We start from the raw sequence: 71,420 nt of genomic DNA, 5'->3' as shown, positions 1-71,420 counted from the left end.
TCGTGCTTGGCCACGCAGTCGTGGGTGAACAGGGAGTACAGGAGGGGACTAAGCACGCACCACTGAGGGGCCCCAGTGTTGAGGATCAGCGTGACAGATGTGTTGTTGCCTACTCTTACTAGGTGTTTAGTCTTAGGGTCCTTAGCTTAGTAATGAGCTTTGTGGGTACTATGGTGTTGAACACAGAGCTGTAGTCAATGAACAGCATTCTCACATAGGTGTTCCTTTTGTCCAGGTGAGAAAGGGCAGTGTGGAGTGCGATTGTGTCATCTGTGGATCTGTTGGGGGCGGTATGAGAATTGGAGTGTGTCTAGGGTTTCCGGCATGACGGTGTTGATGTGAGCCATGACCAGCCTTTCAAAGCACTTCATGGCTACCGACATGAGAGCTACAGGGCTGTAATCATTTAGGCAGGTTATCTTTGCATTCCTGGGCACAGGCAGTCTTTTTGAAACATGTAGGTATAACAAACTCAGTTAGGGAGAGGTTGAAAATATCAGGACAGCCAGTTTGTCCACGCATGCTATGAGTACACGTCCTGGTAGTCCGTCTGGCCCCCCTGCTTTGTGAATGTTGACCTGTTAAAATGTCTTGCTTACATCGGCTATGGAGAGCGTGATCACACAGTCATCCGGAACAACTAGTGCTCTCAAGCGTACTTCAGTGATGCTTGCCTCGAAGCAAGCATAAAAGGCATTTATCTCTTCCGGTAGGCTCGCGTCATTGGGCAGCTCGCGGCTGGGTTTACCTTTGCAGTCCATAATATTTTTCAAGCCCTGCCACATCTGACAAGCGTCAGAGCCGGTGTAGTAGGATTCAATCTTAGTCCTGTATTGATGCTTTGCCTGTTTGATAGTTCTGAGGACATAGCGAGATTTCTTATAAGCGTCCGGATTATTGTCCCGCTCCTTGAAAGTGGCAGCTCTAGGTCGTATACTCATCAATGCCATTGGATGAATCCCGGAACCTATTCCAGTCTGTGCTAGCAAAACAGTCCTGTAGCGTAGCATCTGTGTCATCTGACCACTTCCGTATTGAGCGAGTCACTGGTACTTCCTGCTTTAGTTTTTGCTTGTAAGCAGGAATCAGGAGGATAGAATTTTTGTCAGATTTGCCAAATGGAGGGTGAGAGAGAGCTTTCTATGCGTCTCTGTGTGTGGAGTAAAAGTGGTCTTGAGTTTTTTTCCCCTCTGGTTGCTCATGTGATATGCTGGTAGAAATGAGGTAAAACGGATTTAAGTTTGCCTGCATTAAAGTCCCTGGCCATTAGGAGCTCAGCTTCTGGATGAGCATTTTCCTGTTCGCATATGGCCTTATAAAGCTTGTTGAGTGCGGTCTTAGTGCCAGCATCGGTTTGTGGTGGTAAATAGACGGCTACGAATTATATAGATGAGAACTCTCTTGGTAGATAGTGTGGTCTACAGCTTATCATGAGGTATTCTACCTCAGGCGAGCAATACCTCCAGACTTCTTTAATATTAGACATGCAGTTATTGACAAATACACACACATCCCCTCCCCTCGTCTTACTAGACGTAGCTGCTCTGTCCTGACGATACATAGAGAAGCCAGACAGCTCTATATTATCAGTGTCGTCATTCAGCCATGTCTCAGTTTTTAATGTCCAGTTGGTAGAATAGTCTTAATCGTAGATCATATTACGTTTCAGGTAAGACTCAGATGCAGACAACGTCGAAGTATCAACAGTTTATTAATCTAACAGGGGCAGGAAAAAGACAGGTCAAGGGCAGGCAGGGGTCAGTAATCCAGATAGGTGGGGCAAAGGTACAGGACGGCAGGCAGGCTCAGGGTCAGGGTAGGCAGAGGTCAGTAATCCAGATAGGTGGGGCAAAGGTACAGCACGGCAGGCAGGCTCAGGGTCAAGGCAGGCAGAATGGTCAACACCAGGAAAACAAGAAAACAGGAACAATCGAGTGACAGGAGCAGAGGGAAAAACGCTGGTAGGCTTGACAAAACAAAACGAAATGGCAACAGACAAACAGAGAACACAGGTATAAATACACAGGAGATAATGGGGAAGATGGGCGACACCTGGAGGGGGGTGGAGACAATCACAAAGACAGGTGAGACAGATCAGGGTGTGACAGATCATCCAGTTTTTTTTCTCCAATGATTGGATGTTGGCCAATAATCCGGAGGGAAGTGATGGTTTACCTACTCGTCAGCAAATTCTTACTCCCCCTTTTCCTCCATCTTCACACTGTTGACAGAGATTTGGGCCTTGTCTTGACAAAACAGTATATCCTTTGCGTCGGACTCATTAAAGAAAAGATATTCGTCCAGTTCGAGGTGAGTAATCGCTGTTCTGATGTCCAGAAGCTCTTTTCGGTCATAAGAGACGGTAGGAGCAACATTATTTACAAAATGAGTTCAAACAATGTGAAGAAAAATAGCACAGTTGGTTAGGAGCCCGTAAAACGGCAGCCATCTCCTCCAGCGCCATTATAGTTATGCAAAACAGGCGGGGGGAAAAAAATATATATTTTTACTAAACAGGCGGGGCTCAAAACAGGTTGGGCTCTGCCAGACATGCCCTGAATGACGGGTCACCACTGGTCATGTTGTCACGTCCTGACCATAGAAAGCTTTTATTTTCTATGGTAGAGTAGGTCAGGGCGTGACGGGGTTTTGTCTAGTTTATTTATGTCTATGTTGGTTCTAGTTTCTTTTTTCTATGTTGGGGGCTTTGTCTAGTTTATGTATTTCTATGTGGGGTTCTAGTTTCTGCATTTCTTGTATTTCTTGTTTTGGTGGGGATGATCTCCAATTAGAGGCAGCTGGTCATTGTTGTCTCTAATTGGGGATCATATTTAAGTTGTTGTTTTTCCCACTAGGTTTTGTTGGAGATTATTTTGAGTAAGTGTATGTTGCACCTCTTCGTCACGGTTTGTTGTTTTGTTTATTAAGTTTATTTGTATGTCTTGCATAGATTCACAGTTTAAATAAAATGTTCAGCAATCCTTCACATCCCTTTAGCTGGAACTGCTATGCCTTTCTCCTTATTTAGCTACTGAAATTAAAATACAATTACTGCACACATTATGTTAACAAGCTTTTAAGGGAAAATATAATAGTCATATTTTCATGGTCTACTTTAGGTGCAATAATTTTTGACTAATTATTGATGAGAATAAATGGGAAAAATATAGTTTAAAAAAATCCATTGCTTCGTTTTGTATCACATTCCAATTATAAAATTGGTGGGGACAAAAATGCAATTTCAGAATGTACCCCCCATCCTCAGTGAAAGTTGCGCCCCTGCACAGTATTATACCACGACTACCACAACTAATATCATCTGGTCCCTGTGTAAATATAACATCTGAATACTTATGTAAATATCACATTTACATACGTATTCAGACCGTTTACTCAGTACTTTACTTTATTGAAGCACCTTTGGCAGCGATTAGTCCTGTGGCGGAGAACAATCACCTACCTCTGGAAACACCTCCGCTGCTACCTGACCTTGTAATGCAGGTATAAAGGACACACACAGACACACAACTTATATAATCTGGTCCCTGTGTTTATTACACAGTATTATACCACAACCACCACAACTAATATCTGGTCCCTGTGTTTATTACACAGTATTATACCATGACTACCACATCTAATATCGTCTGGTCCCTGTGTTTATTACACAGTATTATACCACGACTACCACAACTAATATCATCTGGTCCCTGTGTTTATTACACAGTATTATACCACGACTACCACAACTAATATCATCATGTCCCCGTGTTTATTACACAGTATTAGGGGTGCAGCTTTGGTAATGTCCCCCTCTCCAGTGAAAGTTGCGCCCCTGCACAGTATTATACCACGACTACCAAAACTAATATCATCTGGTCCCAGTGTAAATATAACATCTGAATACTTACGTAAATATCACATTTACATAAGTATTCAGACCATTTACTGACTACTTTATTGAAGCACCTTTGGCAGCGATTACAGCCTTGAGTCTTTTTGGGTATGATGCTACAAGCTTGGCACACCTGTATTTGGGGAGTTTCTCCCACTCTTCTCTGCAGATCCTCTCAAGCTCTGTCAGGTTGGATGGGGAGCGTCGCTGCACAGCTATTTTCAGGTCTCTCCAGAGATGTTCAAGTCCGGGCTCTGGCTGAGCCACTCAAACATGTTCAGAGACATACCCCAAAGCCATTCCTGCATTGTCTTGTCTGTGTGCTTAGGGTCGTTGTCCTGTTGGAAGGGGAACCTTCGCCCCAGTCTGAGGTCCTGAGCGCTTTGGAGCAGGTTTTCATCAAGGACCTCTCTGTACTTTGCTCTGTTCATCTTTCCCTCGATCCTGACTAGTCTCCTAGTCCCTGCTGCTGAAAAACATCTCCACAGCATGATGCTGCCACCACCATGCTTCACCGTAGGGACGGTGCCAGGTTTCCTCCAGATGTGACGCTTGGCATTCAGGCCAAAGAGTTCAATCTTGGTTTCATCAGTCCAGAGAATCTGGTTTCTCGTGGTCTGAATCCCTTAGGTGTCTTTTGGAAAACTCCAAGCAGGCTGTCATGTGCCTTTTACTGAGGAGTGACTTCCGTCTGGCCTGATTGCCATAAAGGCCTGATTGGTGGAGTGCTGCAGAGATGGTTGTTCTACTGGAAGGCTCTCTCATCTCCACAGAGGAACTCTGGAGCTCTGTCAGAGTGACCATCGGGTTCTTTGTCACTTCCCTGATCAAGGCCCTTCTCCGCCGATTGCTCAGTTTGGCTGGGCGGCCAGCTTTAGGAGGAGTCTTGGTGGTTCCAAACTTCTTGCATTTAAGAATGATGGAGGCCACTGTGTTCTTGGGAACTTTCAATACTGCAGACATTTTTTGGAACCCTTTCCCAGATCTGTACCTCGACACAATCCTGTCTCGGAGCTCTACGGACAATTCCTTCAACCTCATGGCTTGGTTTTTGCTCTGACATTCACTGTCAATTGTGGGACCTTATATAGTGTCATGACACTATCCTTGGTGAGGATCAAAAGTACCCATCAGTGAGGCAAATGATGAAAAACGTACCCAATTTAAACAGGTTACTACTCTGGCCCAGAAACTAGAATATGCATATTATTAGTCGATTTGGATAGAAAACACTCGGAAGTTTCTAAAACTGTTTGAATGGTGTCTGTAAGTATAACAGAACTCATATGGCAGGCAGAAACCTGAGAAAATTCCAAGCAGGAAGTGGAAAGTCTGAGAATTGTAGTTCTTCTTTTGATTCTCTATCGAAGCTACAGTGTCTGTGGGGGACGTTGCACTTCCATTGGCTTCCATTGGCTGTCTAAAGCCTTCAGAAAGTGGTTTGAGCATTTTCCTGTCACTGGGCAGATAATAGGATCTCAGTTACTGAGTGGTCTGCCTGGCAACAAAGGGATTGGAAATGCGCGGTCACGCGAGCACGCCATTCCTTCTTTTTCTTCTTCAATGAATATACTATTGTCCGGTTGGAATATTAGCGCAATTTTACGTAAAAAATAGCATAAAGATTGATTTTAAACAGCGTTTGACATGCTTTTAACTACGGTAATGGAACATTTTGACTTTTCGTCTCTCGTTCCGCGCTCGCCTTTATATAAGTGATCTGAACGCATGAACAAAACGGAGGTATTTGTACATAAATATGGATTATTTCGAACAAAAACAACATTTCTTGTGGAAGTAGCAGTCCTGGGAGTGCATTCTGACGATGATCAGCAAAGGTAAGAGAATATTTCTAATACTAATTCTGAGTTTAGGTTGCCCCGAACTTGGCGGGTGTCTGAATAGCTTACCGTGATGGCTGAGCTATGTACTCAGAATATTGAAAAATGTGCTTTCTCCGTAAAGCTATTGTAAAATCTGACACAGCGGTTGCATCCAGGGGTAGTCTATCTATAATTCTTAAAATAATTGTTATATATTTTGTCAACGTTTATGATGAGTATTTTTGTAAATTGATGTGCACATTCACCGGACGTTTTGGTGGGAATACATTTTATGAACATCACGCGCCAATGTAAAATGCTGTTTTTGGATATAAATATGAACTTTATCGAACAAAACATACACGTATTGTGTAACATAATGTCCTAGGAGTGTCATCTGATGAAGATCGTCAAAGGTTAGTGCTTCATTTAGCTGTGTTTTGGGTTTTATTGACACATGTCCTTGCTTGTGTCAATAAAGAGTAAAGAGCAGGAGCAGACATGACAGTACCCCCCCCCTCTAGAACAGCTAGATTCAGGCAAGAGTGTCCAAGGTGGTATTGAATGTGTCACTGTCAGTCACCTTGATTACTCAAAATTCTCTTGACCTGTGCACCTACGTTGTAAACTTTAATTCATAGGCTAGGTTGTAGCAACCTCATGATGGGTACAGGGAACATTTGAGTATCATGTAGTAGACTTAACCTATCGATATTTCATTGCCCAGGGTGAATGGAATATGTATGACACTCATCCAATATCTGTAATAGAAATAAGGCCATGCTCAAAAAAAAATCATCATCCTCCCTCATCTTAAACGGCACTGACCACCACTGAACCTGACCACAACCTGAACACAACGTCACAAAAAATGCTGATCTTCAGAAGATACAGGTGTAGACAATATGAGAGCCAGTCATCCCTCTGAAGTTCTTTACCAGGTCTTATTCTGTCCTCTAGTCAGTTATCTACAGTACTTGACCCATAATATCACACCATTGAGCCCTTACAACCTGCCACCGCCTAAACACACACACACACAGAGAGAGAGAGAAAGAACACTCAAGAATAGCAAAGCACCCTTTACTGGCTCAAACATTTTTACATTTAAGTAATTTAGCAGACGCTCTTATCCAGAGGGACTTACAAATTGGTGCATTCACCTTATGATATCCAGTGGAAACAAACAGCCGACCAATCAGCATGTTACCAACCCTTGGGGGGGGGGGGGGGGGGTCGAATTGAAGATAGGGAACTGCAGTTGGCTTTCTGCCTCACGGATGATGCTCTGGCTTCTTTGATATTGATTAGCCCCGAGGACAGACGTGATTATGGGGCTTTAGTGGGAGCACTGAGAAGTAGCTTAGACAGTGTGTACAGCCCGGGCTGCTGCGCTCCGAACTGAGTAATAGACGCAGGTAGCCTGTAGAGCCACTACGGGTGCTAGCTAATGACATTGAGAGCCTCTCTCAGCAGGCATATGCTCACATGCCCCCCTCCGTACAGAGCGAGCTAGCACGGGACCAGTTCATACAGGCGCTCTCTCCTACGGAGCTGCGCATACAGACCCAGCTGGCTCATCCTGAGTCATTGCAGATAGCCTTGGAGATGGCTTTGGAGAGGGAGCTGGTGTGGGCTGGGGCTTCAGCTGGGGCTTTGGTGGGGGTGCAGGGAGACAGACCCACTGTGCGGGCTGGGGAGCAGAGCAGCCCAGAGATGGAAAAGCCTGCATGGGTGGCTGAAATGACTGAACTCATTCGTGCGGTGTTGCTACAGGCGGCACGAAACACACGCCCTGGTCCCAGGGTCTGCTGCGGGTGTGGCCAGCCAGGCCATCTGCGCCGGGATTGCCCCATGTCCCCCAGAGCTCAGGGAAACTGCTCGGGGTCCGCATAGACCGGGGAGTGCGGACCCCTGGCTCTCTTTCCCAACCACCATCATCTTCAGGAGGAGCCCACCGGCACAGACGGCAAGGCTCCACTTCCCCCAGAAGCAGACGAGGGCAAGCTGATGTGTGTCATGTGCCTGTCACTGTGGAGGGGGTGCCCTGCTCTGCCCTGGTGGACACTGGGTCCACAGTAACCCTGGTGAGGCCGGATATTATGCCAGGTTGGACTCAGTTTGAGTTCACAACTGTGCAGCTCCACACAGTCACAAGCAAGCTGGCACCCATGAAAGGGAAGATTGACTCTGATAGTAGGGGGCAGGTCTGTGCGTCATCCTGTGTGGGTGTCGGCTGTGCAGGACCCTTGTATCCTGGGGTTGGACTTTCTTAGGAGCACAGGCTGCCAGTTAGACCTAAATGGGGGCACAGTGAACTTCCAGGGAGGGCCGGCAGTCACCATGCCCCCCCCCCCCCCCGAATGTCACATTCACTCAACCCAACAAACCCTTTACTCCAACAGTTAAAGCAGCAGAGACTCATGGCTGCCCCCCCTCCCCCACATTAGTGTGTGACTTTCCCCAGCCCCTCTGTCACATACGGCTGTGTGTTACATTCCCCCAGCTACCTCCACGACACATCCCTACGTGAGCCCGGGCCGCGCCCCCCCCCAGCCCAGCTACCCCAGATGGGAGAGGAGAGGACACTGTCTGCAGTGAGGGAGATGTGGGGAGGAATTGTGTTGGTCTTGACCCGAGCAGCAGGAACGGTTGTGGCAGTTGTTGTTTGAATTCAGAGACAGCTTTGCGCTGAGTGAGGAAGAGGTGGGTCAGACTCATCTGGTGCAGCCTGAAATCGACACGGGTGATGCTCGGCCCATCAAGATGCATTCCCGCCGTATCCTGCTGACACGCCAGGAGGTAGCAGACAAGGCTGTGCTGGAGATGCAGCGGGCAGACTTCATCGAGCCCTCAGACAGCCCCCAGTCGTCATGGTTCCTAAGAAGGGGGGCAAGCTGAGGTTCTGTGCGAACTACAGGCGACTGAATGAGGTAACCAGGAAGGACTCATACCCCATACCCCGTATCGATGAGTCGCTGGACCTGGTTAGGGGGTCCTCCTGGTTCTCCTCATTAGACCTCAGCAGTGGCTACTGGCAGGTGCCCCTCTCCCCAGAGGCCAGAGCCAAAACTGTGTTCTCCACCAACAGAGGAAACTGGCAGTTCAAGGTCCTGTTCTTCGGCCTGTGCAACGCTCCAGCTACTTTTCAGTGTTTCATTGACATGGTGCTGGATGGCATCCCCCGACAGCAGTGTCTGGTATACCTCGATGACATTCTGGCCCATGGCAGCTCCTTCCAATCAGCCCTGGGGGCGCTACGACGTGTGCTGGAGCAGGTGGACGCAGGTCTGAAGCTCCACCCTGAGAAGTGCCACTTCATGAGGAGAGAGGTGTCCTTCTTGGGCCACCGAGTGGGGAAGGAGGGTATCAGCACCATGGAGGACAAGGTGGGGGCTATCCGAGACTGGCCCACCCCCACCGAACAGCATCAGCTGAAGAGCTTCCTGGGCCTGGCCTCGTACTACACAAGGTTTGTACGGGACTTCTCAAGCGTCGCTGCTCCCCTGAACCGCCTGCTGCCGAAGGACAAGGCCTTCACTTGGACAGTGGAGTGTGAGGAGGCCTTCAACACCCTCAAACGTGCACTGATCGGGACCCCGTGCTTGCCCCCCTGACCTCACCTTGCCCTTATCCTGGACACAGACACGAGCAATGTGGGCAAGGGTGGGGTGCTGGCTCAGGTGGGACCAGAGGGGGAGAGAGTGGTGGCATACTTCAGCAAAACATTTGACAAACATGAGCGCCGCTACTGTGTCACCCGGCGGGAGCTCCTTGCTGTTGTGGCTTCCATCAAACACTTCAAGTACTACCTGGGTGGCCTGCCCTTTACTGTACGGACTGACCACTCTGCTCTCCAGTGGCTCATGTCTTTCAGAGAGCCAGAGGTGCAGGTGGCACACTGGTCGGAGGAGCTTCAGCCGTACGACTTCACAGTGGTGCACAGGGCAGTGGCATGCCACTCCAATGCTGACGCCATGTCCCGTCGGCCCTGTACTGCAGACGGGTGCCGCCACTGTGAGCGGAGAGAGGAATGTGAGAGAGAGCTGTGTGCAGAGGAGGGGGTCTGTGCTACAGTGTGTTGGGTGAGTGGGCCTGTCTGCTGTGAGCTGCAGACTGTCGATGTGGCTGAATGGGGGCAGCAGCAGGGACAGGACACAGACCTACAGCCGGTGCTACAGTGGGTAGCGGCACAGCTGAGGCCATCGTGGGAAGAGGTGACAGCGCTCTCACTGGCGACCAAAGGGTTGTGGTCAAAGTTTGAGAGACTGCGGCTGGCTGATGGCGTGCAACAGCGGGCATGGAAGGAGTCAGCTACGGGAGAGGAGAGGACACTTTGGGGTTACAAAAACACTCCGCCGCCTCCGTCAGAGCTTTTACTGGGGGCAGCACAAGAGGGATGTGGAGGACTTTTGCCGCCGCTGGGACAACTGCACAGCGAGAAAGGGCCCCCCAGGCTGCTCTCATGCTCAGCTCCAACAGTTCCCAGTGGGGGTTCCCATTGAGAGGGTGAGAGTGGATGTAATTGGGCCGTTCCCCACCACAGACAGTGGAAACCGCTGGCTGCTCATGTCCATGTACTATTTCACAAAATGGCCTTGAGGCCTATACTCTGCCTGACCAGGAGGCAGAGACCATCATCAACGCCCTGACAGCGGGGATGTTCAGCAGGTTTGGAGCTGCGGAGTCCATCCACAGCGACCAAGGCAGAAACTTTGAGTCCCTGGTGTTCGCCACCATGTGTGAGAGGCTGGGTATTCACAAGACCCGCACTACTCCTCTCCATCCTCAAAGTGATGGCCTTGTGGAGCACTTCAACAAAACGCTTGGACAGCAGCTGGCCATCGTCTCTGCCAAACACCAGTGTGACTGGGACAAGCACCTGCCTATGGTCCTCATGGCATGCCACTCCGCTGTCCAATACTCCACCTCCTGCACGCCTGCCCTCATCATGCTGGGGAGAGAGATCCGCACCCCTGCAGAGATGGCGTTTGGTTGGGGGGGGGCAGGTGGATGGAGCATTGGAATGGAGCATTGGAATGTTAAGACCAGGTTTAGACATTGTTCTCTCTCTTACGTCTGGCCTTCACAAGGGAAGGTCACGGTTGTTTTATTGGGTGTCCTTCATTTATTTGGCGTGGGCTATGGCCAAACAGTAGCCTGTGTGACGTTGGGTTAATTAACCGTAAATTTGTAAACTCAATCCTCTGTCTGGACAATTGTTCCTTTATGATCTAGCCAGGTCATTACAATAGATTAAAAAGTTATACTTTAAATGCAAATGTTTAATAGCATTCTTTTTCATAACAAACCAATGCCTTTTTAAATACATTGTGGTTAAAGTAGAGTATGATTTCATGTAATAATTTAATTAGAATTGTTTAAACACCAATCATAGTCAAACTATTGCAAACTGACTTGAAAAAATACAAAAAATATTTTTTTAAAGAGCCGTTTGGGAGCCAAAAGTTCTTTTTGGTGATCTGAACCAAACGAGCCGGCTCACTGAAAAGAGCCGGAATGCCCATCACTATTAAGGGGAAGTGTGTCTGCACTCGTGCGACAGCGGCAGGTGCGCGAGACAAAACTTTACCAGCGTCATAGCATACATATCCGTGAATCGTTGTGACATATCGAATAGGATTGCTAGTGTAATCAATGTGTAATGACTACGTAAAAAATGTATTAACGTGTTAAATGATTATGTGACGTGCAGTCATATTCAGGTCCTGATTGGTGAACAAGCTCATTTGACATGTCAAATAGTGTTATTTGACGTTTATCTTTTTTGACAAGCAAAGACCCAAATGGCGTTCCATATCCGAATGCATTGTATGATTTGAGGAGTTATCAGGTTGGGGGTAACTATTGTGACAATTCCAAAATGTCTAATTTAACACTACTTCCTACCCCCATGGGCACTTATGAAGTTCTGAGAGGATTGGTGTATATGTGAAAATCAACAAGCAGCCCAATAGTCAGTACATGTAAAACTTTAAAAAAAAAAATGATTATGGGTGTCTCTCTTTTGTAATGGTCTCTTATACCCTCTAGTGGTACAACTCGTATTGTGCAGAAATTGCATTGAGATGATGCTTGACAGTACAACAAGCTTTTCCTTTGGAACAATTAACATATTTCAACACCAGAATCGTTGATAAACAAGTATATGACTCGTTTGTCTGTGGTCCACGAAACAACGATGCATATCACACTTTTAATAATATGTTGTTGATGGAGGACATTTCATCAATGGGGACCTCCAGCCAAAGCCTCAAGCCCATGATGGCGTCACCGGTCTCAGGTGTTACCGGAAGCGCAGGTGAGTTGTTGCAAAATGCCTGCGAAATTTGCGCTACATTCAACTTTTTAGATTTATGAAATGAGATTCAGTAGCCTATTCGTTTCATGTGGAGGTGCTTCAGCTGTTTGTTTGGAAAAGGAAGGAAGTTCGTAACAGGAAAAGCGAAGGGAGGTCTGTAATTATCTCAAGTCATTTATCAGAATTGACGGTCATTTTCCAAAGGACAGTAGTCAGGATTTTACGCGCCTTGGAATGTCCGGACTGTTTTAGAATTGCTTGAAAATATAAAAACAAAAGAAAAAGTATCAAAGAGAAACTTCTACAGTAATTGATGTATTTTAAGATGCTAGTGGAAACGTTGAGTTGAATCATTTTACACGACAGCTCTACCAATCAGTAACGTTACGTAAGTTACTTCTAAACTTTCTAAACACCATTGCCTGCTATATAGGCCTCTGTTATTATGGAAAATGTGTAGACCAACTTCTGTACTGAATGGGACATGATCATATGTGTGTGGGTTAAGTTTACATGGTTCATATACAGGTAAATTGGAAAAAAAGCCACGTTGTCAAAAAAAGGGCTTAGGAAAATTCACTTTGAAATTTTATTGACCGCGCTTGTATTTCTGTCATTCATATTGACCCTACAGTGGCAGACTCCAAAGTAGTCCAATATATCAGCCATTGATGTATTAGGCCAGGGTTCCCCAATGGGCGGTCCGAATTTATTTGCCCCCCCTTAAGTTTTCTGAGAAGGCCTATATATATTGTAAAAATTGAAATTAAAAAAAATCTGTTACCAAGTATTCCCACACATTAATAGAGAGGCATATGTGATTGTATCCCAATGTAATCAATGTTTTAATTATTGTTTTTGCCAAATACAATATCTGTTTGAGATTCTTGCGGTAAATTTTCCCGGCCCCATGACCATCAGCTCAAGGAAAAATCGTCCCACGGCTGAATGTAATTGGGGACCCCTTTATTAGGATAATCCCAAAAAGCATCTGCTCTGTGTTCCAGGAAGATTTGTATAGCTACTGTAATTGTCCCTAGAGACAACAATTGTATACATCAAAGCTGAACTTCAGCTCTTTCTCATGTTTATCACAGCATCAAATACCTCACTAATGTGTCGTTAACCCTGTAGCTACTCAACCAATAATTCAGAAGACAATATCTCACCCTTTGTTTTGTTAATCTGATGCAAACCCAACCCATTTAACACAACATACACTCTTAACAAATCAATTGCTGTTACATTGAATGGTGCATTCCTCACCTTTTTATGGTTTTATTCCCCCCAAAATCCTCTGCCTATGGTCTAGTTTCCCAGACACAGATGAAGTCAAATGTAATCCGTGTCTAGGAAACCAGCCCTCAATGTATGTCTATCGACACATACTGAAAAAACAATGACATACTTTCATAGAGATCTGAAATGTATCGTGTTCTTCCTGTCAATTAATTTGACTGTAGGACTCATCCACTCTATTTGTCCAGGCTACGATCTGAGGAGTGATGGACATAGACATTGAAGAGCAGGACCCCCTCGCTGTAGACCCTGTAGACAGAGATGGGAGACGGATGGGCGATACGGGACGTGATGATGACGGGAATAGGAAGGTCGGATGCTGCGAGAGGTTCCATCGCTCCATCTCCAAGTGGATGCTTCCGGAAGAACTCCACGAACAGTACCGGGAGCGAGCCAACTGCTGCCCCCCTCCCATCTTCATCATCCTCATCAGCATCGCCGAGGTGAGGGTTAATACGCATCATGGTTAATATGCATCCTACTAATGGCAGCGCAGCATTGACAACAAGTAGCCTCTTTTGCATGTGCATACGTTGTTATGATTGTGTTGTTATACCTGAGTGAATTTTCGATTTCAGGAAATGCTCTGGACATGGTATTTAAAGAGAGAGGTGCAGCTGATATTATACCTCCACCATGGTTCATTGGACAAAGCCTATGGGAAAATGAATGTTTTACATTTTTTTTATATAAATGCCAGAAATAAGGTCTGTGGTAAACACAGGCTTAGGAGATCTTATACGTTTTGTTCTATGAGATAATCTTAATCAGCTAACGTCACTTTTTGTGAATTTTGAAGCACATAAAGCACAAAGGTTTCATAATTCATAAAGGTCATTTTAACTGACTGATATTATCTCATAGAATAAAACGTCTCTCCTAAGCCTGTGTTAACCTCTGACCTTATTTTCTATGTTTATCCCAAAACCCTATTCTTTCCCCATTAATTTCCCCCATAGCAATGGCTGAACGAACCAGAGGTAACTCATTTCCGTTTTTTTAGGACTACAATCTGGCGAGCTCGATTAAATGGCCAAACATTGGTATTTGTGTATTCAAACTCTCTGAGTTTGGATGTGGCTAAGATCCAAACTGAAGAGCTCTTGTACCAGACATTCCTCTCTCTCCTTCTGCTGTGGGAGGTCTCTGCCAGCTTATCCATCTCAATGTCTGAATTCATCCAAGATTCTTAGAGCAATCCCTAGACCTATGCGTTGGCTCAATGAAAATAGAGTTTGAGCACAATTAACATTGGGACCAGGGTTTAAGGCTATCCTCCCAAGGAATGTGATTTTAATCATACACCACGTACACTGTGTCCATGACATTTCAGATATTTTAGTAGTATGGTGAGCTTGTTATGGCAAAATAATTGAGATGTGTGTTTGATATTAAAGGTGAAATGAGTTTGTGAGTAGAAAAATGTGCGATGTCGACGCAGTTTGTTAAAGGAATTTGTCTAGGGTTCTCTCTGCTCTTCTCATTAACTTTGTTGCCATTGTGTGTTATCAGTTTGAAGTATGTTTGTATTTTACTATAATGGTCTGCTCTGACCATACTGCAACACTATGTAAAAGGCTGACTAATGGCTACATTTAAAGCAACTGTTTAGCCTTTCAGGACCCCTCCTGTCATTATGTTACTAGTCACTGATCTAATCTGTGTCTGTCTGGACAGTTAGCAGTGTTTATCTACTATGCGGTGTGGAAGCCCCAGAAGCAGTGGGTCACCCTGGGCGAGGGCATCTGGAACAGCCCTCTCACTTACAAGTCTGACCGGCGGGAGGAGGCGTGGCGCTTTGTCTCCTACATGTTTGTCCACGCTGGGTAAGGGTCACTTCACCTCACACAGATGCCCAAGCCCACTGGAGATTTACCATTGACCAAACTTTTTAGTTCAGGACTAGGCTTAATCCACAGGAGGCTGCTGAGGGGAGGACGGCTCATAATAAGAGTGAATGGAATGGCATCAAACACATGGAAAACATGTGTTTGAAACCATTCCACTGATTCTGCTCCAGCCATTACCATGAGCCCGTCCTCCCCAATTAAGGTGCCACCAACCTCCTGTGGCTTAATCTGTGTCCAAAAGAGTAGAGCATTGCAGATCATTCTACTTGCCACATCTCACTGAAATGATTCACTCTCTCCCATATCATCTGTTTATACAACACTTGGCCACTGCTAAAGCAGTTCTGGGTTCTTCAGAGTTTGAGGTCACGATTCAATCCAAGTGAAAGGCTTTAAAAGGCAATTTCCCAAATGTTCATAGAGCTTGCATTCACTGTAAACGCTGTGGATGTTGGCCCAAGCAAAAATGACCTTTAAAAGTTAATTGCAGTGTGCACGTTGTTTGTGTTTTTTTTAATCCTGGCCTGAGTCTTTCCACAGGTTCTGATTCATTGGTAAGACATTCACTCGCCTATCCACTCAATCCTACTCTCACACTGGCGGCGCTAGGGGGTAGCAAGACAGTGGCGGAAGCCCCCTCTAGAATAGGCCTATGTTTTAAATTGTCAATATATAACAAAAGTTAACATATTTCATTCAAATCAATCAAATGTATTTATAAAACCATTTTTACATCAGCCGATGTCACAAAGTGCTAAATCCACAGGATTTCTCTCTCTCAAAATCCTGTTCTCACGAACGAGCTCCAACTGCTCAGCAAGACGGCACAGCCTACATAACGCCGTGCCTCCTCATTGGCTCAGCCAAAATCTCATGAATTTGAGTGGCTGAAAAATCCTGTTGAGATACTGTATCTTCGGACTATGTAAAAGTTGCTTATAGCTAGCTATACCCTATGAAAGTCTTGCCTACTTCCTCGGGCAAGTCCTGTACTGTTTTTGAATGGGCTTCAATCTTATATTATGAAATTCATGAAAATGTGGTAATTTAAGATATATACAATTATATTCATATTCATGGCTTAATTTACTTCTACCTGATGCCTTTTATGAAGATTTTCGATTGTATTTTTTCTCCAGAATTGTGGAATAAGGAGTTTTTACCTGAAATAATTTAAGAGGATCTTCTCAGGTAAAATAATGTTTTTGAGGATGTGTTGAAATGTACTTTGCTTGCAAATATGTGCCAACCTAGCCATCAGCTAGCGTTAGCTAAAAGCTAAAAGTTTTGCAGTTAACATTAACTGTGTTGTTTCATATAGGCAGCCTGACCTTACGTATCCACATAACATGATGTGGGCGATGAAACAATGGAGCCTCATTTCATTTTTAGTGAAGTGGGCGGGGGGGACAGTTGGGTGACGCGAGGGAGCGTGAACAGGGTGGGACCAAAGTTGTGGAAAGCTGAACTTTATGCATATACTCCGCGATATCCTGTCGCTTTTGACCAATAAAGCTGACTATAGCTTCTAGCCCCTACTGGATTGGCTGTTGACGCTTGCTTTCTAGTTTTTCTAGCAGCCACATAAGGGTGAAGCTGGTGGTTATCTGATTTAACGCTGATATATCAACAACAACACAAATATTTCACCTTTATTTAACTAGGCAAGTCAGTTAAGAACAAATTCTTATTTACAATGACGGCCTAGGAGCCGTGGGTTAACTGCCTTGTTCAGGGGCAGAACGACAGAGTTTTACCTTCTCAGCTCGGGGATTCGATCTAGCAACGTTTCGGTTACTGGCCCAATGCTCTAACCACTAGGCAACCTGCCGCCCTATTAGCTACTACTAGCTGGAAAATATTTAATGCTAGAATGCAAAGTTGTTTTCACTTTGGTTGGCAATTTTACCAGCTGACACTTCTACTTCTGATAGATTGTTTGTGGCTTCAATGTCAATGATTGATTAACTTCTCTTTGACACTGGCCCCAGTGTACATGTATCCCGGGGCGAAGAGGCTACCATTGTACAGATAGTATCTAGCTAGCTTGAATTTTAGCTTGTGTGTACGTACTTCATAGATTGCAAGCACCCCTTTGCAATGACCAAGCTACCCCAGTGAAAAATTCCTGGCGCCACCACTACTCCTGAGTCTCAACTCCCATGTCTCCATCTCCTCTCTATGTCTTCCTTCCCCACAGCGTAGAGCACATCCTGGGCAACCTGGTGATGCAGCTACTGCTGGGCATCCCGCTGGAGCTGGTCCACAAAGGCTTTGAAGTGGGCATGGTCTACATGGCAGGCGTCCTAGCAGGTGGGCATCCACATACACCCCCTTTTTCCATTGACGCACAGTCGGTTAGACACAGTTGTCTTCAAAGGTCTGTTACGACTGAATGAAGTTGCTTTTAAGTTGACTCTTTTAGCTAGTGACATGAATAGTATAGCATATGATTGGTTAACCAACACAATGTGCGTGACAGGTTGCCTTAGTTATTATTAGCTCACTTGTTACATACCTCATCTCGATTTTTGCTGATCATGACTGTACAATGCTAGCAACTCACAGGCACAGAGCTGTGTAGATGGTAATCACGTTTCACACTTAAGTCTCTGACATTCTTTCGCTTCTCAGTTAGTTAGTTTTTTCCTGTTTGGGTTTCATAGCTGAAATGTCTGTAATGCTATAGATGACCTTCTCATGCATGTTGTCCTTAGGCTCCCTGGCCAGCTCCATATTTGATCCTCTCAGTGCTCTGGTAGGGGCCTCTGGGGGGGTATATGCCCTCATAGGTGGATACTTCATGAACGCTGTTGTGGTGAGTTCTGGCTAACTGCTGATTCTACTATTTTAGCAGATTACTTTTTTTGTCTCTCATTATTTCCCTGTTCTTTCCTCTGGCGTGACTCCCTGGCCTACAGAACTTCAGAGAGATGATTCCTCTCCTTGGAGTGTTTCGTATTGGAGTGATTGTGATTATCGGTAGGTCCCTTCCCAGATCCACTCGTATTATTTTCCCACCAGTGCCTCAAGGTTTGCTGTTCCAGCAGCGCCCACGCCTCTGTGGTTGTATTTCAGTAACTAAACGTTCAATGTTTTTTTTCTCAAGTCGGGACAGATGTCGGATTCGCCCTTTACAGAAGGTTTTTTACTCACGACGTTGGCTTGAAGGTAAGACATCTTTTCTTTTTTTTTGTCCTGCATGCCCTTTCTCTTCTTAAAATGCATGGCATTGAAAGATTTTCCACAGACAGATAAGTATTGTTTCAGCAGAGAGCAATGCTTTTTTAGAACAGTCTTTAGTTCACAACTGGAGAGGCTCTTATGCGAAGTCCAACCCTAGACCAATATAACAGTGAGTAGATCTGGTTTTTATCAGTGTGCCTAAACAGAAAACCAGAGAGAAAAAAACTGCAGTAGCAGTACCACCCAGCTGCATAATACAGCTTACAGTTACACAGGACTGACTAATCTCTAAACCAGATTGCTCTCTACACACTGTCACACACACATCCTGTCTGTTCCCCCTGAATTATTGCACCCAAACCATTCCTGTCACTAGACTGTGATGAGTGTGATCCTTGATTGTGTTCTCTCTGCTTTAGGAGAAGCTGAGCATGATAAGGGTTGCAGCTGTTTGTCTTTCCAGCAGCTTAACTGACTGGGCTATAAGCTTTCTAATCTATCACCTGCTTCCACTCTCTCATCTTGCTTTTATTTCATGTTTTCTTGGTCTTTGTGAGAAGTGCGGTTCCAAATTCACTGTCTGCATTTAAACTGGTCCTGCTAGTTTTACTGGCTGTCCACCCTTTGCATACTAACCACAGCGACAGGGCAGAGGATGCTAATTGTAAGGCTGTAGCACAGCATGACTTTGTTGGTTTGAAGGGAAAATTAGACTGAAATTAGACTTCTCCCTGGTCTCCCTCAGGTTTCATTTGTGGCGCACATCGGAGGAGGGGTGGCTGGGATGACCATTGGTTACGTGTTCTTCAGCGCCTACAACCAGAAGCTCCTGAAGGACCCGCGCTTCTGGCTTTGCATAGTTGGCTACGTAGTCTTCCTCTTGTTCGCTGTGCTCTTCAACATCTTCCTTTCCCCTGCATAATTTCACACTATACAAATGAATGCATTTTGAATAACGGAAATAGGGCATTTCAGGGACTTGGAAGGTTATCTAAAAAATGTAAAACCTCTACTGCAGGAGAGAAGAAATTTAAATTGAAAGAGGGATTCCTTGTGGAAGTGTAGTATTTCACTCAGCGCAAATTATCTTTCTTACATGGGTTTTTTAGTGATGTTGATAATGAAATGCATTATTAATTTGATCTCTAGGTTTTGTACTGAACTCAATATACCTCAGTTCATTGGCGTTACGGGTATTTTTTTTCCATATGATGTTTGTCCTGATTAGTCAGTGAGGTAGGACATTATTTCAAGCAGGTCCTTTCCTCTAAGTTTAAATTGGCCTACAAGTGTGTGTGTGTGTTTAGGTGTGTTTTTGGGGAATGTTCAAGCCATCGGGAGCAAGTGTGTCATCTGTTGGTGAACGGCGTGTCAATTCGTAAACAAGCCATGACAATGACCCAATGCCAGGTTATTGTTTCACTTCCCTGTTGACAGGATGAGACACTGTCTGACAATAGCACATATCAATGTTAATCTGCTCACATATCCTTGGCTAAGCCTCTTTCAAGTATAATTTATTGAAGGCATGATTTCAATTTGTGTTTCTCTTTAGCTTTTGCTACTTGCCAGCAGTTTGAATTTATCAGTCAGTCTGTTAATCCTTTGGTTTTTTAGGATGTTTGTGTACAGTGGAACAGTAGAGGGCAGCACTTTCCATTGTATATTAGGCATTGTCTACATCATTTCCATTGTGCCACTGTGCATTAGTCTACGTAACTGTTTAGTATGACAGTCCATGAGGGAAATGAATAGGTCATTGAAAAGGCCTCATCTTTAGGCCATCTGTATGGCATATTTTTATTGGTGAGATCTTCAAAAGTTTTCCTAAACTTATTTGTGGTGATATTTGTTAGTTGGTATGTGAAACCAAATGGCAGTTCAACAAATCTCTAAGAAACCTATACATACTTTAGGTATTTATTATGTAATTACAACTTGTACAATGTACTTTCAAAGTAAATGTCAGGTAGATAGCATAACATTCCAATTGTAAATTACTTGTTTTGTATTTGAAGCTCTTTTTTTTATCTCCAGACTCAATCTTGTATCTTTTCATCACTTTTACATTAAATAAATGTTATTTTACATTTCCAAAATCCCTTCGGATCTTAGATGTGTTGACAAAGCCACGCATAATCCGATCTCTGTGAAAATGATTGGATTATGAGTTTTTTTGTTGTGTAAACTCTATTTGGTGTTATACGACTAATATGTTTTGCCAAGATGAACTATCTTAATTCATCTGGCCTATAGCACGCCAGACATGGGGGTTAGTGAATGGGTACGGAGCAGAATATTTGCTTGACTGATGTCTGACCTGACCTAGGGTGCCACGCTTCTATTATTAGCTAACAGTGGCTTCAAAAAAAGACAATTGATCGTACCCCAATGACAGCCACCACTCTAGCCAGTTTATGTGGAACATTCCATAGTTCCAGACTCGGAACATCAATACAGTGCCATTATTTAATTGTGTGCTAGTTGGTGCTTGCTTGTCTGCTTTGTGGACACTTAAACCATTGGTTAAGAGGGATAATGAACTTCAGAAAGTACTGATAAATTAGTAGTGGCCAAGTTGTCATAAATATTGGTTCTTAAATTCAACAAACTGCTGGAAAATAGGCTAAATAAAATCCTCAAACAAAGTTCACCTAATGTGAATCCCTGACTATAAATGTGCTTGAATCAGACTCATTTGGAAAGTGAATCAATCCCCCTAGTGTTGCCAAATGATTTGACCAATATTCTAAAGAGAGACCATTTCAGGGCAGTACACAGGGTTCTCAGGTGAATGGTATAGTCAGTCTATATTGGGTACCAGTCTGTTTGGGATTGAACAATGCTAGCTCCTGTATTAAAGTAGAGTAAAGCAGAACCAGACTGGCACACCGTCTGCTCAGCAATAATCCACCCAGGATTTGGGGTTAAGGTTTTGTACTGAGGACCAATATTTTCACATTTTCCCTTTGTGCAGGTCATTAGTTAGAGCATGGCAATCTGGTTTACTCATCATGGGGAGATACTAGTAGAAACTGTTTGGATTTGGGCCAGTAGATATGTTTAAAAATATATATATATTTTACCTTTAACTGGGCAAGTCAGTTAAGAACAAATTCTTATTTTCAATGACGACCTAGGAACAATGGGTTAACTGCCTTGTTCAGGGGCAGAACGACAGACTTTGTACCTTGATTTTTCAGCCAAATTTAAAATGAATGAGTGGGAGGTGCTTTGGAAAGCTGGAAAGTGGATTGCATTTGGAAGAATGTGTTCGAGTACTCTCATGAAAATAATTTTCAGTACGCTCATATTAGTTTTAAATGAAACGGGTTTGAAGGAAAAATGTATCTTGTATGCAATTGGTTGTTCCAATTACTGGTTGTTCTGAAACACAACTGAAAAGAAAATGTAATGTATTTTCACTGCACTTGATACACTCCACAAACTATAAACAGAGTTTCAAATTGTGGCAGTGCTTATAAATTTAACCGGCTAAATATACTGAACAAAAATGGGAGCCAGGACCTGCCAATCAGAATGGGTTTTTCCCCACAAAAGGGCTTTATTACAGATGTAAATACTCCTCAGTTTCATCAGCTTTCTGGGTGGCTGGTCTCAGACAATCAGACAAGGTGAAGAAGCTGGATGTGGGGGTCCTGGGCTAGCGTGGTTACAAGTGTTCTGCTGTTGTGAGGCTGGTTGGACGTAATGCCAGATTCTCTAAAAGGAAGTTGAAGTGGCTTATGGTAAAGAAACGAACATTACATTCTCTGGCAACAACTCTGATGGACAATCCTGCTGTCAGCATACCAATTGCACGCTACCTCAAAACTTAAGACATCTGTGGCATTGTGTTGTGTGACAAAACCACACATTTTAGAGCGGCCTTTTATTGTCCCCAGTACAAGGTGCACCTCATACTGCTTAATATGCCACACCTGTCAGGTGGATGGATTATCGTGGCAAAGGAGAAATGCTCACAAACAAAGATGTAAAAAAATGCCTGCACAAAATGTGAGAAATAAGCTTTTTGTGCATATGGAACATTTCTGAGATCTTTTATTTCAGCTCATGAAACCAACACTTGACATGTTGCATTTATATTTTTGTTCAGTATAGTTACATTTGTAAATTTGATTATTAGTAATAGAATATAAACCTTTAATCTAGTACTCGCGCCCATCCCTAATAGACATCAATTGCACATCACACAGATTGGCAAACTCCTATTGGTGTTAGTCTACATATTGATAGACAAAATTACAGACCCATGTAACTGCACTGTGCATTGACCAAAGTCGATTATCAAAATCTCATCGACATCCATTCCTTTGGAAATAATGATAGTATGATCTGGTTAAAGGAAAACCACAAAGAAAGTTGGTGTTTTCTGACCATGACATGAGACTATATGTGGGCTAACACATACAATGATAATTAATTTTGTAACTGCTTTATAAACACTTTTGTAACTGTTTTCAGGTCGAGTTACAGGACCCAGATTATGCCAACTCCTGGATTTAAAAAAAACGGACAAAGTTTTGAATATACCCTTAACATCTGTGGTAACCAGGTTTAGGTTCAATTTGAATTGAGGCAGTCAATTTAGAAGTAAACTGAAATTGCAATTCAATGATTGAAAAAGGGAATCTATTTTCCACTACTTCTCAGTAAACTGAAAAGGAGAAGCTATTTATGTCAAAAGTTGTCAAATGTTCTGATTTTAAATTCAACTCACTTCCTGAATTGACTGACTTCAATTGCAACAAGCCAGAGTAATTGATTTCTTGTAAATTAATAAAAAATATTGTGTCAACTGCCAGAGACAACTTAATTACAGAGGGGAAGCACCAGAGTATGAAATCGGACATGACCCATTGATTGCATTACAAGAGTAAAAAACTATAGATCTGAAAGTGTTGTGGTACAGTGCCATAGCGTTATGTTGTTTGGGGGGATACCAGAACCAGTAACTGATTTCAAAAGAAACTCCCATCACATTGCCTATATATACACCAGGATCATCAAACATCAGATAAACTGCACCAAACATCTCTCACGGGGGCTATGGAGTCTCCAACAGCCTATAGAATCTTCAGACGGTAGACAAGAGTGAACCTAATAAGTAGGCCATCTGTCCAGTACAACACCTTTCCCTGCTTCACTCTTATATTCCTGGCTATACATTCAAGCCAAACTGGACTGTTCAAATGTAAGTTTAGCTAGTCCTTTAGAAGCCAAATATATTTTTAACCAAGTAAAAATTCCACGGTTTCTTTTTAATTAAGGACATTATTTAACTAACCTATAACCCTGAATCAATAAATGGCAAGCATGAATAGGCTGAAACAATTGCTGTGTGGCTATGATTTATCTTGTACTGTATTGGTAGAACTCTGATTATTGATTTTATCTCGCTGACTGACCAGAATCTGGCACTGGCAGCTGTCTCAACTGTTCAGTCATACATAGTGTACTGTCGGCACTGGCAACCCTGGTAAAATTTGGGTCACAGAAGTTCAGGTGATGCGCATCGACAGATGTGGAGGGGGCACAAATGATTTTTTTAAAGCTTTTTGGTGGCCTCATCGCGGCTGGATGACCCTCGGGGATTCAAATCACCGGCAGTCTGTCCACGCTGCTGCAAGGTAAATGGAAATGACTCATTGATTTCTCTCATTGTTTATAAGTTAAATCACCAAGGGGAATGCCTTTATTTTTGGCAAAGCAGGACTACTGAAAGGAGCAAGAGAGGCAAATAATAAACATGATACTCGATGGCTTGCTTCTTTGTACATTTTGATATCTGCTTTACAAATATGTGATGCTCCATATTCATGATACATTTACATCTGTCTTCGATGTACATTTCCTTTTTTCCCCCTGATAAAGGTATGTTGCAATTCATTATTTGTATATCAATGACTTAACCAAGTTTAGTTTTAAGTTGTATTTATTGATATGAAAGGACTGATGCATTATTTTAATTGGTAACTCAACCTTTGTGGGATTAAAATAGTCTGTGGAATAATATATTTTTCAGAGTATTTGTTAATGAAATACAGATTTTAAAACAAACTGCATAGAAAATAACATTTACATGTAATTTTTACGATGTATTTTTGAAGATACTAGTGTAAGAAAGTTCAGTTGCTAATTGTTACACACCAAATTGTGGCTTGAAAGTTGGCTGAATGGTTTATATATATAGATATTAATATGAATAAATGTATTTCACAAAAAAAAAAAAATGCTTTTGTTCATTATTGGGGAGGAATGCCCCTCCAATTAGAATTTCTGAGCAAAATTTCTGTCCATTGAGGTGCTTAGGCTCAAGACCCATCCAAAAAGGCAAAAGTTCCATATAGCCTCTTTAAATGACAAAATTGCCTCGATCCTCTCTCTGCCTCCTAATCACAGACACAACGATGCCCGTGTAAAGATGGGGGATTGGAATTTCCTAGGGGGGATATTGGAGGAGGTGCATATCCACTCCACTATGGTAGGAAAGATCTGGCTCACCATCCTATTCATCTTCCGCATGCTGGTGTTGGGTGTGGCGGCCGAGGACGTGTGGAACGATGAGCAGGCCGACTTCATCTGCAACACGGAGCAGCCCGGGTGCCGGAACGTCTGCTATGACCTGGCTTTCCCCATATCCCTCATCCGCTTCTGGGTCCTTCAGGTCATCTTTGTCTCATCGCCCTCGCTGGTGTACATGGGCCATGCTCTCTACCGCCTCCGAGCCCTGGAGAAGGAGCGGCAGAAAAAGAAGGTCCTGCTGCGTCGCGAGCTAGAGCTGGTGGACGTGGAGATGGTGGCGGCTCGGAAAACGATTGAGCGAGAGGTGAGGCAGCTGGAGCAAGGCAAGCTCAACAAGGCTCCGCTGTCGGGGTCCCTGCTGCGCACCTACGTGGCCCACATCATTACCCGCTCCGCCGTGGAGGTAGGCTTTATAACGGGCCAGTACATCCTCTATGGCTTCCAGCTCTCCCCTCTCTTCAAGTGCGAGCGTGAGCCTTGCCCCAACGCGGTGGACTGCTTCGTCTCCCGGCCCACAGAGAAGAGTGTCTTCATGGTCTTTATGCAATGCATTGCTGTAGTCTCCCTCTTCCTAAACATCTTGGAGATCATGCACCTGGGCTACAAGAAGGTCAAGAAGGGCATCCTGGACTACTATCCACACCTGCAAGACGAGCTTGACGACTTCTACTCAAGCAAAACCAAGAAAGACTCCGTGGTGCATCAGACATGCATTGCTTCCTCCGGCTGCAATCCCACCATGGCCTCCGCGCCCAGTGGCTACAACCTCCTACTGGAGCGGGCCCAGGACGGTCACACCTACCCCTCCCTTATCAACCCCTCTGCCTTCCTCCCTGTTCAGGGTGAACTGGCTGGTAAACGGAGCGTGGAAGAACTCAAAGATGCTGCACATAGCCCGACGGAGCACAACTCCAACTCCAATAATACCAGCAGTGACAGTCGCTCACCGCCCTGCGACTCAGTGACCCCGCCAAAGCAGGAGGAGCCAGAGGAGTCTGCACACCTTCCCCCTCACAGCGAGGAGGAAGAGAAGAGGGGGAGCCCAGACTCTCCCAGGCGCCCAAGGGACCCATCTCACGCCTCCTCCTGCCCGACATTGCTAGTAGGCACCGGAAGGAAAACATGGAGGGTCAATGCTCCCTCAAATTGTTCCACAGTGGTGGAGGGCAAAAGCTCAGACACAGATTCTTATGGGGGTGCTAAGGCCAGTGGTGGGTACCAAGCCCGGACTGCATCAAAATCGGAACCCAAAATGCGTCCCTCCACCCCAGACTCACTGGGGGACTCAAGTTTAGGGTCACAGCACAGTCCGAGACCACCCTCTTCCAATCGCCGACCATCATCCACAAGCAACGCAAGTAGTAGGCGAGCCCCTACAGACTTACAAGTTTGAATGCTAAGAGTAAAACCTTATCTTTAGTCCCTCATCAGACAAAAAAATACTTTATTTAAAACACAGGGATCAGAAGAACATGACACGAGTTGTGACATTGGGTCAGGGTTTGGAGGGAGATCTGTTGCAGTAGTCCAGCAAAATGGATAGATGTGTTTTATAAGATGTCACCTCTGTTTATTGCTTACTGTACTGTTGATCTCCTATGTGGTAGTTTATTTTTGTATTCACCAGCTTCAAAGCCTCATACTTTGTGATGACGTAAGACACAGTAGATCAAACATTGGGTGTGGGGACTGGCTATTGGGAATATTGACCTGCTTTTAAAAGTGTTGTGGCTAAGAGAGAAAAACAGTACAGATCACACAGCAGTGACACCGTTAAATGCTTTCTGTAGATTTCAGTTAATTTTAAACACCATTGTTTAGAGAAAAACCATGAAAATATGTCCTCATGGCAGCCCAATTCAGAATTTTGTTTCATTAATTGATTCATTAACAGCTTTGAAAAATATCTGATATGAAAAGATCTGATTGATCAAAAGACCAATTAGTGGAAAAAGATCAGAATTGGGCTGCCTGTCTAAACGCAGCCAAAGTAGCTAATTGACCGCTGAAAATAGAGTATGTAGACTAAATAATGTATTTGTATATTGCATGAAAGAATGACCTAATTTCATATTTATAAAAGCTTATATCTAGATTTTTATTTTGCATTAACTACTGGATGTCCATACTATCGTCGTAAAACCATGTACGACGGTTACAATGGCCCTCCATGTTCTTTTAGGCACAGCTTTTCTGTTCAGGGTTGTGGGGTATTTCAGTTTTTTATGCATTTAAGTAACGCCAGCAGAGCCTCTGTGCACACAGTACAAAAAAGTGATATCATGATGTAAGATTTATATATTGTAACAAATATGTGAACGTGATTAAAAAGGAAAACACCATTATGTTACTGTTTGTTTACTAGAGACAAAGCATTGGTGTACAGTAGGCTAAGTACACTGAAAGCAGAAAAAGGGGGTTTGCTTTTATGAGAGGGAGACAGTCAAAGGACAAAAGCTATTATATTTCAATATATCAAATATACAAAATAAGTTAAATATTTAAAAACATAGTAGAAAAAAATAAATAAAAAGAACAGAGGTGCATAAAATCCCTTGCCTCCAGTTGTTGGTTTCGACTTGCCATAAAAATCTGAGTTTAACAAAATTACTTCAATAAAGCCGAGGCACTTCCTATTCGGCAGCTCCATCCTCTTGTGTAGGCTCATAGCGTTGAAGCTAAGGAAGTGTGTAAAAACAGATTTTGTTAGTTTTGAAAAGTTCAAGCCTACCATGTATAGATCATCACACTCAATGAAAAGTAATCATAGGCAGGCCTACCCTGTTCTTGAGTCCTTTGTTCTCCTCGGCCAGCAGCTCACACCTCTGCTTCATGTCTCTTAGCTCCTGCTGGAGTGCCTCAGTGTCTGCAGACTCCTGGCCAGCCGCACCCAAGTGCTGTTTGAGGAAACTGGATCTTATTAAAGAAATTACAGTGTGCTGAGGGAGGAATTCAACCCATTCTCAACCTTACTGTCATTGAAAATGTGTTATTTTTATATTTTAGAAAAGCATCCCATCATGAGCTGTGACAGTCAACACTTGCTCGGTCATCTGTGTGAGCGTGTTAGGTTGCTAGACCACTAAAGGCAACAGAAAGGTCAGACTCTGAATGGGAGGAGGGGTCTCAGTGAAGTTTCATCACCTTCCAAAAACATAGCTATGCATGTCTACATTATGTAGGAAATATTCATTACAAAAACAGAAACTATCTGGCCTCTCACTACAGAGCACCAATAGAGAACACTAGGTATCGTTAGCAGTAAGACTAACTAGTATCTATAGGCTTATATACTACAGGACGCTGACTAGGACTGAGGTCACTACAGGTTAAGTTAGTAATAGGCCTCTCCTAGGGTAGGTTACTACACAGGGAAAGGTATACACCCCAGCTGCAAGTAAAAGTTAGAGTTTAAAAGGAATAAGTAGATCCCACTCAAAAGCCCCACACCCAGTGAGGACAAGCTCAGTAGCCAGGGAGTAAGAATACAATAAGAGGGTAGGTCCGGTCTATCCTACGCCAGTCAGTAATAACATACAGGCTGAGCAAAACTACATGCAGCGGAGTGACAAACCACACGTGTGCCGCCGGGTTCATTAATTAAAAACGGTGAACTTTCAAACCACGACATTTGGCGCCCAACGTGGGGCCCCGAGTGGAAATCGAAATCTAACCTATAACTGCAGATAAGAGGTATACAAACCAAAGCTCTTGACAGCCACATTCCTCATAGAAAGTAAAGCTTCTCACCTACCTAAAAAATAACTATGGCAGGAGGAGGTCCGGAAGATGAGGATCTCAGGGAGCTCCAGCATCACACCTACCGAACCATGTCAGCATCTAGGCTGACCAGCCATAGGCCACACTACCCAGAGACCACCTGGTGACCTTCTGGGCTCCGTGGAAGGAACTAGACAAGCGTCATAGGGAGGCTATGAAGTTGGTAGTGGGCAGCACAGGACGACAGGCGTTCTGGAGTAGCGGAGCACCTCCCGTTCAGTGGTTCGGGAGGTATATAAGAATATTAACAGTTAGGAACTGGACTATCTTCGCGGTAGTACCAGGGCCTGACGAACCAGCCGCAGAACTCCTCGTGGAGGTGGCGTGCCTGACGAGATACATGGGCGTCCACCACCCTGGAGTGATAGGGCTCATACCGACCAGAGAGGGTGAGCACTAAGGTTGGTTAGGGAGAAAATGACGAGGTTAGGCCAAGGGAATGGGGGAAATATCTTTGACTCTGCAACAGCTGAGGTGGCCTTCGGGGAAACACAGGAAGAGTCAGGCGACGAGGGCTCAGGCAGCCTAAGACGCTCCCCGTCGGCTAACACCATTTATCAGCCACGACAGAGCGCAGAGAACCCCGAGACACCATCAGCCCCCCAGCCAAACCTGTACCCTGAGTTGACGGCCGTGCACCCGGCCCTGCAACCAGTACTAGACATCATACAAAGTGCCAGGGCACAGTTAAGCCAACGACACTCGGGGCAAGGGCAAGAACACCCCAGCCCGAGCAGGAGGTGGACAGAGAGTCCACAGGTAGGGTCAGCCAAGAGGAAAGCGACCCAGGAGGAAGTGATGCTGAGGAGGAAGAGGTAGCAGGGGGAAGAAGGGAACCTCAAATGCCCGATAGATTCCCAGTGCCCGAGTGGGCACCCCTGCAGCCCCGGCCAGACCATATCAGGCCCTTCCCGGATGCACCACAAACCTTCCCAGGGCCACCAGGGCCCACGGGACTAGACAGTGGGTCCCTATTTGGGTGGGGACCCCTTAGGGAAAGTGACCCCCGGGGTGGAGCCCCGGAACCTAGCCCCCACCCACTAGACAGGGCCCTAGAGGCCAGGTTCGCTAGTCTGGAGCTAGGGGCCAGGAACAGAACAATCTTCCGCCAAGACCGAGGGGGGCACTAGGCTCATCGTCGAGGAGGGAGATATATTCCACACTCCACACTCCCACGGAAGACCTAGTCAACTCAGCCAATGCCCAGCATAGGCATGGGGGAGGGATAGCGGGGGCCATCACGGCCCGCTCCACCCAGGAGTGGTATGAGCAGGAAGTCATGGAGGGGCGGGCACACCCCATACCCGTAGGGCACTGCGTGCCAGGACCAGTAGACTGGCGGCGCCAGGAGCAGGCAGTTAGACTCCTCCATGCGGTAGGCCCAGACACCACAGGCGGGCGCATGGGAGAAATACAATTTTGAAGGCTCCTGCACAGGACCTATAGGAGTGTCTACAACTATCTGGCAAGAGACTGCACAATGGCGGTCCCCATGATAAGTGCAGGCCTCTTTGCTGGGAACCTGGGAAACGCCAGGTCATCCCTGGAAATAGCGCTGAGGGCCCTGGCCGATTGGGACCAGGAGCACCCCTCCCCGGGGAGTAGGCATATAGTGATAGTAATCACCCTAGGAACCCAGGTTACCACGGGGGAGCTAGGGGCATGGACCCAACCTATTGAGCCGCAGCCCCATCGGAACTTTAGAAGACCAAGGGCCCCCAGGGCAGCCCTGGCCACCCTAAGCGGAGAGGTATACAGTGACTACCCAGAGTTGGGACCATGGTATGGCCAAGCAACCTACCCGGTAGCAGGCCCCTGGACCACACAAGCCCCAGAGGTGGACCCAAGAACTAGGGTTAGGACTAGGCCAGTAACTTGGTCAAAAAGGGCGGTAACAAGGGTGTCCCACAGCCCTACGGCACTGGACATCCTTTAGCACCCGACCATGCAACACCCTGAAATAATGGAGCAGCTCACTAGGGGCTACACCGCCATGTTAGAGGAATGCCTTAAGGACGCTCAGGACATGGATAGGGTCAGGTTTACCGACCCCCCCCCGCGCCTGAACGACCACCAGTCCCCAGACGGACACAGACACCCCACGCCTCACCAGGAAGAGGACAGAGTGAGGAAAGAAATAGGGAGAGTGACCTCTCGGGAGGATCCGGTGGATCAGATTGGGAGGATGATTATTACCTCTTCACCCCCCGGACCCCGAACAGAGGGAGAGAGGACTCAGTAAGAAATAGAGTCCTGGTAAGACCCAGGGCAGAGCCCCTGGATTATATGACAGGGTCAGCTAGGCGAGACGGGTCCGCTGAATCAAGGGGCAGCAGGGCCAGTCAGCAGGGTGGGGCGGATAGAGGTAGCATTAGGTCCCCGTATACGGGGAGTGTTACCTCCGCCCCCTCTGGAACCGCAGTAACTCCCCCAGTCAGCCTGAAGAAAGATCTTAAACTCTTAAAGGAAATGATCCCCAGGTATAAGGACGGGGAGGACAAGCAGATGTATGCACTAACAGTGTTAGAGCAGTGCCATGCATTAGGGATTGACACATCCTCAGGTTCGGTGTTCTGCAACAAAGAAATGCGCACTAGAATGCGAGGGAAGCTTGAAGATGCCGTAGATAACCTGGGGATGAGGAAAACAGGCAGGCAACAGGCCAAAGAGAGACAGAGCCGATAGGGCCTCAGGCCTCCCATGGATGATGTGCTTTGCACACGCAGAGGAGGTAATAGGATCAGAGGAAGCCCCGGAGATCATCCAGGCAGAAAACGCAGAACACCCCTGCGGGGACCAATTAATGACCTTACACCCAGATCTGACACAGGGTGAATGGGATATCCTCTGGAGAGGAATCCAAGCAAAGGAAACAAGACTGAATAGGACTAGGAAAGCAGCCAGGCCGCAGAAAGAACAGAATAGGCAATCAGAGGGTAGTAGCTCCTCCTCCACCTCTACACCCTCTGCTAGGGAGCGTAGAGAAGGCCGAAGAGACAATAGGCCCCCAAGAAGCCCGGCTGCGGCTCAAAACAACCCCACCACCCCCGCAAACTCAGAAAAAGCAATGGGACAAGAAGGGAGCGGATAGCGCGCCCCCAAGTCAGGCAAACCCGCGTTCTTAACTAAGGAAGAGTTTGCTAAACTGTCAGAAGAAGAGAAGTCAGCCAGGTGGGAAAAGTTTGCCAAATGGAAGGCAGACAACCCAGATAAAAAATAGGAAGGTGCAAACTGGGAATCAGGAACCTTGGAGAAAAATGTAATGGTAAAATTAGACGGGTTAGACTACTTAATAGACACAGGAGCAGCATCTAGTATGACCACTGAACCAGGGACCCCAGTGGGTAGTGCGAAAGTACTATTTCCTGATGGTAGGATAGTTAAGATGCCAACAGTAGAAAAACACGGGAAAGAGATGTTACTAGGCACAGAAAATCTCCTAAGCTTGTGGGACGCAAAAGACCTAGTCAGCGAGGGAGTGATTAAAATAATGCATTATAAACCTGTGCAGGTACAGGAAGAAATGGACAGGGTGGAAAGAGAATCTGCCCTGCCACCTAGCGAACTATTAAAGGTACTGAATGTACTTAGGAACATACCAATTCAACAGTATAAAAACGACTGCGGACAGTTAGGCCCAGACTATGCCCATACAATTAAGGAAGGGGTACACAAGGCAGTGCCCCAATATAAAATTCATCAGAAACACCTAGGGGAGATTAGGATAAGCTTAGCAGAGCTGGAAGCTCAAGGGAAAATTAGGGAAGAGCCTAACCCAATAACCAACACACCCATGCAAGTAGTTCCCAAACCAGATGGGACGTGCAGGATGGTGTTTAACTTTAAAGCACTAAATAGACTGACAACGGCCCACAAAGGGAGCTACATAGATCCAAACCAGGCTTTAAGCCGCGAAGTTCAAAGCGTGGGAAAAAAGTTGCGGCTTATAGTCCGGAATTTACAGTAAACCCAACCCTGGATTGGTATATAGGTGATACCGCCAGGGTAGGTATCAAGGTCGTGAGGAGAGATGGTGACATCTGGATATCCAGATGGGTTAGCCCTCTTAGAAAACTAGACCAAGGAAAAATAGGGGCCAACCAGACTAAGGCCCAATGGGAAAAATATGAATTAATGAGGCCCAACCAGACAGGATTTTACTTGAGCAATCTGCCCTGCACAGGGTGTGGCATAGGGACCAGTGAGGTTAGCTACCATGGTCCAGCGAATAGCATAGTGAAACATGTCCAAATGATGGACGATGACTGGGGTGCACCTGAAGGAAGGAGCAGGGTTGGACGCTGCACCTTCTGCAGGCACTGCACAGATTTCCTTGTGCCCAGGTTGCAACTATATGTAGATTACTACCCCACTCAGCTGGAACCTAAAAAATGTGTCTGCATCTGGCAACACGATGGTCGACTGATGGAAGGGAACTGTGAGAAATGCAAACATGCCAAGAGCAGTAGGCTCAGGCTGCTGGCAGGTGGTACCCTTGCCCCAGTAAGAATAGAAATAGCACTCTGGCCTGTAAATAAAGAGTTGGCAGACAGAGCTGGGATTATGTATAAATACGCCCTGTCATTATGCCATAGGCTAACATATGACGGCCTTTGGGTAAGGAGGGAGAATGGCTCCTGGGAAGGGCTGACGCTTAGGGACCTGTTGAAGGAACAGCTAGGGAACCATGTTGGGTGGATCTAGGTGAACCTGGACCTAGATCAGAATCAGGAAAAATCAGGACACACAGGAATCACCACCAGGGGCTGGTGGGCGAGTAGAGCCCACATAGTTAGGGAATGTCACAATGGGAAGTTCCTTAGGAAACAAACTGAGTATACAGTCATGGGTCGTGCCCAAGAGGAGACCGTGCACGCCCCCACAGGGGACCTGACTAGCAGGCCCAAGATCAAGGTACATGCTGGTTGGCAGCTGTACATAGCAGAACTAAAAGGGGTCGAGTGCGTGATGGCAGCAAATATGCTGGTAGATAGCTTTGCAAAGCCTGGAGAGGGTGCAGTAAACCGCAGGAAAAGGACTTTGCACACCTCTGTAAGTAAGTATAGAGAAGAAACAGGATCAAAGGAAATGCCTAGGACAATGCTGGGAAAAGTAGCCAACATGTTTAAAATTAGGCCCTCAAGCAATGACCCAGGAGAAGGGCCTAGTTCAGGAAAAGTGACAAAGCACCTTTGGGTGCCAAGTATCCTGAAAAGAAAAAACGCTAGGATAAAAGGACTAACTCTGTCCCTCTCCTCATTCTCTTAAAGGATGGAGAGGGAGGAAGAGGAGAAGGCCCACAAGGACAGATACCGAAGGTTGTATGTAGGATGGGGATGGTGGCTACTATAGCTATCCACCCTCATAATAATACCCGCTAGTGTATTTGTAGGAATGGGAATTACTAGTCATCATAGGAGACAGCACCTAGAGCAAATGTCAAACATAGAAGTGAGCCAGCAAGAGTGTGAACAAAATCTAGTAGTGTTTAAGGCCTTCACTAAACGCATATGCGTTGAGGTGTGGTGTAGTCTGGACAATGGAACAACAGGTAATAACACCTGTGAAGGATGTCTATCGACAAGGCTCCAAGGAAAATGGAATGAGTCATGGTGTGTGTGTGTATATATATATATATATATGGAACACATGTAAGCCCTTTACTATTGCCCTTCCAGGTGTGTGTGTGTGTGTGTGAATGAGTCATGGTCATGGTGTGACAATAGCTCCTGCCCAGATTTTGGGGATAACCAAAACACTTCCTCCATAGGGGGGAATAGCACGGTCTCCCATAACACCACGACCTGGGCTATCCTATGGAAAAGGATAGAAGGACTAGAATTATACAGATGGAATGTCACTAGTGCTACAACAAAAGTGGTAGTGACCCAAACCTGTTTTAACGGAGTAACAGTTCAGAATTATAAAGGAGGCCAATGGAAAGGTCTCTTAGGGACCCAGGAAGTAGAGGTAAAGTTCATACAGTGCCTTGCGAAAGTATTCGGCCCCCTTGAACTTTGACCTTTTGCCACATTTCAGGCTTCAAACATTAAGATATAAAACTGTAATTTTGTGTGAAGAATCAACAACAAGTGGGACACAATCATGAAGTGGAACGAAATGTATTGGATATTTCAAACTTTTTTAACAAATAAAAAACTGAAAAATTGGGCGTGCACAATTATTCAGCCCCCTTAAGTTAATACTTTGTAGCGCCACCTTTTGCTGCGATTACAGCTGTAAGTCGCTTGGGGTATGTCTATCAGTTTTGCACATTGAGAGACTGACATTTTTGCCCATTCCTCCTTGCAAAACAGCTCGAGCTCAGTGAGGTTGGATGGAGAGCGTTTGTGAACAGCAGTTTTCAGTTCTTTCCACAGATTCTCGATTGGATTCAGGTCTGGACTTTGACTTGGCCATTCTAACACCTGGATATGTTTATTTGTGAACCATTCCATTGTAGATTTTGCTTTATGTTTTGGATCATTGTCTTGTTGGAAGACAAATCTCCGTCCCAGTCTCAGGTCTTTCGCAGACTCCATCAGGTTCTTCCAGAATGGTTCTGTATTTGGCTCCATCCATCTTCCCATCAATTTTAACCATCTTCCCTGCCCCTGCTGAAGAAAAGCAGGCCCAAACCATGATGCTGCCACCACCATGTTTGACAGTGGGGATGGTGTGTTCAGGGTGATGAGCTGTGTTGCTTTTACGCCAAACATAACGTTTTGCATTGTTGCCAAAAAGTTCAATTTTGGTTTCATCTGACCAGAGCACCTTCTTCCACATGTTTGGTGTGTCTCCCAGGTGGCTAGTGGCAAACTTTAAACAACACTTTTTATGGATATCTTTAAGAAATGGCTTTCTTCTTGCCACTCTTCCATAAAGGCCAGATTTGTGCAGTATACGACTGATTGTTGTCCTATGGACAGAGTCTCCCACCTCAGCTGTAGATCTCTGCAGTTCATCCAGAGTGATCATGGGCCTCTTGGCTGCATCTCTGATCAGTCTTCTCCTTGTATGAGCTGAAAGTTTAGAGGGACGGCCGGGTCTTCGTAGATTTGCAGTGGTCTGATACTACTTCCATTTCAATATTATCGCTTGCACAGTGCTCCTTGGGATGTTTAAAGCTTGGGAAATCTTTTTGTATCCAAATCCGGCTTTAAACTTCTCCACAACAGTATCTCGGACCTGCCTGGTGTGTTCCTTGTTCTTCACGATGCTCTCTGAGCTTTAAACGGACCTCTGAGACTATCACAGAGCAGGTGCATTTATAAGGAGACTTGATTACACACAGGTGGATTCTATTTATCATCATTAGTCATTTAGGTCAACATTGGATCATTCAGAGATCCTCACTGAACTTCTGGAGAGAGTTTGCTGCACTGAAAGTAAAGGGGCTGAATAATTTTGCACGGCCAATTTTTCTTTATGTTTGAAGCCTGAAATGTGGCAAAAGGTCGAAAAGTTCAAGGGGGCCGAATACTTTCGCAAGGCACTGTATATGAAGCTATCCAAGAAAAAGAACCCTGGGAAGGAGTTACATGCTATACTAATAACACAGCTAACGGAACGCAGACTGGGAACGAAACTTCATCAAAGGAAAGCACAGGTCGTAATGACACGGTGTGTATGAAAGGGCCATCCAAGATAAGAGTGAGGAGTAAAACAAAAGGGCACTCAGAAGAACAGAAGTGGTTACAGGATATAATACTGTACCTGCACCCAGGAAATAGATCTGCCTGGGACACTAGGATGTTCGGTAACCATACGCATGGCATATTAAACCAATATAGCAGTAATAGAACCTACAAGTACCCGGGGTACGAGGTTGGGAAAACGGCCCAATGAATGGGTGGCATAGATATGAGTACGGTGTTGCAGGAAATCAGATGCCCGGGGAAAGGGATAGAAATGGAAGGCTTATGAACTATAAGACAAATGGGTGGACCTGCATAACTATAGTAAACACCTCCACCACCGTGAAGCCAAGGGTAAATCGGGGTGACCAATGGGTGACCATAGACCTACAAAGCCTAGCAGAAAACATAACCTCGATAAATGGCACTTACCACAAGAGTTTAGCCATGGCTAAAAAACTATGTGGAAAACAACCAAATTGGGAATGGCATCCTAGAGTAACCTATCCCTTAACAAGGAAAGATAGGAAGAACAGCCAGCATTGGTGGGATAAGTGGACTAAGCCCCCAGCTAATAAAACGGAGGCATGGGCCAGATACCACTGCCTGGCTGCACATGGAAACCTAAAAGAATCAGGAATACCCCCATTTTAACCGATGGTCAGGGTCATACTACCCCACAGTCAGTGAGATGGGCGTAGCAGCGACTCAGAGCACCCCCTCTAGTTACCAGGTAACCTACGGGGTACCCATAGGTAGAGGTACCATACGCCAAAAGGGAAGATGCCTGCCTAGGCACCTAGCTACAGGAAAGATGACAACAATAAGGAACCTGGCACAGTAGGAAAAGAACCCAGACCCAAGAGGTTCTACGAACCTACTTACTAAACCCCGCCCCAGAAAGAACAGAAGGAAAGTTGAGGTAGACCTGGTATATGGCCTAGTGGTAAACATGACCCACAAGATGGGGAATCTAAGGATAGAAGTAACCTCTAACCCAGAGAAAGAGGAGCCGGACAAGCTGGGGCAGAGTAAATGAAGCAGAGAAAGGGTAGGAAGCACCACTAATCTGTAACCCTCTTGCAACCCTGAATAGGAAGAAGATGGCCTAATGGGCCGCCAAGCTCAGAAACGCTTGGATGAACATTATGATAATATGATCAAATTAAGAGGACAATTATGTAAACACTCTCAACCTAGATGGGAGGTGATCCAGGCTAGAACCCCTGGTAATTGTTTAAGGGGATGTAGTCAATGTGGCAGAAATTTGGAAGATGTATTCCATGGCATACTGGTACTCCAGTTCCAACCAGTGAAAGCGGTTTGCTACCACTGCTTGGAGAGGGAGACCAAGTGGCCCGTGGTTAAATGCTTTAGGGTGGGGCATGATGGGGAAATAGAGGAAGTGCGCATGGCCTTAAGATTACAATTTAAATATATGGGAGAAATTGTGACTTGGGATAGAGCAACGGGGGTAATTAACCTGAAGGGGGTTACTGGAGAAAGGTACTCTACATCCTGGGTTGATGACCAATTTGTTCTATCCACAGGATCAGCAATCCGGGGATAACCCTTCCTGTGGCAGATGCAGAGGGTAAACAGAAAGCAAGATAAAATATGTAACTAGAGATGGAGGGTTTAGTGAGGAGGAGAACCTGTGTAAAGGTTGCTTCCTCCTAAACACTAGATCAGGAATGGAAAGGAGCAATTATGCTTCATTTACAGGAAATTGGCCAAGGGACCAATCTTTTAGAACGCTTATGCTTAATGGCGCTATAACTTGGAAATGTAAAACAGCAAATGAAGAATATGTAATCTTGCATGTTATCTTAGCCCATGAGAGGGGCGGAAAAAGATACAATTATGTTATGTGCTTAGACGGGGAAATGGGGACATGTAGGGGAACTAAGTTCCTGGGGGAAGTAAAAAAGAAGAGAAAGAACTCAAATCCTGGAGAGGGTGAGGCGGAACCACCAAAAAAAGGATTTGAGACAAGACTTCCTGCCTCCGCCTACGCAGAGACAGCCTGAAGAGGAAGAAGAGCCCGGAAACTATCACACACGGAAACTGGGTGATGAAGCTTGGCAGCAGCTAATGAAAGATCTGTGCCTAAACTAGCTAATGTACCAGTCATGGACCTAGTGAAATGGATGGTTTAGGAAACTAGCTAACGTATGGATTGGTTAGGAATAGTATAAAAGGAGCCGACTGACTACAGTTCGGCGCGAATCATCGTGAAGAAGGACCCAATTAGTAATATTGGAAACTTAACTACTGATACTACTCTCAATTCAAACGAAACAAACATCGACTCTAACGCATAGACTTATATACTCTCGAGATCTTGACAAGCTACTGCACTTAAACAAGTGAAAAGAGTAAAAGTGTCTTGGTGGAGTTCTTGACTCGTCTCAAGTAGAGGACAAAGCTATCAGCGGAGATAACATCTAGAGGGTAGAAGTTAATAGCTAGACTTAGCATAAGTGGCTATTTTACCGCCGCATCTAGATAACCATAACCATCCATCTCGACTCGGCTCCTTGACTTCTGATTAAGGTAATTACCTGTGTTTTGTATAAACTGTTATTGCCTATGCAAAGGAGTTAAATGATTTAAGAAAAGTATATACATAGGACTATATAAGGATTGCAGCTCTGCTTGTTATGCTTCTTGGTGTGATAAAAGGAAAATGACGTAAAGTGTATAACTGTTGAAAGCTTAAATAAAACAGATCAACAACTGCTTTAGGGGCAAGAGAACATCTCGACACTTGACCTGAAAGTCATAGTTGATCTATCTATTAAAACGAACCTTGAAACTATCTGGCCTCTCACTACAGAACACCAATAGAGAACACTAGGTATCGTTAGCAGTAAGACTAACTAGTATCTATAGGCTTAGATACTACAGGACGCTGACTAGGACTGAGGTCACTACAGGTTAAGTTAGTAATAGGCCTCTCCTAGGGTAGGTTACTGCACAGGGAAAGGTATACACCCCAGCTGCAAGTAAAAGTTAGAGTTTAAAAGGAATAAGTAGATCCCACTCAAAAGCCCCACACCCAGTGAGGACAAGCTCAGTAGCCAGGACACATGGAGTAAGAATACAATAAGAGGGTAGGTCCGGTCTATCCTACGCCAGTCAGTAATAACATACAGGCTGAGCAAAACTACAGGCAGCGGAGTGACAAACCACACGTGTGCCGCCGGGTTCATTAATTAAAAACGGTGAACTTTCAAACCGCGACAGTACATATTTTACTCATCCCTTTACATTTGTGTATAAGGTAGTAGTTGTGAATTTGTTAGATTACTCGTTAGATATTACTGCATAGTCGGAACTAGAAGCACAAGCATTTCGCTACACTCACATTAACATCTGCTAACCATGTGTATGTGACCAAAAAAAATTAGATTTTTTACTTCCAATTTATTCAGGGTTCAGTAATTAGCTAGTTCATCCATGATGCTGCTAGATGTTTGCTTGCACCATTTTGCCCAAGAAAGGGAAGGAACAATACCCTGTCCATCCATACCTCCCTTGATGTAATCACTGTTAATAAAACATGATTGGACAGGTGACCTCAAGGGCTCCACCACATAGCTTTCACCTGTCCAGTCATTTCTAATCAATGATTCCATCAATGAATCTAATTCTAGCTTAATGGGACTAGTATGATTGCTAGAAATAGTATAGCCTTCCTTGCAGTGTACTGGGAAAACTGAGTATTGTACCTCGGTAATAAACTAACTTGCTACGGGTTTAGCTAGCCAGCCAGTAACGGACTAAACTCCATGGTGAAGTTTGTTTCTGATTTACTTTACCAACTGAGTGTAGCCGAGACCAGGATTTGTGGTAATCTAGCTCAGACTACATCGATTCGCACAAGGTCAATACTTTAAACTATAAAAGTTGTACCCATGTTAGCGTGCCTTTGTTTGCTTTAAATCCATACTTTTCAATAGACGTTAATTCAAATACAACCACCGACTGTTTGCTCATTGCTCTAAAATGGCAACTCATCGCAAATGCGCACGTGCCAATTTAATCTCAACAAGGAAACAATCCGTGGTGGTATCAATATTACCCCAATGGCAGTACAATGTGAAGATAAACTACAACTGCTTCGTCAACTGAAATCTCCATCACACTGTACGCTGTTTCATGGCGACGTTATCGGGTCGAACGGTAGTCTCACGCTGAACTGCGCATGTGTACGCCATCAACCCAAAGGCACTCCTTTAATATAGATGTTTTTGACGAAAATTAAAACATGTCAGTTTGTCACTTTCACGAAATTGGACTAATAACATGATGTTCAACTACTTAAGATATTGTCTCGAATCTAGTTTGTGCCTTTAGATTTCAAGAAAATTAACAACTACGGAAAACATTTTCACTCATCTCATTTACATCCCAAACCCCGGCCTATCCGGTTTGGTCTGTTTCGCAAGCTTTCTCGGAAGTCTCGCGATGTTGTGCCTCTGGGTTTGGAAACTGACTGACTATACCCGTGGTATTTGATTACCGTTTATTGAAAAAGTATGATTTTTAGTAAACAAAGAAAGTCACGCAACTACAGAGGACAAACATAGGTACACGGTGGGCGTTTCATTATTATTATTTTTAAGTATTGACCTTGAGCGAATCGATGTAGTTGAGACTACATTCCACAAAGCCTGGCTCGGCTCCACTCAGTTGGTGAAATTCATCAGAAAATTCCTTCATGGATTGGAGTTTAGTCCGCTACCTAGCCAGCTAACTAGCAAATGTGTAAAGGGCTAAATTAGCACACTAACGCGTTCTAAAATTACATATGGGAACATTTTTCAAGCTCTCCTGGTTGTGGAACAAAGCCATTTTTGTATTTTACACACTACATCGTTACTCACGCCAATGTAAAACATTATGTATGCAGTCCACTTACTCTGTAGTGTGCCATTATGAAGTTAAATTTAGGCTTTACTGCTAACACATTCTTACTACTCTCACCGCCTACAACAGGCAGGTTTTTCCCTGTTAGCCTTGAAGTCAACACAAGCGCGCTCGTGCTTAGAGCATGCGCAGTGTAGTTTATTTCTAATACTTTCTACTGTCTTTCTGCCCTCTGCTGGTGATCTTGTAGGCTTCACACAGACAATTTTCACATTTTATTTTATTTATTTCACCATTATTTAACCAGGTAGGCTAGTTGAGAACGAGTTCTCATTTGCAACTGCGACCTGGCCAAGATAAAGCAAAGCAGTTCGACATATACAACAACAGAGTTACACATGGAATAAACAAAAATATAATCAATAATACAGTAGAAAAATCTATATACAGCATGTGCAAATGAGGTAGGATAAGAAGCAATAAATAGGCCATGGTGGAGAAGTAATTACAATATAGCAATTAAACACTGGAATGGTAGGGTGTGCAGAAGATGAATGTGCAAGTACTGGGGAGCAAAGGAGCAAGATAAATAAATAAATACAGTATGGGGATGAGGTAAATTGGATGGGCTATTTACAGATGAGCTATGTACAGGTGCAGTGATCTGTGAGCTGCTCTGACAGCTGGTGCTTAAAGCTAGTGAGGGAGGTAAGTCTCCAGCTTCAGAGATTTTTGCAGATTGTTCCAGTCATTGGCTGCAGAGAACTGGAAGGAGAGGCGGCCAAAGGAAGAATTGGTTTTGGGGGTGACCAGTGAGATATACCTGAGCGCGTGCTACTTTATATTTTGATTGAATGTGGATTCATTCCACAGATGGAAAACAATACAGGAATTACTGATTGTACAATTTTACTATGAATCAAAGGGATACATCCATCGTAAATTGACCCCTCCAGTCAAAACAAAATAAAACAGTCAAACTATACATTTCCAGCCAAAATAACTCCAGGTGGAAGGTCACAAAACAAACCTGTGCACTAGCAGAGATACTGTATATAATGACGAGATGCTCTTGTCTCCGCACTAACTGGCGCGAAGGCAGACGGTTTGCTTATCGGTCTCATTGTTGACCCTGTTTAAATTAAGTTCGGTCTGCTTATCGCTGTATTACCGCGGGGACAGATTTTGACGGGAATGGACCCTCTCGCTTCGTTTCTTCCTCTCTAGCACTAGTCTACTTGGTCAGCTGACTGCAAAACATCTGACAAGGGTAGAACCAGTCTCGACAGATTGACACCCTGGTTATCCAATTATTATTCGCATTTTATGTACATCGTCCAATTAGATTCGGAGGTGGTTCAAGAGCAGGGTTTTCGGCGAAAGGGAAACATAGGGGACCCGAAGATCTAAAGGATAAGGGAGAATTTTACAACACACTCTCGGATATGCAAGTAACATTGGCATAATTGATGCATTTAAACTGTATTTTACGTTTTTATCGGCGGTGTGGAAGGATCTGTCGGTAAAAGCAGGACTGCATAAAACTAATAGGGTGAGGGGGGGATTGGGGAAGCGAGAGTTGTTGGGTCAAAATGTCGATTCAGTACGAAGTGGAACCATTGGCAGACAGTTACGGGGTTGCGGACTCGTTTCCAAAAGATTTTGGCTATGGAGAAGAGGAGGCCGACATCGAGGATAGCCCAACTCCATCTGACAGCAAACCTAGAATTCTGTTAATGGGTTTGCGAAGAAGTGGCAAGTCGTCAATACAGAAGGTAGGAAGCGATGTCGGCGGGCATGATTCATCTGTCTTTACATAACGCCTTATTTTAGTTCAATCAGCAACTATAGCTATCATCACCAGTTGAGATGGCTTGCTAACATTGCCACAACTTCTAAACATTCCTGAGGTTAATATAGTAACATGCATCCATTCTGAACGCCAGACTTTACTGCTATGTGAAAGACCAGTTGTCATCCTGGTCTGAATAGCAAGTTACTGCTACATGACAAGCAAGCAAACACTTTAGTATAGCTAGCATCAACAGAGATGGTCTGGTTTAAAAACTCCGTGGTGTCTTCTAGGCAGTGGTGTAAAGTACTTAAGTAAAAATAATTTGTTTCTAAAGTAGTTTTTCTTTGTGGTATCTGTAGTTTACTATTTATATTCTGGAGAACTTTTACCTTACTACATTCCTAAAGAAAATAATGTACTTTTTACTCCATGCATTTGCCCTGACACCCAGAAGTACTCGTTACATTTTGCATGGCTAGCAGGACAGGAAAATGATCCAATTCACGTACTTATCAAGAGAACATCCTTGGTCATCCCTATTGCCTCTGATCTGGTGGACTCACTAAACACATGCTTACATTTTTACATTTTAGTCATTTAGCAGACGCTCTTATCCAGAGCGACTTACAGTAGTGAATGCATAAATTTTTTTTCTCCATACTGGTCCCCCGTGGGAATCGAACCCACAACCCTGGCGTTGCAAACACCATGCTCTACCAACTGAGCCACACGGGATGACATGCTTCATTTGTAAATGTTGTCTGAGTGTTGGCATGTGCATCTGGCTATCCGTAAATAAAAAATAAAGGTTTTAAATGGTGCCATCTGGTTTGTTTAATATAGGGAATTTGAGATGATTTATACTTGCAATTCTTAAGTATATTTTAGCAATTACATTTACTTTTGCTTCTTAAGTATATTTAAAACAAAATACTTTTACACTTTTACTCAAGTAGTATTTTACTGGGTGACTTTCACGTTAAACGTTACTTGAGTAATTTTCAATTAAGGTATCTTTACTTTTACTCAAGTATGACAATTGGGTACTTTTTCCACCACTGTTTCTAGGGAGGTTCAGCCAACTATTTCAATTGATGTTAGCCAGTGAGCTAGCTAGTTGGTTCAGCTAACGAGTTCAAACAATATACAATTAATTCAACCGTATGTAAAATAAACGTTTGCTAGGTTACTTGTTAATCATTAATCAGGTGAAAGCATGTTTCTTGCTCGGCACTCGTGTGTGCGTGCGCGCGGTGTGATCACTTGTATGGATTTGGCACGTGACTATCTGCCTGTCTAATCTATTTTCTGGCGTTCCAGATCTTGTCAGACACTCGCATTCAACATTATGTTGCTAAACAACCTCACTCATGACAGCAGAGCTACAGCCACACGCCATACATTTTACAAGGCATATCATCACTTATATGGTTCAATAAGTATGCTCTTTCCAGGAAAATGCAATTCATTCTAGATGCACCATATAACTTGACTCATTAGAGTAAACATTTCCCATCCCTGTTTGCCAGTTTTAGATGTAGTTGTTTTGTAGCAGACTTTTTGGCGTGCTTGTTAAGATGTTGGGGGCAATGCCTTCACCCATTTGATACAGGGAGGAAGAAATCATGTAACTTGAAAGTATTTCTGCTTCAGTAGTAGAAGATACAAGACTCACAACACATAACGTATTAAAGAGACTTTCTGGTACTTTTGCATACTTTTTAGCCAGTATTTCTGAACGTAGCCCACCCTGTGGTGGCAAATTGAGGTAAAACAGTAATTCTGCTCATATATTATGCATGTATGAACTACACCTTGACACATCCAGCCCAAGGCGAGAGGTTGAAAAAAAAGATATAATACTTTTAGTCTCAAGTACCAGAGCATGTCTTTTAAGGGCGCCAAACTATTTAGTTACATGGTTTACTTGTGTTCTTCTCATTTTCATTCATAGGCTATGGTTGTGCAGTGCTACACTGTTGTTGAAGGCCCATCTAAATCCATGACCCTAAGTGCTGAGCCACAGAGTACGTTCTTCCCTTAAGCCTCTTGCTAGTTCAGAAACATGTGATTTGGCTTTTTCCTCTGGTAGTAGTGACCCCAGTTACTACTACAAACTCTCAAAATGGAGTCTCTCTTTGGTATTTTGAGAAGGAAGCAGTAGGTCTAGGTGTGGTCATTTTGTCTTAACAGCACTATGTCTAATTTCCTTTTTCAGGTGGTATTCCACAAAATGTCTCCTAACGAGACGTTGTTCCTGGAGAGCACCAACAAGATCTACAAGGACGACATCTCCAGTAGCTCGTTTGTCAACTTCCAGATCTGGGACTTCCCGGGGCAAGTGGACTTCTTCGACCCCACCTTTGACTACGAGATGATTTTCAGAGGCACGGGTGCTTTGATATTCGTCATTGACGCACAGGTGAAAAGATTGAGTGGAAACGTGTATTAAAAACACAATGGTTGACTGACTTACTGACATGTTGAACACCATAATTGATAAATGTCTGATCTCATAGAAATAGAATTACTAGAAAGGGAAAAAGTCCTCAGACCACAGCATTTGAACAGAATACTCATGTCATCGGTAATGTCTGAACCTGTTCTATGGTCTTTAAATTAAATGAAATGTATTCAAACTGACTAAACTGTATAGTTTATAAACTTAATTTGTGTTTATAGAGAAGTGGATGATATAAGTGTGGGCTAGACTACTTCTACTCTGCAGCACAGGATAAGCTTCTCATGTTGAAACGTTAAATGACCCACCGCTTCAAAGACAATTGATTGTCACAGACGTTTTCCGAAGACAGTGCACATTGTTATCCTAACTGCTGGAACAAAGTGATCTTAACCATGATCTAAATCAAAGCTAATTTTATCAGGGAGGCCACCGTTTATCTCAATTTAATGACCACATTGAAAGGAGTTACCAGTGTCACTACGTTTTCTATTTTTCTGGGTTGTGTTTAGTAGAGCAGGCAAAGAAAAATGCTTTCAAACATTTTTCAACGGAATACGAAATTGAGCGTTTCTCATTGGACGTGTCCAGGTAGTCCCTCCTTGTTTCACTCCATTTTCTTCCGTTTGGTACCTAATGAACTAGGGGTGTGAACGTTAAAACGTTTAAATGAAATTGGGATCCTTAACGTTAAAAAAATCCCTAACCGAAAATCGCTGTATTTTTTTTGTACATTTATGTTTTACTTAGATGCACAAAGTAACAGCATAGTAGGTCACTTTCTGCAACAACTAGGAGGGTTGAAGCGCGAGGATCAACTTCTCTGCTGTTTTGGTGCCCTTGCTACCTCGCTGTGAACAGCGTGAAGCGAACCCGTGCACATGTGCGTATACTGTGTGTGACTGTGAGAGCGAACTGTTGCATCTGGCTCAATATCATAGCCTTTTCATTGATGATAGGCCCTGCTTTACTGAAGTTGTGAGACATTGCAAGCTAAGAAATTGTGAGATACAGCTTTTAATTACCGATAGATCGGCCAAGTGCACAGTTCTGTCTGTCTGGTGGCCGACCTGCCTATATTGTGCCCTTCTCTCCATCCCTCGCTAGCACGCTATGAAAGATGCTTGTATTTTCGGAAGTATGGCATCTAATCAGCCTCCTCCGTTCCAAAAACGCTGAGTCTTAGGAGTGGATTCGTAGCTGAATCGAATATTGACACTCAGAAAAGGGGAGTCGACACCAGGAGTCGATGTGGATGGAGTCAAGGAATAAATTATTTTGGAGTCGACTATCCACCACTACGTCATCAGATTAACAGTTCGTAAAAAATCGAATCAAATTTTATTTGTCACATACACATGGTTAGATGTTATTGCGAGTGTATGCTTGTGCTTCTAGTTCCGACCATGCAGTAATATCTAACAAGTAATCTAACCTAACAATTTCACAACTACCTTATACACACAAGTGTAAAGGAATAATGCAAATATGTACATAAAAATATATGAATGAGTGATGGCCGAACGGCATAGGCAAGATGCAGTAGATGGTATAGAGTACAGTATATACATATGAGATGAGTAATATAGGGTATGTAAACATTATATAAAGTGGCATTGTTTAAAGTGGCTAGTGATAAATTGATTACATCAATTTTTCCATTATTAAACTGGCTAGAGTTGAGTCAGTATGTTGGCAGCAGCCACTCAATGTTAGTGATGGCTGTTTAACAGTCTGATGGCCTTGAGATAGAAGCTGTTTTTCCAGTCTCTTGGTTCCCGCTTTGATGCACCTGTACTGACCTCGCCTTCTGGATGATAGTGGGGTGAACAGGCAGTGGCTCGGGTGGTTGTTGTCCTTGATGATCGTTTTGGCCTTCCTGTGACATCGGGTGGTGTAGGTGTCCTGGAGGGCAGGTAGTTTACCCCCAGTAATGCGTTGTACAGACCTCACTACCCTCTGGAGAGCCTTACGTTTATGGGCGGAGCAGCTGCCGTGCCAGGCAGTGATTCAGCCCGACAGGATGCTCTCGATTGTGCAGCTGTAAAAGTTTGAGTGTTTTTGGTGGCAAGCCGAATTTCTTCAGCCTCCTGAGGTTGAAGAGGCGCTGCTGCGCCTTCTTCACCACGCTGTCTGTGTGGGTGGACCATTTCAGTTTGTCCGTGATGTGTACGCCGAGGAACTTAAAACTTTCCACCCAGCCGTGAAGTCCTGTGTGGCAACACTTTGAGAAGGAAATGCAAACTTTGCATGGTGGAATTGAGGTACAGTTTTTAAATTTTTTTTTATTATTTTTAATTGCGTTAACTTCTCAGGGCTACGTGGAACGCTACCGTCCCACCCACGGTTCACACTATTCAACAGCCAGTGAAAAATCAGAGCACCAAATTCAAAACAACAATGTCATAATTCAAAGTTCTCAAACATACAACTATTTTACACCATTTTAAAGATAAACCTCTCCTTAATCCAACCACATTGTCCGATTTCAAAAAGGCTTTACGGCGAAAGCATAAAGTTAGATTATGTTAGGACAGTGCCAACACAAGAAAAACCACACAGCCATTTTCCAAGCAGGAGAGGGGTCACAAAAACCATAAATACAGCTAAAATTAAGCACTAACCTTTGAAGATTTTCATCAGATGACACTCCTGGGACTCAATGTTACACAATACATGTATGTTTTGTTTGATAAAGTTCATATTTATATCCAAAAACCCCATTTTTACATTGGCGCGTGATGTTCAGAAAATTATTTTTCCTACAAAACTGCCGGTGAATCAGCACAACAATTTACAAAAATACTCATCATAAACGTTGAAAAAATATTAAACTGTTATTCAAAGAATTATAGATAAACATCTCCTGAATGCAACCGCTGTGACAGATTTCAAAAAAGCTTCACGGGGAAAGCACACTTTGAAATAATCTGAGTACGGCGCTCAGAAAAATACATCATATAATACAGATACCCGCCATTTTGGAGTTATCTAAAATCATAAATCGCATTATAAATATTAACTTACCTTTGATGATCTTCATCAGAAGGCACTTCCAGGAATTCCCAGGTCCACAATAAATGTTGTTTTGTTCGATAAAGTCCATAATTTATGTCCAAATACCTCCTTGTTGTTTGCGCATTCAGTAAGCTACTCCAAATGTAGGAAGCGCGCTGAAAATTTCACTACGAAAAGTAAAATAAAGTTCAATTTACGTTCGTTGAAACATGTCAAACGTTGTATAGCATCAATCTTTAGGGCCTTTTTAACATCAATAATATTCCAACTGGATGATTCCAATGTCTTGAAAAATGTTATGGAACACAGCTACCTCATCACGTGAATGCACGCCACTAAACTCATTTCATTTTCTGAGTCACCAACTTCCCGGCCTTCTTGTTCGCTCTCTGTTCACCGCAAAAGGCTGAAAGAAGGTTCTAAAGACTGTTGACATCTAGTGGAAGCTGTAGGAAGTGCAAAATGAACCCTAAGTCACTGTGTGTTAGATGGGCAATGACTTGAAAAGACTACAAGCATCAGATTTCCCACTTCCTGGTTGGATTTTTCTCAGGGTTTTGCTTGCCATATGAGTTCTGTTATACTCACAGACATCATGCAAAATTCATTTAGAAACTTCAGAGTGTTTTCTATCCAAATCTACTAATAATATGCAAATATTTGACTCTGGGCCCGAGTATTAGGCAGTTTACTCTGGGCACGCTTTTCATCCGAAATCGAAAATACTGCCCCCTATACCTTGACAAGTTAATGAACCCCCCCTATTTTTTTCTTTTGCATTTTAAACATTAAGAAATATTGTCCGTTTGTCACATTCCTATAACCCGGAACAGGACACCGTGTCCACATTGCTGGTGTTTTCTCTCAACCTTAATAATAAGGTTGTTAATCCACCCTAAATCACTGTTTATCATAGGAATTGGTCTTAAATAACTATTTTTTTTGTAAACAAATGTTTAATTTTGTTGTTTGTAAGGTTGGTAGCAATGTGAAAATTGTTGCGCAAATCTGTTGCAGCTCTAGTCAACTACAAAACCCACAATGTAGTACTCTCTCTGGGCAGGCTAGCTGGCTAGCTAGCTAGCAAACATAGCTACACACAATAATACCAAAGTCAATATCAGCATGTGAAGTAGCTAGCTGTTAAAATTGCCTAAAACGGCACTATCAATTTAGGAGTCTCTCACCGAGTTCGCCTCTCCCCAGAGTGAGTACAGAGTACGTTGCTATAGCAATAATGGCCCTTTCCCACGTTTCCAACAGACACACAGGGCAGGGCGCATTGTAATATAGTACTTGAAGGAGGAACTGCGTTGAATAAATTTGGTTCACTGTTTGGATTGAGCACATCTAAGCGAAAAAAAACACTATACTTTGTCATGACGATTTTTAAATGTATGTGTTCTAGATGAGCATGCCCATACCATCTATTGGTTGATTTGGTGATCTGGAGTGCAGGTAGGCCGAATTGTTTTAAAAGTTTTATGAAATGTCAGTGTGTTATCCCATATCTCCAGTGACGAGAACCATGTAGCTATGACGCGTTCCTACACGATTTCCTGATTTCAGACGGACCACTTAGAAGTTAAATCATGGGGGAAATTGTTATTTTACCCACTGATAGAACATAGGCTTTCACCAAATTGACAGGAGTTTCATGATATTTCTTTCTGTGGGTTGATTATCCCGTTAATGTTGTCAATTATCTGTGAGGTATAACTAGGTTGTAACTAATTAACGTGTCCTAGGTGTTGTATGTCCAACAAACCTACTGTATCCTTTTGGCAGTTTATTAAGATTTTTCCAGTTAAGTTAAATTTAGGAAGTGTTTGTACAAGCCACTGTACTGAGGCGGAGTGACACTCCATATCTCACTAGCGTTCAGTATCTCTCAGTGCAGATGCAGAATTCGCAGGGAAATAAATTGGCAAGCTTGCGCAACACATCCAATGTTGCCACTCATTTTTGCAGTGGGACTTTGAGATTTTGCAATCTGAAGTATTATGATGGTTATGTTGATCTTTGATTGCTTTAATCTAAAAAGTTGCCTAATTCTCCAGGAATTCTGGCTAACTCTCCCCACCACTGGGACTGTAACAAGTAGGCTATATTGGCATAGGGGATTGCGTTATGCATGTTGGATAGTATGGATGTGGAAATGTGCATGCAGGCAGCAAGATGCATGTAGTCTACTTTTTAGGCACACTTGTACACTACTTTGTTTTAAGCCACCTTTTCTATGTCTCTCGGTCTGTCTCTGTTTGTGCGTGTGTTCTTCTTTGATCTTCCTTCTGCCCAGGATGACTATGTGGAGGCATTGGGCAGACTCCACCTCACCGTGTCGCGGGCCTACAGGGTCAACCCTGAGATTAACTTTGAGGTGTTCATCCACAAAGTGGACGGCCTCTCCGACGACCACAAGATCGAGACCCAGAGGGACATCCACCAGAGAGCCAACGACGACCTGGCAGACGCCAGCTTAGAGAAGCTTCACCTCAGGTAGATCCACAGACACTCACCCTCAAAGGGATAGTTCAGAAAATGTAACCATCCCTTTAATCCTCCCCTTTGAGCTTACAGTATGCCAAGGGAAAAGCATTGAAAGCCTACAGAAAGAGCAGCTACACTAAACTAATTAGCCTTCTCAGTTTATTACCTTTCTATTGTTGGTTAGTATTCTATTGTAGGCCTAATTCTCTTTTTTTCTACTGTTCAACCCAGCAATGAGTTCAGTTGATGTGCATTTGACTAAAATGTTAGCAGTTTTAGCATTGGTCAGCCATCTTTTTTTCACAACATAAGCTAGTCATCTGTGCTGCCAAGTAATTTCTTGTGGCCTCTTGTAACTTTGATTATTTTCTAAATAGCATGATTGGTTTTGGAATATGGCTGAAATCTGACTGAATCAAATCACACTTGCGATTCACTGATGTTAATACAGTGAAAATAGATTCAGGTAATTTTGTGTTAGTGTTAGCCTAGCTGTTATAACGCTCTCACTTTGCATTAGGAATGTTGGCCAGTTTATTTAGGCTTGTAAAAGATTGGGTTCCCAGAAATGACTTGCCTTACACAACACATGGATGAAAATATTTGCCGCGATGTGGGGCAAAACACGTCCCTTGTTTTGGTCCAACGTTTGACTGTGAGTGGGGCAGTAACATATTAATGACAAGCACACTTGTCAGTGTGTGGTCCTGGATCATAGGGTTTGCTTGTATACTTCCAGCGCGGGGTTGTCATACTCCGAGCATTACTGTCAGATTCCACCCCGGCCTCTTAATGAACAAACACCACAGCAAGTGTTCATGGTGCAAACTGTATGTTAAAGGATCAGAAGGATTACATGTAGCCTATATATCATGTACCGTTGCGCTTATACTGCCTTCAATGTTTGCTATATTCTCTTTTGAAATTGAAACTATAGCCTCAAATTTGAATTCTACTGAAATGGTTGTTTTCGATGGGGATATCATCACATGCCCTGATGATAATTTCCCAGATATTGGCCTAGGCCCTTTAAACATTAATGACACTGAGCCTAGCGAGTCGTTTTATGAAAAGACAAACCGGTTCAAACAAGCTCTGCAGATTTTCAGTACTAGGTTTTTCAATCGGCTGTGTGCTTTTCCTTTCTTGAGATGTAGGCCTATTTTATGAAAGGTGAGGTTGCTGTTGGTGCACGCCAGACAGTTGGATCAATGGTGGATTTATAGTGAAGCTGGGAGGAGGAATGTCATGTTGAGTTGAGTTGTGATGTGTTCCGTTCTCTGCACTGCAAAGGCATCTCTGTGCGAAGTCTTGGTTAGAACTGCAGTCTCTAAAGTTTCCCAATTTTCTATTTGGGACAATGAAGTTACAATCACTACTATTATTTATAGAATTCTTTAAAATGTTACGCTACCTTAATGCTTTTGTAATACGTTGCTAATATTTTCAATTCTGCAGTTGGACTGTCCCAAAATGTATCATCATGGTCATTATTAAGTGATAGCTTATCTTTGGGTTTTTAAAGCTGAGAAATGCTTTCCGTTTCTAATGTTCCCTGCTGTTTTGTGATATGATCCAGTTTCACTTTGTGTTTTTTACTTGAACTACAGCGCACAAGGAACTAAGTTATCAAATCAGTCCTAACCTGTGCAAACCTATAGCTAACTTCCCTTTCTTTTAAATATCTTTCAGTTTCTATTTGACAAGTATCTATGACCACTCAATATTCGAGGCCTTCAGCAAAGTGGTTCAGAAGCTTATCCCACAGCTGCCAACACTGGAAAACCTTCTAAACATCTTTATATCCGTAAGTACCAAATTCCCTCTTGATTTAGTTCTCGCTGTTTGATTTGAATGTTTTTTTTGCATTTCTTTCATTTGTTTTACCTGGGTTGTGTTCATTAGTGTACACCATAACAAAACATTTTTTTCAACGGAAAACAGTTAGTAATGTTTCTCATTGGACGAGTTCAGCTAGTCCCACCCTGCTAGTTGGCTGTACCTGCACCAAAACTCCAGTATTTTTCATATCTTGTTATAAAATGATTGCCGTCATACAATACATAGGCTACCGCATATTATGCACGGAGAAAAACATGGGGGGAAAAACAGATTTAAGATGTCTTTGGTACTTAATTGGTATAGCCTATACTCTAGTAATCACCTTTGAGTGTGGACTGTATTATTATGCATACTGGATGGACTGGTTACCTTATGCTGCGCTCCAAACTGCTGTTGAGTCTGGGAGAGAACGTATAGGTCTAGGCGATGCTGTTGGTTCGTTGATTGTGCAGGGCGACTTAGTTAGCCTACAATTTATAGTGCATTTGTATAGCCTAGTAATAGGGAATTGTTTTCTATTTTCCAAATCAATAGGCTGACACTACCTTAAGGTACAGACTAGCTCACCACTGTGCGTTTCCTTCTCCTCCCCTCTCTCCTTCATTCTTTTCTCCAGGTGCAGAGAGAGTGACTGTCAGCTTAATGAAATATGTTTTGAAAACATCTTACTATCGATGTTCCCGAACAGATTTCACTTGGGTTTCCCAAATGAAGCACTGGGTAGCTGCAGTAACAGGGTCGGAGAGCCCATGGCATACAGAGGATGCTTGCTCCTCAAACAGTGGTTGATGCAGTGTGTAATGACCAGACTAGCCTAACCGGCATAATTATAAAAACAAACTGCCGGGAAAGCGTCCTCCGTTCGTTATTCGAGTGCATCCCCTGTTCCTGCCCATTTCATAATGGGGCATCATGCAGCCCATATATACACGTTTTGATTTCTAAGATATTCTAAGGTTTGTATACATTCACAACTAAAGTTGCCAAATAACTCTGAATCTAGCATATAAGACCTGTTCCAAATGATCACTTTTTTTACGCTCAACATGGCCACTTCATATGCGTACTCGCTTTGGAATGGGAAAAAATATCCTTCCTGTTTTATTCAGCTAAGTTCAATTATATTCTTTTTCGTATTAAATCAAATGATGGCACGGGACTTATAAGCATATCTTGTCTGCTAAATGAACAAGTCTACTGCCTATGGCATGGCACATAGCCAGATAACATACAGTAGGCCAACTCACATTATGTTCTTCTGAAATACATGTTCTTCATATCGTAATGTTTCTTTAGACCTGCCAAAAATAAATAATGGATTTATTGTGAGGGTGTATATTAAGTTGATTTATTAGACTTTTTAAAATGTAGGTGTTCCAAAGGCGCTCATCAGTGGCTTGTATGTGTGCATGTCTGGAGATGCTAAACGTGTTTCTGTTAATTATCAGTCGATTACCGCGGGACCGGAAATCTTTTGCATTCCAATAACCGTCTGACAAAATTTCATGCACGCCACAGCCCTAACCATGAGGTCCCTGGCAATTACCAGCCCTAGCAGAAATGGTGTCTGGTGTGTGACTTACATTGTGACGTGTGTCATCATCATCGTCAGCCCTGATGACTCTTTCATGCACCGCTTTTATGGTTGTTGTATAATACCAACCTTCCAGACCCCAAAATCTCTTAAATCCCGGTCAAAATACGTTTTTCATTGGTAAATAAAATGTATTGTTTTACTTCGTAGTTCAATAATTCATTTGGAAACCCTTGCTTTTGACATGACCTGAAAGAAAGCTCTGAGAGATTTCTGCCAAGCTTGCTTTTAGAAGTACCAAATGGACACTTATGGCGTTTCTCTGCCCTTCCTCCCCTATACCCATATTCCCCTCATCTCCCTTTTCCCCTTCTTCCATCCTCAGAACTCGGGCATAGAGAAGGCCTTTCTGTTTGACGTGGTCAGTAAGATCTACATCGCCACAGACAGCAGTCCGGTGGACATGCAGTCTTATGAGCTGTGCTGTGACATGATCGATGTGGTTATAGATGTCTCCTGCATCTATGGGTAAGTCCTCTAGAACTGAATTCCTGTCAGATATGTATAGTTTACAGCTGTGTGCGTGCATGTGTTTGTGGTCATTTTTGGGACAACACTTTACTTCAAGCTGACCGGTATAAAATCATACTTTTACTCCTTGTTATAAGCATGTATGAGGCTTTTAATGTCTCATTATAAAGTTTGATATGTTAGGTCTCTCTATCGAACACATTTTCAATTTGAATAAGTTCCTTAAGTTGACTGTTCTATTTTGTGTGTGTTATTCCAGTCTGAAGGAGGACGGCAGTGGTAGTGCCTACGACAAGGAGTCCATGGCCATCATCAAGCTGAACAACACCACAGTCCTTTACCTGAAAGAGGTCACCAAGTTCCTGGCATTGGTCTGCATCCTCCGAGAGGAGAGCTTTGAGCGCAAAGGCAAGCCATCCACCCCAGCACTTCCTCATTACTGCATTAAGCAGTCTCTCGATCAAGTGTGACTTCACGCCCACAAGCACAACATTCAGACAGATGTCAATGGAAGAGTGGCACAGTCTTATTTAAGGAAGTAATCATGTCTTGAGTCTCTTGAATTTCAAGCTTCTCAGGCGGTAGCACACATATATAAGTGGTTCGTTTTTCTTTGCCATTGTTTTTGTAAATGTTCTTCACACAGGGCGTTATTGGTTTATCTTGATAGGTAATCGGCTGAGTGACGTTCAAAGTCTCTAAGATCACAGAAGTGACAATATATTCATACCCTTCTCTCATTGACAAGTATCTCTCCCCAGGTTTGATAGACTACAACTTCCACTGTTTCCGGAAGGCCATCCACGAGGTGTTTGAGGTGGGCGTTTCCACACTGTGGACGGGCTCCCAGGCGGCCGGCACGCCCTGCACCAAGGCTGTGACACTCAACGGCACGCCCCGGAGCACTGTCTAAACACAAATAGACAGACGGAGAGAGGATAGGAAAGGACAGAAAGATAGAAAATAAAGATGGGGAGGGATCGTGCGGAAAAGACTAATGGATTGGGGTTTTCAGTAAACCAATCATAAATCTCGCACCCAGATCCTAGAAATCACAGGAAGAGGACTAGAGCTAAAAATTCAAATGAAGAGTCAGGGCTGAAACCGATGCTCAGAGGGTAAGGAGGACTGCGAGCTTACAAAGCTAGGATGGAAGGGAAACTAAATGCAGAGATACTAGGAACATTCGTACATTTTCGTGTGAATGCAAGGTATTGTTTTCCGCTGTTCGTCACTCTTTGCCACGAGTAAAAACAGCTAAATGAAAGTCCAACAGGATTGGTATACGTAAGCAAAAGCGTATTTGGCATTTTGGGAACTTTCAGTGAGATAGGCCTCACGTGCTGCAAGTCCCAAGAGACCTGAGGAAGCTTGGTAATATCGTTGTCTGTTTTAGCTGCTGGTTCATCCATGTGAAGAAGTACTTCAAAAAATATATATAAACGTTGATGTAACCCTCGATAAGGAGAAGAAACTGCAAAGGCTGTAACGGGGATCAGTATAGTTGTGTAACCCTGTGCAGACTTATGGGTCGAAGTCTCTAAGAAATGCTTGGTGTTTATCCAAAATGCACATGGTAACACTTTCTCAAGGCCTTATTTAGATAGAAAGCTTGCAACAGGCAAGCTCAATCACTACTCACTCGTCTGTATGCTGCCCAAGACTTTGCTTCTGGTTTCATTAATTCTGAAGAAAACAGGGTTCCTCAGAGTGCAAAAGGGATTGTAGTGTCCACTTTTTCTGCTTCTGTTCTGCGTGTGTGTGTGTCTGGAAAAGAGGATAGTTGGTGATTATGGATTCATGACTGCCCCATGTTGATTTGCCAGTGCAGGCCCTATGCTCAAAGTTGCTGTAGTGTCATACTGTATAATGCTATGCCATGTTGGAAAACTGAGCTAAAAAATAAACCTGTTACCAGCGGTTTGATCAGTGATGCTTATAGATTCTAACTACAATTTGTTGCAGTTGGATATCTGATTCATTAGAATCTTGCACAGACAAAACATTCTAAATATAGTCTTCTGGAAATAACCCATGGCATTGGCTTATTCTCTTGGTTTGGCTATCAAATTATGTATGCAGTACAAGCACATTCTAGATATATCTATCTCCCTTATGCATAAAGTAGTCAGTTTAGCCATATTTTCTGACACTCAATCGTAATACTGCCCCGCATGGATGCTTGCCATAGACCAAATGCTACTAACAGCCAACCAACTATGCCAATCTTCAACTAATGTGTGCAACTCATACATTTGACGTCACAAGTTCTTTGAGCATGAACCTTCTCTTTACTGAAGCATGTGGAGTCCGATGCCATTAGGACTGAGCTAATCTGGTCCCAGATCTGTTTGTGCTGTCTTGCCAAGGCGATACAATGAATAAAAGAGTTGGCAAGACGGCACAAACAGATCGCGGACCAGCCTAACTAGGAAAGGTCTCTGATGGGACCTATACATTCTGGTTGTGTGGCGTCAATCGACATTATATAATTTAATGATGGTTATGATAATGATAAACAGAATGGTGGCAATGAAACGCCGGTCACCACTTCTTCAAACCCTGCCTTACGTGACTAGTTGTTTTATTCACTCATCCCCCATCGCACAGGAGCGGCAGGTAGCCTAGTGATTAGAGCGTTGGACTAGTGACAGAAAGGTTGCAAGATCGAATCCCCAAGCTGACGAGGTAAAAATCTGTCGTTCTGCCCCTGAACAAGGCAGTTAACTCACTGTTCCTAGGCCGTCATTGAAAATAAGAAGTTGTTCTTAATTCACATGCCTTGTTAAATAAAGGTAAAATTAAAAACGTTTTTTTTTTTTTTTAATCTCGCCGTCTGGCGCATATAGGACAGCGACAACGGCTTTCCACTTCTGGCACTTCTTTGGAAATCTTCTCCACTGTGCTTTAGCTCTGCTGAAGTTGATCAGCATTGTCTATTAGGTCTGTCTCAGAGCCACAAGGAGTTGGGCCATTGCTTGTTTGTCTGAGGAGGTTGGCGTTTTTAATGCATTAGGCCAACAGATGTGGAGTGTTCTTCGCAGACACATTGTGTGGAAGGTGAATCGTTTGTTCAGGTCCAGTTCAGTCACTTTCCAGCACTCTGTACCATACAGCACAACACTGGTGGATTTAGAATTTGGTCTCTGTGCTGTTATCTATCATCTTGACTTACAAATTTGTTGGAACTTTGTGAAGGTTTCACTTTTTAGCTGAGGGTTCTGCTCACTGACTTTTGTCAGTTTTATCACAGCAATCCTCACAAAAAAACAAACGCAGCATGAAGTCAATATGAAAACCCATTCCAAGCATGTATGCAATAATGTGTCATCAAGCTAAATTATTCTCAACATAACATTACCCACAGTGAAATACAATGAGCAAGGGAGACCAGGTCTAACAATGAAAATGAATCCTGGGAAAAAATGACCAAATTGCATTATTCTGCCCTGAATGCAAGAAAGGTGGGGTTTTTTTTGCCTGTGTTTGTTTTGTTCATTTGATTTTTGCAAATAGTAGACATTTGGGACTATAGTAAATCCACTGTTGTCAGTTCTGCCAAAGGTTTTATCATTCACATGAAATAAACACTTGCACATCAAAAGCAAATGTTTCTGGTTTTACTTGATGTTTTAGGACATTAGATATTTGTCAGATTAGGGCACAATGATGTATCGTATGAAACCTGGCACGGTATCGTAGGCTCGTGCTGTCTTGCCAAATCTCCAGGCTCTTTCGACACACCTGGAAATTAACACTAGATGGTGCCAAATGACTGTTCTCTTTTTCTTTTTTTTTCATTGTGTATTGCAATTCAGTTGTTTGCCAAACTACCTGAATAATTTCACTATGCATTTCAGGGATGACTACATTGGCTATGATAGACTCGATGCAAATGTTTTAACCCTAGCCACAACCACAGGGATCGAATCAGCAACACTTGGAGGAGACATGTCCAGGCAGAGATGACTGAGAGTGGTCTCAACTGGTTCGCTGTGAAAGAACTTGCCCCGAACCGAGAGAGATGGAGAACAATGGCCTTCGTCAATGGCCTGTGCTGAAGTTAAAGTCAATTATATAAATCCGACAACCACGTTTATAATAACATAGGCTAAATACGTTGGCCTACATTTTCAACAATGCTATTATTTGAAACCTTAGCCCCCAAAAATGGCACATTTTGTTGAGTTTGCTGTGGTTCAACATTGTGTGGTCTTTTTAAAAATAAATGTACCAAACCATAAATCCCCACTGGTTTACTGTGCAAAATATCAGTTGAATGGCTCCGCTATGAAAGTGCCTTGCCAGTTAAAATAAGCCTCACAGCCACTGACGACCCATTATGTGCAGAGGTAGGCGAGGCAACTAAACACCACTTCCCCACAATTTAGATGCAATAAAACACTGACAGCTTTTTTATCCACTTCATTAAGCCTCTAATTTCTTATAAAAATCCTGCATTAATCTTGGCGACAGCTTCCCCGCAGTTCTTTAAACTCTACTCCAACCTTCCCGTGTTTGTTTGATGGCTCCTCAAATAGGCTCTAATTTAAGATAAATAATGCATTCCCACTGTAGTAACCATGCCAAGGAATCTTAAAATGTGACTGTGACATACTAAAGTCATAAATGTAACAATCAAAGTATAAGGTCTCTCAAACCGTACATCCCAAACCGAGTACACCATTCTGCCACCCCTGGTCTCTTGGTCATTCCACCCCTACGGAAGGGCAGCTCCCGCTCAGCCCAGTCAATGCTCTTTTCTCTCCTGGCAGCCCAATAGTGGAACCAGCTTTTCCCTAAAGGTAGGACAGCAGAGTCCCTGCCCATCTTCCCAAAAACATCTGAAACCCTCCGTCTTCAAAGCGTGTCCTAAATAATCCCACAGCACCCCCTGACTTTGCTGATAGTAAGTACATTTTTCCTCAAATTAGCTATGACTGAGGTTTGTGGTTGTCCCACCTAGCTATTTTTAGATGAATGCATTAACTGTAAGTCACTCTGGATAAGAGGACTGCTAAATGACTATAATGTAAATGTCTCAAATTGTAGATGAATCACATTCTCTGATAGGCCGCCTGCCAGCCTAATGTTATGTGAATACTTAAGGTATTGCTCTGTAGTTAAGATGTTTTTATTTTTTTTATAAATGGAAATAGGTTTGACCTTTTTTTAGGTATGGTGCGAATAAGGACTTGATGTCCTGGCCTACTATGCTAAAGTTGAAGTCAATGTTTTTGGGCTCTTCTGCCAACATTGGTCATAGACCTAAAGTCATTGTGATGTGATGATGGTACGCTATATACAGTGCATTCGGAAAGTATTCAGACCCCTTCATATTTTCCACATTTTATACCAAAATTGATGATTTTCCCCCCACCTCATCAAGCTACACACAATACCCCATAATGACAAAGCAAAAACAGGTTTTTAGAAATTGTGGCAAATTTATTACAAATAAAACAACTTAAATATCACATTTACATTTAGTATTCAGATCCTTTAATCAGTACTTTGTTGAAGTGCCATTGGAAGCAATTACAGCCTCGGGTCTTCTTGGGTATGACGCTACAAGCTTGGCACACCTGTATTTGGGGAGTTTCTCCCATTCTTCTCTGCAGATCCTCTCAAGCTCAGTCAGGTTGGATAGCATCACTGCACAGCTATTTTCAGGTCTCCAGATATGTTCGATTAGGTTCAAGTCCGGGCTCTGGCTGGGCCACTCAAGGACATTCAGAGACTTGTACTGAAGCCACTGCTATGTTGTCTTCGCTGTGTGCTTAAGGTCATTGTCCTGTTGGAAGGTGAACCTTCACCCCAGTCTGAGGTCCTGGGGCAGGTTTTCATCAAGGATCTCTCTATACTTTTCTGTTCCTTTTACCCCTCAATCCTGACTGGTCTCCCAGTCCCTGCCGCTGAAAAACATCCCCACAGCATGATGCTGCCACCACAATGCTTCACTGTAGGGATGGTGCCAGGTTTCTCCCAAACTTGGCATTCAGGCCAAAGACTTTAATCTTGGTTTCATCAGACCAGAGCATCTTCATTCTCATGGTCTGAGATTCCTTTCGGTGCCTTTTGGCCAACTCCAAGTGGGCTGTCGTGCCTTTTACTGAGGAGTGGCTTCCGTCTAGCCACTCTACCATAAAGGCCTGATTGGTAGGGTGCTACCGAGATGGTTGTCCTTCTGGAAATTTCTCCCATCTCCACAGAGGAACTATATTTTTATTCATTTCACCTATATTTAACCAGGTAGGCTAGTTGAGAACAAGTTCTCATTTACAACTGCGTCCTGGCCAAGATGAAGCAAAGCAGTTTGACACACACAACAATAGTTATTATGTATATATTGTACAGTGTGTGCAAATAAAGTAAGATTAGGGAAGTAAGGCAATAAATTGGCCGTATTGGCAAATAATTACAATTTAGCGAAGAAACACTGGCGTGATAGATGTGCAGAAGATGAATGTGCAGGTAGAGATACTGGGGTGCAGAGGAGCAAAAAAAGATAAATAAATAACAATATGGTGATGAGGTAGTTGCATGGGCTATTTACAGGTGCAATGATCTGTAAGCTGCTCTGATAGCTGATGCTTGAAGTTAGTGAGGGAGATATGAGTCTCCAGCTTCAGTGATTTTTGCAGTTCGTTCCAGTCATTAGCAGCAGAGAACTGGAAGGAAAGGCGGCCAAAGGAGTAATTGGCTTTGGGGGTGACCAGTGAGATATACCTGCTGTAGCGCCTGCTACGGGTGGGTGCTGCTATGGTGACCAGTGAGCTGAGATAAGGCGGGGCTTTACCTGGCAAAGACTTGTAGATGATCTGGAGCCAGTGGGCTTGGCGACGAGTATGAAGCGAGGGCCAGCCAACGAGAGCGTACAGGTCACAGTGGTGGATAGTATATGGGGCTTTGGTGACAAAACGGATGGCTCTGTGATAGATTGCATCCAATTTGTTGAGTAGCGTGTTGGAGGCTATTTTGTAAATGACATCGCCGAAGTCGAGGATTGGTAGTATGGTCAGTTTTACGAGGGTATGTTTGGCAGCATGAGTGAAGGAGGCTTTGTTGCAAAATAGGAAGCTGATTTCTAGATTTCATTTTGGATTGGAGATGCTTAATGTGAGTCTGGAAGGAGAGTTTACAGTCTAGCCAGACACCAAGGTATTTGTAGTTGTCCTTATATTCTAAGTCAGAACCGTCCAGAGTAGTGATGCTGGACAGGCGGGCAGGTGCAGGCAGCGATCGGTTGAAGAGCATGCATTTAGTTTTACTTGCATTTAAGAGCAGTTGGAGGTCACGGAAGGAGAGTTGTATGGCATTTAAGCTCGTCTGGAGGTTAGTTAACAGTGTCCAAAGAAGGGCCAGAAGTATACAGAATGGTGTCGTCTGCGTAGAGGTGGATCAGAGAATCACCAGCAGCAAGAGCGACGTCATTGATGTATACAGAGAAGAGAGTCAGCCCGAGAATTGAACCCTGTGGCACCCCCATAGAGAACTGATTGCTCAGTTTGGCCAGGCGGACATATCTAGGAAGAGTCTTGGTGGTTCCAAACTTCTTCCATTTAAAAATGATGGAGGCCACTGTGTTCTTGGGAACCTTCAATGCTGCAGAAATGTTTTGGTACCCTTCCCCAGATCTGTGCCTCGACACAATCCTATCTCGGAGCTCTACGGACAATTCCTTCAACCTCATGGCTTGGTTTTTGATCTGACATGCACTGTCAACTGTGGAACCTTTATATAGACAGGTGTGTGTGCTTTTCTAAATCATGTCCAATCAATTTACCACAGGTGGACTCCAATCAAATAGTAGAAACATCTCAAGGATGATCAATGGAAACAGGATGCACCTGAGCTCAATTTGAAGTCTCATAGCAAAGGGTCTGAATACTTATGTAAATAAGGTATTTCTGTTATTTATTTTATACATTTGCAAAACATTCTAAAAACCTGTTTTTGCTTTGTTATCATGGTGTGTTGTGTGTAGATTGAGGATTAAAAAAAAAAGATTTTAGAATAAGGCTGTAACGTAACAATGTAGAAAGGTCAAGGGGTCTGAATACTTTCCGAATACACTAAGTACATAGGCCTATGTGTGATGCTGGCATATGTTGATACCAGCTAAGCAATCCAGTCTGTAAGCAAAACAAAATATAGTGATGAAAGGCACAGCAACAGATCTTTTATTAATGACACACGTTTTACTGTCCAACATAATGTGGATTATATTAAAGTCAATCACATTTAAAACTTTTTCAGGCAGGCTGACATGACTGCCATAAATATTGACACGTTTCATACTCCAGAATCCCTGTAGCACTTCCTTTCAGTCTCTGGATGGCACTAGTGTCTACGTTTTGAAACTTCCTGAGTCACTAATATCCTGTCCTCACCCACACTCTTTCTCACAGTGGTGGGCAACATGCAAATCAAATGTTAACATCGCAGACTTGCACAATGAGAGAGAGGGAGAGCAGCTTGATGTACAGCTGTAATTTGCCACTATAGCAGCTCCTGAAATTGCCTTGCTTTATCAAAACCGACGCTTGTCTTCTCCTCACCATCTAATAAGAAAACTCACCCAATAATGAAATTAAACTAGCAGAACATACTTTTGCCTGTCTGTGATGTCACACTCTCGGTTCCGTTACGTTGCGAGCGCACGCACGTCTAGTTGAACCTTTATCTTATTTGCGTGCGCTGTCATTATAGCGACGATACAGTCAGTGAAACCCTTAATAAAGCTCTAACTCCCGTGAACTATCTTTTTGATCTGTGTGTTAGTATTAGACGGGATGAGGAGGAAATGAAGTCGACTCGGGTAGGCATGTTGGAATTTGTGACAAATGTGAAGGTAGTTAATTGATTTCTTTCTATTTGTCAGCCAATACATCCTCACCGCGTGTACTGTCGTACTTTCAAGCAAATTAGGATTAATTCCTTCGGATTGTATGGTTTTCAAATCAGGAGTCACTTTTTGTATTAGATCAGCCTTATATCAGAGTAATTACGATTCAATAACATTATGTAACAAATTAGTAAGTATATGGAATAACATTTGTACTCATTTGAAAGTAGAAGTCGGCTTTGTACACGATTCCCCTGTTCTCCTATATAGATACCCTGAAATGATGCCACTGCAACTGTGTTGTCATGTTCAATAGCCTTGAAACATGGCTCTCAGTGAGGGGGCAGGAGCACCTATATCTGGGCCCAGACTGTCAAACCCCCTTGCCTTATTTCCTCTCCCCTCCCACCCTCTGACCCTGCACTGGAGGGGGAAAGAGGAGAGACAGAAAGAAAGAGGGAGGTAGAGGCAGCCGTCTCCTGTATTTCTGTGGCTGGTCAGCCAGTAGACCATGTAGTGCAGGGCCAGTCAGACAACAGCCAGCTAATGGGCAGTAGCAGAGCAGCCACAGTGACAAAAGGAGCAGTGACAGATGCCATTATCTCAGCCTCATGCAGATACAACTGGATGCAGACACAGGCCTGGAGACAGACAGACAGACAGACAGACAGACAGACAGACAGACAGACAGACAGACAGACAGGCAGCCCTGTGTGTGTGTGTGTGGAGGGGGTAAAGTGGTGTGCATTTGTGTGTGTGTGTGTGTCAGATGTGTGGGTGTGAGGAGGGGATATGGGATGGTGTGTATCTGTTCGCACGTGTGTGTGTGTGTGTGTGTGTGTGTGAGCCAGTACGTGGGTAGATGTGTGTCTGCGTGTGCAAAGTTAATGAAACACGCTAGAGAAGCACTGGATTATCACTGGGACTAGACTTGCCTGTTCACACTCGTCTGAGCACCTCCATACTCCTCCAAGTGTGTGTGTGTGTGTGTGTGTGTGTGTGTGTGTGTGCGACTGACTGTGAGTGTGTGCTTGAGTATGCATGACCAGTGTAGTTACTGCTAGACATTTGGATCACTCACCCAGTTCTCGCTCAGTATTCAGAGGGATCATGAAAACCATATTGCATGCACTCCGCGTTTCATCTGGTGTTGGGTTTATAACATATGCAGTTTCCACTTCACCAAGGATGTTCTGGTCATTTGGAGAACCAAAATGGGGCCGTACGGGGGATGTGGCAGCATATTTAACAGGCTTGGCCGAGGGAGGGAGGGAGGGAGAGTCGTTAGGCAGCGTTTTTGGGGTATAACAAATTTGTGCTCGCTCTGCTCAGTGTGGTGTGGTGACATGGGACAGTGATATAGACTGTGGAGATGGATGTTGACAGTGGAATGTCAGCCCTCCAGTCAGTTTCTAGACTGAGACTGAACGCTGGGTTGGAGTTTCCGGACCTTAGCCGGAGAGAGGGAAAGATGGAGGGAGGGAGGGCGAGAAAGGGAAAGAGGGGGAGAGCGAGGCAGACAGACAGACACAGTCTGTGATGGAGGAGTGACGGTCTCTGCAGTGATACATTTCCTCCCATGGTCTTTGAATCTCCACAGGTGAATGATAAATCCAGTTAGTTGTGAGGAAGCAGATCTTCGCTTTAGGCCTCTCTTTACTCATTACTGTTACTCCGCTATTTCAGCCTCATCCACCACTGACGCTCGCACACAAACACACACACACACACACACAGCCTTCTAACCCCCCCCCCCCCCCCCCCGCTGAGTGTCTGACACCGTTGCTGCCAGACTAATCAGGGCACTACTGTACCCCCTCCAGCCCTGTATTCTCTCTGTCTCTCTTTTTAATCAGTGTGACTGGAAACAGACCTTCGGTATGACGTCATGCCTTGCTTTGATGACAATGATCGGCATCATGGGAGATGTACGTGGCTGTGCGTTTTTGTGTTTCACTGAAGGGGGACAAACAGGATCACGTCAGACTAATGTACCTGCTTTCTATTGTGGAACCTTCTGTTGGGAATACTGGTGTCTAAAGCCAAGGTTTAAAATGAGGGGCAACTCTATGGTCTCCCTCTCTCTCACACACAAAAATACAGAAAAAAACATGTTCAAATCCCGATTTAAGAAGACAATATCTATTAAAGGATTCGGTGCGGTCATGGTGAGGCCTTTTTCTAAGAGAGGCCAGTATGTGAGCATATGACACATAGGAGTCTTATGCTGCTGGGTCTTCTCAGGAAGAGGAGCGCATTACAGGGAGACAGCAATGAGAACCATGGAGCCCTGATACACACACACGCACTAGCGCACACACACACACTTGTGCATGTAGAAGTGTGTGTGCACAGACACACACACACCCTTCTATGGCACTGTGAAGCAGCAGCATGGACATCCAGCAGAGCGATGTCCTGATGCTGTGTGAAGTGCAGTCTCTCCATGGTAACTACTGGAGCCTTGTATTCTAATGGCACTGCAAGACACCACCCCCACTACGTTCTATACTTAGTCTCTGTCCCTGGGTCTCTGCCTTCTCTGTTTTGCTCTAAAGCTAACTCTCTTGTTGTACTGATGAGCTTCTTATAGTCTGGTAGTATACTTAGTATTCTCCTCGGAAGTGATCTGTCTTCTTTATTCTTCTTTATTTAAGCGAGAGAGGGAGAGAGGGAGAGAGGGAGAGAGAGTGTGTGTGTTTGCCCCTTAGAGCCTTCCAGGGGCAACACACTGAGAGAGTGCAAGTGAGAAGTGAGTGTGACGGATTGCATCCTGCCGCCGAGCGTGTGTATGCGTGCACAAGAAAACGAGAGCAACTACATGTAACCAGCCATGGGACAGAGGATTAGAGGAAGATGACTGTAGAGAAATGGAGCGGGATGTGAAAGTGGATGGAGAGGTGCTGATATGTAACACAGTAGAGTACATGAGTAGAGCGGTGGAGAGAGTCCAATAGGAAGCAAGGCTGAGAGAGGAGGCCTAAGGCAGGAGTTGAAGGCACGGACAGGTGGACATCGACAATAGCCCAGCCTGCATACATTGCATCCACTGGTCCAGTCTCAGCCTCTAGCTCCTGCTCCTTATGCAGTATCTGGGGCCAGGCAAGCAACACACAGGAACACGTTAACCCAAGATCCACATGCTAATGGTATGGCCCTGCAATTTGTGCAGAGCATTGGAGTATAGGCCCTTTGAACTGTACACTCACTCGAACACAATGCACACACATATGCATGCACAAACCCCGACACACACGCACGGACACACACACACACACGGATGGATTCACGTGCACACAGACACAGAAACAGTGGGAGATGGGTGTTTTGCAGCTTGGATCCACACCAGTGGTTTCCCTCACTGCAATATTGTTATTTAAATGTAGGAGAGCGATCAGCGAGCATTAATGGCATCCTCAACACTGCAGAGGCAATTCTCCTCCAGTTCCCTCCTCTCCTTTCTCTCACACATGGCTCGTGGGCACACCTTGAGGGGCATATGAATACCAAATATCACCGCCATCCGCCATACAACACATTTCCCAGTTTTTCTGCACATTTTGGCATTGTAGTCAGCAATACTCCAGTTTGAGGTTTAGTAACAGCAAATGGTGTATTTGTCATCACTGCACGTTAGTAATAATTTGGGCATCGCGGTAGAACACATGCATACAGGTAGTATTGTGTCGATGTATTTGGGCTTGTTGTTAGAAGTAGGTGGGTTTTAGGTTGTTTTCGAAGCTCTGTGTTGTTTTGATGAAACTTTAGTGTCATGCCTGCCCCGACCTTGTCTGTCTTTCAGAGTTTGACGTTCCTGAAGCCCTCGTGATGTTTACTCTGTCACGGACAATCAGAGCCCGGCTTTAACACCTGTGGTGATGGGATCATTTTAGCTGCGTAGAAGAAATCCCCAACTCAACAGTAAATAGAATGAGACTGGACAAGCACCCCTGGCAATCGCCCCTTAGTCCTTACCTGTTTTAGATTTTTTTTGCAAACCAACTAGGACCATTGGCACAAAATTCAACACATTCTTCCCCTTTTCTAGTTCTCAGGTGTGTCCTAATGCTTTATTTAAAAAAAGGCATAAATATTTTTTTTTTCATCCCTAAATTAGATATTTCAGTTTTTTTTTAATGTTTTGATATTTGATATGGTACAGAGGCTTCCTGATGTTTAGTGGTCAAGCAATTAATAACATGTCTTGTGGGCTCAGCATTGGAACACATAATATTCATAATATTCAAGTCAAAAAATTTGAACAAAACTGTTGACAGATGTAACAACGACAAGTTAAACCGCACAGAGGACAGATAATGGGGACATTTCATTGCATATGCCGAAGTGCTGTGTAATTGGTGAGCAATTTACATATGTTTTGTCCCACAATTAGCTAGACAATGAAATTCTCTGTCACATTTTCATTTTAAACAAGAGAATGAAAGCACATATAATTCATGTCAGTTAATAAACTTGCAGCAGACATGTTAAATAGACAAGGGGCATAATGTGCACATTTTAAACAGTCTTCACCTTCTTCGGACAGACTGACTTTTTATTTAGCACAAAATATTTCCTTACAATTTTAAGATTGATAAATGAAACCAAATTGCAGAGCAACCTTTGTTCTTATTTAATATTCAATTTGAAATCGTGTATTACTTTGCAGATTTATGTAAATGAGTAGAGAACATGGCAAATGTGGTGCATGTTCAGTAAACTCAGTCCACCACCTTAAGTTGGGAGCATGGCTGACTCATGGGGCTACGTGTGTAGGTGTGTGTGCTAACACATGCCATTTCTATGTGCTTGTTTGAGTGCGCATTTATTTGTGTGTGTGTGTGCGCGTGTGCGTATCTTTCTCTGTGTATTTGAGTGGATGTTTGTTTCTTTGTGTGTGTGTGTGTGGGTGGGTGGGTGCAAGCCGGTACACACACCACAGTAGGTGTTGTCAGAAATGATCCCATTTTCATTACTCACCAGTTCAAAGAAGGAGGTGAGGCCCTGCCTTGCAGCAGTGATAAATGCATTACCCCAATAAACCCTGTCTCCACAGAGGTGCTGAGTAGGGAGACACACAAACACTGTTGTGAGGGAGAGAGAGGATCAGATGAGAAAAGAAGAGGAATGACAACGAAGAAGTGATGAAGAGGGGGGAGGAGGGGGGGAAAAAAAGGACAGGGAGCGAAGGAGGAAGAAAAAGGAGAAGTGAAAGAAAAGTAACAGATGTCAGAGAGGGGGGGAGAGAGAAGGGACCGGGAAGGACAGACACGAGAGGAAAAGAGACAGACAGACAGACGCCAAGGAGGGAGGGAGGAAGCGAACGATCGAAGGAGGGTGGGAGGAAGGGAGGGAGTGAGTGAGAGACAGAAGGTTAGGGGTAGAGGAGGGCTAATGCAGGATTTGTGGCACTGGGTGTGTGGATGGAGGGATGTAGGGAGAGCTCAGGGATCACTGATGTCCAGCTAGCCCCTGCCTCTGCCCCTCATTAGAACAGGGCCATGTCCCCGTCCCGAATAGTAATCCAAGGAGGAAGAGGAGATGGCGAGAGGGCAGGAGGAGAAGTGTGTGGATAAATGGATGTGTATGCTTGCATGCATGCACAAGTGTGTGTTTGTGTGTTAGTGCGTGCGTACTCTGAATGTGTGTGTGTGTGTGTGTGTGTGTGTGTCTTTGCTAACTGCGGATAGGCCTTTCGCCTGGCCCGGCCGCCACCTCCAGTAATGAGGTGAGAAGAAACAGATTCAAACCTTTAGAGGAAGTGGACCAGTGTTGCGTCAGTTAAACACACAAGGTCACGATCCTTCATTACCATCCATCAAATGACATCAGAGCGCCAAAGCCACACGCATGCAAATTGAAACGGACGGCGAGTTCATCAAAGTCAAATCAAAACCTGAACCAACGCAACGGCCAGGACTTTTCAACATAACCACCAGGTCTTCCCTCCTCTTTTTGCACTCCGTAAGGAACAATGATGTGGGGTGGGGGTGCAGGAGGGCGGTGGGGGGAGGGCATGCAGCATACAATTAAAAGGCGGAGCAGCGAGTCAAGGGGACTGACCCGGGTGGAGAAAGTGGTGTGTGTGTGTGTGTGTGTGTGTGTGTGTGTGTGTGTGCGCCACATAATGAAAGGTTGAACTTTGCAGTTGCCGGGGTGGCATACCAAATCAACTTGCCACTGGGAGAGGCAAGTAGAGAGGGAGGGAGGGAGGGAGGGAGGGAAAGAGAGGGACTTGGCTAGTGAGAGGGGATGGAGAGTGGGACCGAGCGAGACAGACAGAGGGCGGGAGAGAGGGACTGAGCGGGAGTGGGAGGGAGAGGGGCCACAGAGCAAGTAATGGGGAGAGAGGGACTGAGTGTGAGTGGGAGGAGGAGGGAGGGAGAGAGAGCCGGAGCGCGTCGTAGCCACAGGGGCTGAGTGACAGAAATTAATAATTAGTGACAATGATTGACAGCGCTCCCTCCATCTGCGGCTCTCCGCTGCCTCGCGGGCGCTCGCCTCCGCCGGCGACCGGCGGGCACAATGAGTTCCAGAGGGATTCTGGGAGAAGCACATGATTGACAACTGCCGTCCTGGAGAGACGGGGACGGAGCGTGGAGGGGCGGTGAGTAAGGGGGGCGGAGGAGGAGGGGGAGGGTAGAGGGGGCAGGGAGACAGAGTTAGGAGGAGGGGATGGGGTGCTTTGGGAGAGGGGGTCAGAGATGGTCCCCACACCACACCACGACCCCTACACCACACCACAACCCCTACACCACACCACGATCCCTTTACCACACTATAGTATTATGCAAAGCAAACAAATTTACCGCAGAGAGAGGGGGAAATAAACAGAAGAAAATGAGAAGTGTTCAAGCCCTGGCTTCTGCTGTAAGGGGAAATTTGTTTGCTTTGCTTCTAAATAGCCATCAGCTGTGAATTTGTCAGCCTTCTCTCCTCTGTCACCCCCGTCTCATTCGGTCTCATTCCCTTTTTCAACCTGAACTGCCATGCAGCTCTCCCAGCTGTCTGTCTTTCACTGTCAAATCTGACACCATATTGCCGTAAAAAAAAGTGATTTCATAGCTTGTGATGATACATAGCCTACCCTTTTGGTACAACAATAGAATTTCACTTTTACCCAACACTTTCAAGTTGTAGGCCTGAACAAAGGTGAAGTTTGCCCAACATCCCCATGTATTTTTTGATCAGGACATTGCCCCCCCCCCCCCCCAAATCTCTTCTCCATCTCTCTGTCTCTCACTCTCTCTCTGCCCAGCGAGCGGACAGACACATTTATCCCATGCCAGGCCAGCTTTAGCCCTCTTTGACATGGGCCTGGCTAATATGCTCCAGCACAGCAAGGCGGTCTCCAAGGCTTACAGCTACAACACTGTAACAAAGTACTACTATATACCTCAGGGGCACAGGGAAGAATGTGCAGAGCAAAGGAAAATCCAGTGGGGAAATGGTTCATATCACAAGACATTATTGATTCCCCCCCCCCAAAACAGCTTTGTTTTTCAGCATTTCTTCTGTGGTCGGCTGGGGGTTTCCTAAGTCATGCCCTGAAAGTGAGTGCAGTAAGTTGTCTCATTTTTCAGGGTAGTCCGCTATTATTTCACAAATTGTTATGTTGAAACGGATTTGGAACGGATTCTTTGGGGGACTCGGATGTTGTAAGACAGAGCACTGACTGTTTGATAAGG

General features: G+C 44.1%; 3 protein-coding genes and 2 long non-coding RNA genes across 7 annotated transcripts; 4 read left to right on the top strand and 1 right to left on the bottom strand.

The window, feature by feature from the left end:
- Positions 1–11,938: 11,938 nt before the first annotated feature.
- LOC115176972 (rhomboid-related protein 2) lies at positions 11,939–20,474 on the top strand. Of its 3 annotated transcripts, none has more exons than XM_029737406.1 (8): positions 11,939–12,040; positions 13,528–13,782; positions 15,017–15,165; positions 17,390–17,502; positions 17,907–18,007; positions 18,111–18,171; positions 18,299–18,360; positions 19,121–20,474. In XM_029737406.1, the coding sequence occupies exons 2-8, from the start codon at positions 13,546–13,548 to the stop codon at positions 19,295–19,297; spliced, it is 900 nt and encodes a 299-aa protein (XP_029593266.1). In that variant the 5' UTR covers positions 11,939–12,040; positions 13,528–13,545; the 3' UTR covers positions 19,298–20,474. The 3 variants fall into 3 exon arrangements, with proteins under 3 accessions (XP_029593266.1, XP_029593257.1, XP_029593273.1); XM_029737397.1 differs by having other exon boundaries at positions 11,998–12,428; XM_029737413.1 differs by lacking the exon at positions 11,939–12,040 and having other exon boundaries at positions 13,509–13,782.
- A 1,975-nt stretch (positions 20,475–22,449) lies between these two features.
- Positions 22,450–26,403, top strand: LOC115176950 (gap junction alpha-9 protein-like). The gene is made up of 2 exons (XM_029737374.1): positions 22,450–24,270; positions 24,799–26,403. Exon 2 carries the CDS (start codon positions 24,821–24,823, stop codon positions 26,312–26,314), a length of 1,494 nt encoding a protein of 497 aa, XP_029593234.1. The 5' UTR covers positions 22,450–24,270; positions 24,799–24,820; the 3' UTR covers positions 26,315–26,403.
- A 724-nt stretch (positions 26,404–27,127) lies between these two features.
- On the bottom strand, positions 27,128–41,402 carry LOC115176959 (uncharacterized). The gene is made up of 3 exons (XR_003872313.1): positions 41,266–41,402; positions 27,702–27,818; positions 27,128–27,599 (listed from the first exon to the last, which is right to left on the bottom strand). It is a non-coding gene; the product is annotated as an uncharacterized LOC115176959 (long non-coding RNA).
- On the top strand, positions 33,644–39,148 carry LOC115176966 (uncharacterized). The gene is made up of 2 exons (XR_003872315.1): positions 33,644–33,757; positions 37,889–39,148. It is a non-coding gene; the product is annotated as an uncharacterized LOC115176966 (long non-coding RNA).
- A 1,170-nt stretch (positions 41,403–42,572) lies between the features above and the next one.
- LOC115176944 (ras-related GTP-binding protein C) lies at positions 42,573–56,808 on the top strand. Its single transcript, XM_029737363.1, has 7 exons — positions 42,573–42,988; positions 45,227–45,430; positions 50,787–50,986; positions 52,670–52,784; positions 54,739–54,881; positions 55,144–55,292; positions 55,646–56,808. The coding sequence occupies exons 1-7, from the start codon at positions 42,806–42,808 to the stop codon at positions 55,795–55,797; spliced, it is 1,146 nt and encodes a 381-aa protein (XP_029593223.1). The 5' UTR covers positions 42,573–42,805; the 3' UTR covers positions 55,798–56,808.
- The last annotated feature ends 14,612 nt before the right edge of the window (positions 56,809–71,420 follow it).

This window comes from Salmo trutta, chromosome 3, assembly GCF_901001165.1.
Source record: "Salmo trutta chromosome 3, fSalTru1.1, whole genome shotgun sequence".
Lineage (NCBI taxonomy): Eukaryota > Metazoa > Chordata > Actinopteri > Salmoniformes > Salmonidae > Salmo > Salmo trutta.
This window is presented reverse-complemented; position numbering and strand designations above follow the sequence as displayed.

What these genes read in the sequence shown, in the direction of transcription:
- LOC115176944 (XM_029737363.1), top strand. Translation starts at nt 42,806, where the DNA reads ATGTCGATTCAGTACGAAGTGGAACCATTGGCAGACAGTTACGGGGTT. An exon ending in TATTCGTCATTGACGCACAG is followed by an intron (nt 45,431 to 50,786) that starts GTGAAAAGATTG and finishes CCTTCTGCCCAG; the next exon opens with GATGACTATGTGGAGGCATT. An exon ending in TTAGAGAAGCTTCACCTCAG is followed by an intron (nt 50,987 to 52,669) that starts GTAGATCCACAG and finishes AATATCTTTCAG; the next exon opens with TTTCTATTTGACAAGTATCT.
- LOC115176950 (XM_029737374.1), top strand. Translation starts at nt 24,821, where the DNA reads ATGGGGGATTGGAATTTCCTAGGGGGGATATTGGAGGAGGTGCATATC.
- LOC115176972 (XM_029737406.1), top strand. Translation starts at nt 13,546, where the DNA reads ATGGACATAGACATTGAAGAGCAGGACCCCCTCGCTGTAGACCCTGTA. An exon ending in TCCTCATCAGCATCGCCGAG is followed by an intron (nt 13,783 to 15,016) that starts GTGAGGGTTAAT and finishes CTGTCTGGACAG; the next exon opens with TTAGCAGTGTTTATCTACTA. An exon ending in CTCACGACGTTGGCTTGAAG is followed by an intron (nt 18,361 to 19,120) that starts GTAAGACATCTT and finishes GGTCTCCCTCAG; the next exon opens with GTTTCATTTGTGGCGCACAT.